Genomic DNA, 68,946 nt, shown 5'->3' with positions numbered 1-68,946 from the left:
ACTGACAGCTGCTTTTGAGGGGTTTTTGAGTGACCTGCAGGTCGAGGGAGGTGATTCTGCCCTCTGCCCTTGTGAGACCCCACCTGCACTGCTGCCTCCAGCTCTGGAGTCCACAACATAAGCGAGATGAAGAGCTGTTGGAGCAGGTCCAAAGTTGGCCACGAAGATGATCAGGGGGATGGAACACCCTTCCTATGAAGACAGGTTGAGAAAAGTGGGGCTGTTCAGCCTGGGGAAGAGAAGGGTCTGGGGAGATCTGAAAGCCCTTTCCAGTGTCTGAAGGGGGTTTATAAAAAGGAGGGAGAGGGACTTTTTATATGACCAAATAGTGACAGGACAAGGGGCAATGTTTTTAAACTGAAGAAGGGGAGGTTTAGGTTAGATATTAGAAAGAAATTCTTTACTGTGAGGGTGGTGAGGCCCTGGCCCAGGTTGCCCAGAGAAGCTGTGGCTGCCCCTGGATCCCTGGAAGTGTCCAAGGCCAGGTTGGATGGGGCTTGGAGCAACCTGGGCTAGTGGAAGGTGTCCCTGCCCATGGCAACGGGGTGGGACTGGATGACCTTTAAGGTCCCTTCCAACCCAAACCATTCTATGATTCCATGATTCTCTGATTCTATGTTATTTGATTTAATGGTTCTCAAGCTTTAGGTCCTGTACACCTATGGGAAGGCAAGCTGGCTTCTGAAGCACAGAAGAGTTTTTGTTATATTCCCAATTAGCTCAAATCCATAGTCCTGTTTCCCTCATGCAGATCAGTCTGCCCTGAAATGTCATGATCATTTTCTGCATCTGAAATAGTGATTACTTTATAGGCAAAATAATACAAAGCAAGAAAGAAATGTTCCAACAACTGACCTTTCTGTGTCAAACCCTTGTCTAAAGAAGATCCAGATCTTCTGAGTGACTAATTAAATCAAAAGTGAATCTGTCTAAAGAAATAAATGCCTAAAAAGTATGATGAGAAAGCTGTCAGCCACAATATTTCAATTACTGATAGTACACTCCAGGAGAGTCAAATCCTATTGCTAAAAATCTTCTTCTTGATCGTGTAATGTTATCCACAAATGGATTTTGATGTGGCTTTTATTGGCACAGCCCTTCCTTGTATAAATTGCAAAATTTGGATCAATCCAGACATTACAAATCTAACTGCAGCAAGTAAAAAACCAACAGAGCCAGGAGAACTGATCAGCTCAGGATGACTGTGCCAGGAGGACTGTGATGAGCTCCTTCCAGAGTGGAATCCAGCTCACTTCCAGCACCACACAGCCAGGGCTTTTTTTCCTCTGAACATCATCTCCATTCCTCCCTCCGTTGTTCTTCCTCACCACCAAAGCAGGACTGAGAAAAATTTCACAGAATCATTTAGTTTGGAAAAGACCTCCAAGATCATCAAGTCCCCCCTGTGCCCAATGCCCACCTTGTCCCCCAGCCCAGAGCACTGAGTGCCACGTCCAGCCCTTCCCTGGACACCTCCAGGGGTGGGGTCTCCACCACCTCCCTGGGCAGCCCCTTCCAATGTTTAACAACCCTTTAAATGAAGAAATTCATGTGACTTCTGTATCCATTTCTCGCTTGGATTAAACACCCACTGACTTTTAATGAAATTTTTGTTTGAAAAGGGGGTTCTGCATGTTCTGTATTCAGGAACTGTTTCATTCACTACTGCAATGAAGTTGCAACTCCCCGTTGGTTGCCTCGCCCTGAACTGGCTGCTACAGCTGCCAGCCATGACTGAGCTGTGAATATGCAGAGTTCTGTCCATGTTTTTTCAGTCCTAAGGATGAACAGGCAAACTTGAGTCTTTCAGAACGGGGATGTTCATCCTTTACTGCAATTTAGAAGGTCACACTTCAGTCACAGAAATCCTCGGTGATGAATGTGATAAAATTTGTTTCAGAACTAACTCTGGAAAGCAGCAACTGCTTAAGACATATGGCAACCCTATCCAGCAATTTGGGACTGTAAGTGGGAGACTCCAGATGCAATCCAACTCAGATGCCAGTCTGGCATTACCTCTATCTGAAATTGGCCAGGACACACGCTTCTTACAGAAGGTGCCAAGTAATTTCTAAGGACTAAAGACCTTTTTTTTTTCTTTTTGAGTGCTAGCTGAAAAATTTAAATCAAGATTTTTTTTTCCAGAAAAATTTAGATTGTTGAAAAAAACCCCACTAGATCATGAAGAGAATTATTCCTATTTGAACACTGAATTTCACTGACTCAAGTCCTCATTTTTATAATTATTTATCTGTTAGTGGGGTTTTTAAGTCAGATGGCATCCTCTGTACAGCCTACAGCCAGAGTCTTCCCTGTGCAGACAGGAGATGTAAGAGGTGCACGTTGGAATATAGCCTGGCAAGATATCCTGGTGCGTGCAGGAAAAGGAGAACTAAGGTGCACATTCTCCTTTGACAGAGCAGAAATGTTTCCAAACCAAAATATATATTTGGGGTTTTTTGGTTTGTTTGGTTTTGGGTTTTGTTTATGGTTTTTTTAATTTGTTTTGTTTTGGTTTGGTTTTTTTTTGGTTGGTTGGTTTGGTTTTTTTTTTTTTTTTTTTTTTTTTTTTGGCTTTTTGGGGATTAGTTTGTTTGCTTGGTTGTTGTGTTCTGTTTTATTTATTTTGTTTTGTTTTGTTTATTTTCTTCTGTTTTGTTTTATTTTTTGGAGGTTTTTGTTTTGTTTTGTTTGGGTTTTTTTTGATTGAAATATTCTCCAGTAGCCATTTTCCAAGTTTTTAAAGAAAATTTCTGTGAAAGGTTAATTTTCCTTTATTTTTCTTCTTCCTTTTTTTCTTTTTAACCCCTTGATGAGCTTGATATTTGTTTTTCCAGGCCAGAAGAACAGCTCACAAGTGCCTCAGTGCTACACAGAGCTCTGACTGTGCCCTCTGACGGATGATTGGAACCATCCTGAGACTCCTGTGTTGGCACCACGTGTTCTGCAGGGCCCCAGCTCTCCTACCTCTTGAGTGTCAACACAGTGATGGCCCAGCAGTGTTTTACAAAAGTGATATTACTGATATTCTGAACGTACACAAATGGGAATTTGTGATTCCAGACCCCTCACACCTGGCTCTTTCATCCTCACAAAATTGTCTGCAATACTGGGATATGTATTTAAGTGCTGCTCTTCACACATTGCCTCAGCTCCAAGGTTTGTACCTGTGATTTTTCCGTACTTCAGTGTCGGCTCCTCCAAAAATATCACCCTGTGTTTACTCCTTTTCTTTGCGTCAGCCAAGTGACACTGCACTGAAGTTACTGTCGTGTGTTGTAAAGCTGGAGGCGCATCTCTCTTGGGAATGTGCCTTCAGGATTTACACAACAAAAAGAAAAGGATTTTGGTTTCTGAAATCTGATTCATGCCCTGCTTAATAAGGCCCTTGATCGCCTGGCACTGCTCTGGTTTATGGGATGCTGAAATTGCAGTGAAATGAGGAGCACAGTGAGAGCAACTGGTGAAACAGCTTAAATTCAGGAATAAACATTGACACAGACATTTTATTTCACTCTTAGTTTGTTTTCAAGGTACAGAATCAAAGACCTTCAAAGTAGAATCACCTGATGTGTGGACAGAAGCTAAATTCCAGGTACATATATCTGACGTTTGAGGTATGTCAGTCCTGTTGGTCGTCCAAGGTGTGAGAAGGAATAAGTGCTCTGAAGGATAAACATGGACTAAACCAGCAGTTTTGAAATGCCTTTTTCTCAAAGCCAGGCTGAGGGGGAGCCAAGCTGAACAGGCAGAAGAGGCAGGTTCCTTGGGGAGAGTGTGAAGGAGAGAGAACCAGCAAAATTCCCCCTGGATGCTCTTTGTTTCTGTTGCCAGGAGTTATCACCCACCTGCAAAAGGGAAGAGAACAGAGCACCTTTTTCCCTAATCCAAAAGCCTTACGTGTAAGGACAGTCAGGCTCTACCACCTTGGAAACAAAGCCACAAGAAGGATTTATCCAGGATGGGCACTGCAATGGCTGGGATCACTCTCATTTCTGTTCTCGTCCTCTGGGCAGCCACACAGCAGGGAAGTGGGGATGAGATTACAGGTGAGTGATGCAAAAACTGCTCAGAGGACCATGGCTGTTACATAGACAGTTTAGTTTGGAGGTGAGATGGCTCTTTATTTGAAATAAACCATCCAAGGTGACCACTCTCTGGAGAGCTGGCAATGTCTCAGCGACCATTTAAGAATCCCTGATTGATAATTAAACAAAGAAAATCCAACCCAGCGAAAATACAACCTTTGTCCCCTACTCTTCATCCCCAGGCAAAATCCTTCCCTTTGTGCCAGAAATGAATGAGTAGAATTCCTGCTTTGTCTTCAGTAATGTGCAAATTTTTATGAAAGTTGTCTTTAAAATAAACTTTCAGAGGAAATGAGGTAATAATGTACCTGGCAAACTCCTAGAGGCGCATAAAATGAAGCAAATTATAAAATTAAATAGAAGACATGCTTAACTTTCATCTGTGGTATGGGATGTAATTTGGAAAAACCTAACCCAGTTGTTAGGTTGTAACTGCTAAATGAACTCCTAATTTGCTCTTCGTTTCTGGTTTGATTTATTTAGATGAGAAAAGATCGTGACTTTTGGCTGCTTTTTGTTGCATATTTTTGCTTAAGTGGTTTAGTGAGTCTCAGTTAAATATAAACCATATTTCTTAGAACCCTGCAGACTTTTCTGTTATTCTGTCCAAGTCACAGCTGAAAAAAAAGGCTTTTACAGGTTAGGGGCCAGCAGAACCCCCATTCTAATACAATTTAAATTGTGTTGACTTTAAAAAGAATTTGGAATACGCAGAAAAATCAAGCTCTTAATCCATTTTTCTTCTTGTTTTGGAGCCTTTGCCTTTTAAAGCTGAGCTTGAATCTGCCCTCTGGGAACCTTTTCTAACAGATGACTTCTGAGGTTACATCAAGATAAGAAAAGGGCTTGTTTTTGGCTCTTGCTGTTCTCCAGCAAGAAAAAATTTTGCAGATCCCAGCTCACAGTGGCTTTTCTGGCACTTGAGCAGTGAAGTTTCGAGAACTGCAGCTGTATCTGTGTCATAAATGCTATCAAGCATTCTTTATTGCTGTTTTTTGACCCTGGTTTCAGTTCTGATCTGGGTTTGACCTTGAGTTATAAGCAGCCTGCTCCAACGCAGCCTTTTCTTCCAGGCTTTATTTCTTCTATTAATAAAATATTTGCTTTAATTGTTTCTGCTCTTGCTTAATGTAAAAAAATTAATGCTCTTCCTGACAGTGCTGAAAGCTGGTGGTTTCTGAGACACAAAACTGAAGGCCAGAGATGATAAGTGTAACACAGCCCTACTGACATCAGGTGTCTGCCTTCTCCTGCTTTGGGATTGACTTCAGCTCTGAGTCTCTGGAAACAGCAGCCAGTGCATTTTAATTCCATTTGATTGTGCCATAATCCTATAGATGGGAGCAATGAGAGCAGAAAGCCAATTTGCTAAAGAGCCCAGATTGATCCAAGCCACATTGCTCAGCAGCAAACTGCTGTCAGCAAATAATTGAACTCTCTGAGTGTCAAAGCTTGTTTTAAACTGTATGGAAGTGATGGATGATGCTAAAGTTGGTCGTGCTGCAACTTTCCCTGCCACCTTCAGCCCAAACTCTTCCAATAAGGGCATCTTTTTGTACCACCAGAGCCATATCTCAAACCTTCTCTTTTGGCTTTGGCAGCCTCATTCTATATCTAGTGTATATATACACACACAGACACACATATATATATATACTTAGTGTCAATGTTTAAGTATGAAATATGATTTCATATCTGCTCTGACAGCTGTGGCTTCTAATTATAAACTGTGTCTAATTCTACACCATTTTATTCTCAGTTTCATACCTGTGTTTATGTTGCACATTGCTGTAGAGACTAAGCCAGCTCAGCTGACACTGGAATTTTTAGCTTTCCAGTGCTATGTCCTCGCTGCAGCCTTGGCTCTGCACGGACAACGGGAATCCTCTGTGCTCTCCTTCCTCAGCTGTTCCCTTCCAGTCCCTGCTTTGCTCCAACCATGCTATACCTGTGCTCTGTGGAAATGGAGGGATCACAGGGATGAGAAACAAGGCTGAAGTCTTCTTCCTACTCTCCTCTAACATAATAACAGTCTGGTTCCCTAATACATGAGGTGTTTTCTTTTTCCTCTCATTTTCATAGGATAAAATTTGTCCCGCTCCTTCTGCTTTCCCTGGTCACCAATAGATGCTTATGCCCTTTTTCTAGAGAAAGTGATTTAAGTGCTCTCTCTATTCCACTCTGGTTATTTAGCCTTTCAGGTCCCAAACTAATGAAGAAAAAAAAACAAAGGCAAAAAAGATGAAACAAGATTTATTTCCTCCCTCCCCCATACCTACAAGCCTAGAAGCATTTGCAGGGATAGGTATTCTTGGAGCACTCTTAGCACATGGCAAGGGAATGTTTTCTAAAATGCAGTGACAGCTCCCTGTTTCTTATCAGGCACTTGTGCCTCATGTGAAGTGTTAATCCATCAAATGCATTGGATAAAAAGCAGCATAAAAATCAGATCTCTGATTTCTGCCCCAGAACCCATATTTCTTTTCTCATTTCTCCCAGATGGATATCCTAATGTTATCCAGGGAGGGAGGCCACTTTGCTTTCCCTGACTCACTTCCCCCTCCATTCCCTCTTGCCCAGCCACGACTGGGAATGGGCTTTCCCAGTCCTGGTCAGACCTCCATCCTGGCCACTGGGGTCCTCTCCTGGCTCAGGCTGGGTGTGGGTTTCAGCCTCACAACTGGGGACAGTCTGAGTGTCTTCCTACCCCTCGTGACTGTTTCCTTTCAATCTCTTCTTAAGGACAAGCCCTGGTGCTTTTTAGGGATGTGAAGATCTTCCAGCCTCTGCCTCTGGATCTTGCTTCAGGGACTGGACCCAGAGATGCCCTGCTTGAGGCTGGGGAGGAGGAATAAGCAGGGAGTGGGATTTCCAGCTATGCCCTTACTGTCAATATTTTCCTGCTAACCTGCTCTAAGCAGCAGCACAGATTGTGTGGAGCCTGCCAGGAATTCTCTTGCTCCCACACGTGCTCCCTGTAGCACAACCCGGGTCGAACTCTGCCTTTTGCTGCAGAAGGAAGGCACAGAGGGGTTGGGCAGAGCAGGGCTGGGCTCCCAGGGGCCATATTTAGGTACCATATCTATTCCATGTTTTCTTCTGGACTGCCCCTGTGGTCATCCCGTCCAAAACTTTTTTATCAGTCCTGCTCAAATTGTGCATATATCTTTTGTTTAGCTGGAAAGCTAAACGTGATAAAAGCACAGATTCCCAAGAGCCTGACAATTCCTGAATTGTTTTTATGTGTTTCATCTTTTCAGGCAACAGTGTACAAATAAGAGAAGCTGTAAATATTTTAATTGTATGTCTTTTGTGTATACTGTGTTAGCTTCAGTCTGTCTGTTGGCTGACCCTGGTGCCCTCAGAGCTCTCAGAAAAGAAAATAACCCTGCTATATTTGAATCTCTGCAGCTAATTCATGTTTATCCTTGTTAACGTTTCTTTTGCTTTGTCTGAAGGATGATGCAGGCATTTTAATTCTATCCAATCGGTTTCCCAAATGGGACACAGAGTGACTCAGCCCCTCTGGCTTCTATAATATCTCATTAGGAGCCAGCCTGATGTCTGTGACATGACTGTAGGTTGCTTACTGCTAATTCTTAAACTCCATCTGGATCTGTTGCTGTCATTGATGTTTCTCTGTGTTGTTTGGTGTTGGTTTTTTTTAATCCCTGTTCCTGTTCAAGTATTTCAGTTTTAAGTAAAACATGTAACAAGTTCACTCCTCATCACGAATAGTTTCAGAACTCTGGAAAACGAGTCCTGTTCCCAGACCTGTGTGAAATGATGTAGTTAACGACCTTATCACTGGCTTGGTTTATCCTGTAGTCAATGAACCACCTCAGGTCTCAAGGCCTGATCTAACAAGATCTCCTACAAATGCAGAGAGGCAGCACAGGAGCTCCAGGAATACCTTCTGTGTCAGACACCTGAAAGTCCTTCCCAATGATGTACGAGGACCCAGTTTTAGCCTGGAGTGATGTCTGAAGGATGTCTTATTCCAGACATCTACTGTGACTCATCTGCCCATGAGTTCCCTTCATTCCCTTTATAGCCAGAGGAGAGCAATGAACACTTTGGCATCATTAGGCTGGAGTGGACATGTTAAGTGCTTGGATGACTCTGGCCTGGAAGTGTCTATTTTGTTCTACTATTTTCCATTAACATATACTAATTTCCTTTCCATTTTCTTGAGTTAAATTGTCCTTTTTATGTCCTTTTTATGTCCTTTTGTTCCTGAAGGCACCAAGAACTCTTTGACTTTTCTGGCAATCTGCATCCTTTGAGGACCAAAGTGATGCCCATGACAAGCAGTCACTACTAATTCTTTCTTCTGTCTGTTTTTTGAAGTGATGTTCTTCCTAACATCAGCTTTCCTGGAAATCATTCATCTCTATTGGTTCTGTCACTGCTTTCTCACAACACTGTTTTCAACTAGATACTCGCAGGGAACTGATGCTCCGGAGTGACAAGTTAATGCTGATCCCTTTCTTCCCTGTTTTTATTTTTCTTCCCCAGAAAAAGGCCTCTCTTTGCTAGGGTACCATCTGTGCAACTACACCCTGACCAAAAATGTGTTTAAAATGGTTGCCTACCAAAAGTCCTACGAGAGAAACACGTCCTGTGGAGGATGGATACCGTGGATGGTGTGTCCCCAGACATACTATAAAACCCAGTATCGTAGCATTGAAGTCCCTGAAACCATCACTCTCACAGATTGCTGTGAGGGATATGAACAAGTTGGACTCTACTGCTCTCTAGGTAAGTTTTGGTCAGATTAAGAGTTGAAAAAAGTGCTTCTTGTGGAAGAGCATTCATCCCATTCTGGGACATAGGTTCCTGTTCACTGGAACCAGTGAGTCTGCAAAAATGTGGAGTAAACTTTGTCCAACAAGGTAAGGAGTAGACATGAAAGACTAAAGCTCCTGATTCTTGCTCTTTGCCACAAATTCACTAAAATTCCAGGGGATCTTGAAGAAGGGACCCCCTTGCTATCCCCCCAGGGGCTCCTTACCTGTCCTGGTTAAGGCCAGTGTCCCTGGCCAAGTGCAATAACTCCCCTGTGCCTGGTGCAGTGTCTGTTCTGAGCCTGTTTCCATTTACATGGGGAACTTTCTTGTCAGAAATAATCCAGGATGCATTTAGGATGACATCTCCTTTGATTTGAAGCAGGGTCTGTTCCCAGAATGCAAACCCAATTTTGGTTTAGATTTAAAACAATCTGTGACCTCAGGGCAAGTCAGTACCAACTCCTTTCCAAACAAAACTACACCAGGGCCCATTTTCTCCTTGGTTACCTACGACTCTGGGGAAGGTCTGAAAACTGGTGAACCTTTTGGTGGATCTGATCTAACTTCTGAGAGTTAACAAGGCTCTACTCAGGAAGACTTAACCATCTTTGTCTCAAGATGGAAGCTTGTTCCCCTTCTCACGTCAGGGCTACCAGTTGTCAACAAGAAATTCCCAGTTTTATTAGAACTTGAGACGTAGATGGAAGAGATTCCTTGGGGAACAGGAACTTCTTTTTTTAATGGATAAAGTTACATGCTTTTGAGCTGAATAGGCATCTTGGATTAGCTAGGCCGGCACTGAACTGTTCTGTCATGCAGAAAAGTTCTGCAGGACGTAATTTAATCTCCTATTTTCAGTGTGACATCACATTTTCTCCATGTTCCCTTTTCAGTATGGACCTGGGCATTTACACAGTCACACACTGCAACAGCAGATTGCAAAGGAAAGGTCCTATTGCAGCTCTGGCCCTTGTTTTGGGTCATGAGACTTGGGTGACTCAGATCTGTGGGAATGTCCCCAAACCTGCTCCTGCACCAGATCATATAACGTGGCATGAGAGGGTATGAGCCATATATCCTGTCATGGGATCTGTCAAGAACAATGTGTTCATCCTACTTTTAAGCTGCTTCAGAGCTTTGGAAAAAGAGCCTCCCAGCAATTTTTTTCCAGGTGTTTTCTCAACAGTAGTAGAATATCTTGTCTAGCAGGAAAGTGCTTTTAAAAGAAAGATGGGAACACAGTTGTTGTGTTTTACTTGTTCCTAAAATTATTTGCTATAGAAGAGAAATTAAAGCATAATTAGAGAGACATGATTCTTAATTTAGTGTATCCTCCTGTTAGTTGGCTCTGTGGCTGTTGTGGAGTGTCAGCCACAGCAAAATTTGGCCTCCAGGTTACTGTGTGTCCAGGCAGTCTTGTCAGACTGGCAAAGGACCCATTGTTGATCATCTGCATTTTCCAAATATCAGTTCTGCACTGGAGAAAATCTCCAGTATGTCTAATTATTGTCAAAAAATTACTTTAGTAAGGTCTTTTTGTTATACACACATGTGCATTCGTGTGTGCATGCATGAGTCAAATGACAAGTCTGAGAGGCAATCAGAGAAAATGGCCTCAATTCTGTAGTGCAAGGAGAGAGCTGTACCAGCTAAATGTGGAAGAGTCACTTGCTAGTTGTGAGTATCACAGTTTGCACAAGAAACTCAGGTGTTTTGAAACTCTGAAAATCAAGACCATCTTCTTGTCTGGGAAAAAAAAAAGCATCCTGGAAACACTTTAAATATTTTTTTTTTCCTAGCAAAATTCTATGTATTTTAGAGGCATCTCTAAGGATATTTTGGACTTGAGAGCTGTTGATGGGTTTGTTTCATCTAAAAGGAACAAATCAGTACATCTCCTGTAAACCTTGCAGAATTTCCACTCTGCCCTTACCACATTGCTGATGGGCACTCTGGGCAGGCTTGTCCATGAAATACTGTGGTCACCTTGACTCTTTTTCCTGTCAAAGTTAATCTGTGAATATTTTAAGCAGTAGAAGGATTTGAATGGCTTCTAGGTGATTTCCGTGTTTACATTATTCTGGTATCTTTGCTTTTCAGGGCATTAGTCATAATTTCTGTGAATGGTAATGCACTGTCTAGACACAGTCTTAAATAAATGATGAGAAGAGAAACTGGAACTGCTGAAATTACTGCACAGCATGCTGTTGAACTACTGTTATTTTTTCCTTGACGTTATCCATGCTGTCATGTTCTTCATCCTGCTAGGGGTGGAAAGGTCTCCATGACCTTTCCCAGCAACCTGCTCCTGGCCACTCCTCACCTTTTCTTCCTAGAAGGAAACATTTGCCCCTGCCTGGGATATGGCAGGCCCTGTTTTCTTACTTCTTTAATGATGGGAAAAAGTACCTACATTGTTAAATGACTTTGTAGTTCTCACTAGTTGCCCATCTATCCATTGGGACAGCATTACACAAATGACTTCAACATTTTTAAATAACAACACAAAAGTGAATTATCTAAAAGTTAGGAAGTGCTAGAATTAATTCCAAAGGTGGAATTGAATGAAACAACCTTTTTTTTCTCTCTTTGGGCCTGTGAAGATTAATAAACTCTTTTAATTACCTAATCCAGCTCTACCGTGCCCCAAGGACCACATTTCCATGTGGTGCCCAGGGATGATGGAGCCCCTCTAAGGAGCTCCCCAGCAACATTCCATCTTGACCTCCACATTCAGTGCATGGTGCAGTGCTCTGCTGAGCCTCTCAATGAAGAGAGAATTATTTATCACCTCTTAAGGTGAATCCTGGGGGATTTACACGCAGCAGTTTGTCTTCACACAGACTGCAGGAAGCGAGGGAGGTTCTCTGTCTTTCACAGATGGACAACTGAGCTGCAGGGATACTGAGATCAATCCATTGTGTGCCCACTCTCAGACACCTTGGGGGCAGTTTTAAATTTTTTTTTAAATTTATTTTGCTTTTCAGAGTGCTTAGAGCTGCCTTTAACAACTTGTGTGGTTGGGCCACAGAGATTCACATCCTCAGTGGTGACTTTGAGCAGTCCCTCAACTGCTTGGCAGGTCCAGGGCTGCAGGTCAGGCTCATGGACCTGCAAAACCCACAGCTCTGAAAGGTTGTTTCACCTTACAAAGCTTTCCCAGAATCTTGCAGGTAGAGACAGGATGTAATTCTCCAGGCTAATTTCCAGCTGCTTGAATGGATGGTATAGTTACTTCTGCTGGTGACTGGCTGCCTGCCCACTTTCCAGCACAAGATGAAACCAGAGAGCTCCTCATCTGTCACCTAACCCTGCTTGATCCCCAGCTAGGGAGGGAAAGAGTGCATCAGCATGCAATGAACCCTGGTTTCTAAGCACACAAGTCTCTAAAACACTGTTTTAGTTCAAGTTCCCTAAGCACACTGTTGATCTGTTACCTCCATGAAAAACACCCTGAAATAAGAAGGCCCAGCCAACTTTAATCCTGGAGTTTCTTAACTTGAGAGTGTTTGATTTGCAATGTTAAGGTCACACTTTTAATCAGGGTGCTCTTTGTGTGCGTAACTCCCTAAGGTTTTCAGAAAAACCACTGTAAAGTAAAAAATGTTCATTTTTGGAGCTCAGGAAGCTCCTCGGCAGGACTGGGACATTTTAGGACCAGTGTGTAGATGTTCCCATGCTGACTCCAGCTGGAGCAGTGAGGAGCTGTGGCACAGCTGTCCCTAATGCTTGGGCTGTCACCAGAAAGCCATGGGATGGTGGTGTCACATATGGGCAGTGTTACAGCATCAGCCTGGGGTGGGAAGGTGCCAAAATGCCCTATGGAATTTCACCCAGGAGCAGGTGTCTCTTCCTGCCCTGCAGTTTGGGTCCCTTGTGTGCCCTCAGCAGCTGCAGAAATGTGATTATGGGCATCAGAGGGTCTGTCCCTGCCTGTTCCTTGTAGTGTCTGCTTATGGGAATCCTGTCTGGGAAGTGTCTTGTCCCTTTTTGAGCCCACTGAAGCTGTCTGCCTCCACAATCCATTTAGGTAAAGAAATGTGTGCTTTTACTCCTTTTATTACTGTGGGCTCTGGTGAAAACCAGCTCTGCTTTCACCTTGCCCTCTGCCTTCGGGATTTTGTAAACCTTGGTCACATCCCCCTCAGCCTCCTCTTTTTCAAGACAAAAGTCCTTGTCTTTTTAGTAGTCTTTTCTTACAAGTCTTTCTTTGAAGGCCGTGGTCCCCCCTTGTCCCACAGCTGCATCCTTGCCAAATTTCAGCCCATGGCTTCTGAATATGTTCTAGTGGATGACAGAGCTTTCCACAGGGAAGGGTGTTAAATATTTGTCAGATACTGGACCAACACACAACCCAATTAACCCTTGGAGAAGGAATTAGGATGGAAAACATCCACGTGAGCAGGTAAAGTCTACCAATGCTCAAAGTCCCACAAAACATATGATGAAATCTGCCAGTCTGCCTTTGGAACAGACTTTGCCAGGGACTCTTTCTATAATTTCATGGATTTGTCTCCACCTTCTGATACCTGAGATGAATGAAGGGTGCTGGTCCCCCTGGCTCTGCCATACCCTCTGGATGAACCCTGTCCCCTCCAGGTGGAAGGAGGGAGAGGGAGGGTATCATGGCTGAGATAATGGTGTCCTTCAGCATCAATCTCCAGGGAGATCCCTCCCTCCTGCAGCCACAGCAGATCCAGTGGCTCTCCAGTGGGCAGGCTGGTAACTGACCTTTGGTTGCTAAGCACTGGGTGCTGCAGCTCTGTTTCCATACATTTGTGTAAATAACAGAGGAGAAAAGCCTGTACTTGGTCCAACTGACAGAGGAGTTGGCTGGCTTGCTCCCCAGTGCTGGCAGCGTTGCTTGGTAGGTGACTGTCCCCAACGTTATTGAAGTGGAGAGCATAAACTGAATTTTCAAAGTGCATCTGGTAGAATTAGGCAGAAATGTGAAGTGAATCCACCCCTGCTTCCGCTGATCCGAAAACGATGACCTTTTGATTTCAGATAAATGGCCAGGGAGGCACTGGGCCAGGATTCAATAGTGTTTTCTGAGATTGCATGTGACTCATTAAGCCATTTACACTGCAGTTAAACAAGCAAAAAAAAAAAAAAAAAAAAAAAGAGACCCAGGTGGAAAAAATTCTGCTTTGAACCTCAAACCTGCTTGAACTGCACCTGAATCTGAGAGCTGGAGGAATTCACATGCTTGGGTCCAGCTTACCAAGATCCACCTGGTTTTGAATAGTAAGGAGCACTGATGAACAGGGAATATACTAATACAGGGAAATCCCTTGATGCTCTGGTGTGAGAGGCTGCTTAGCTCCCTGCACAGGAGGCTGGGATGGAGCAATCACATGAGACAGGGAATGTCTGGGAGACTCAGCTAAGGGCATCTGAAGCCATATCACACCTTATTGTGGTTTTAGACTGAAAATCAGGAAGAATATTTCCAGGAGTAAGACCTGTTTGGGGGGACAGCTCGTAGTGCCAGCCCCAGAGCCAGAAGCAGAGGTTCCTGGTCTATAATGGGAAGCAGAATGGGATTCCTGGGACTTGCTGGACCCAAAGTAAGTTGAGTAAGATTGCACAGGGTCGATTTTTTTTTTCTTGTCCTATGAGGCCTATGACTCAGAGTGAACTTTGGAGGCAGAGTTGGTCCTGTGAGAGACTAAAGAGTGAGTTACTTTGGTTTACAGGCATGAAAAGGCCCATAACAGGCTGCATTAGGTAGGAGGACAAATCCTGCTCCCTTTAGGGCAGCCAGGCATTCACTGGGTTTGGAAATAGGGACAGAGTTTCCTAATTTGCTGCCCAGAGCTCTTGTGGGTCTCACACCAACTCTCTGTGAAAGGTGCTCAAAGCCTTGTTAAAGCTTTTGCTCACTGGATGTGTGCACACAAAATACACGCACACAGCGGATGAAATACAACACAAAACAGTGTGGGAAATGCCATCCCATGTGCTCTACATGCAGATCTTTAAAAATATGCGTGCAAATAACCTGCATCCTACTGAGACATCTCAACTCAGTGTCTTCCCTGTTCCCCAGCATCTGGATTTCGGAAGGTTTTTCAGTGGAGGTAACTCCCATCATTAAATTATGCCTACTTTTCACAGTTACCTTTCAGAGGCCCTTGACAGGGATACTGTGGGCCTTTAGAAGGACACAAACCACTGCTCTTAATAGCCTAATTCTTTGTGCAAATATCTCTGTATGTCCACTTGCGTAAATGGTTGAAAATTGCACATGTTGAGTTTTGCAGACCATAGTTTTAAGATCAATCCCTCAACTGTAGATTGAGCTGGGGATTTGGAGTGCTAAAAATGAGAACTGTTATGGAGTGTGCCAAAAAGCTGAGGCTTTCTGCTTGCAGTAGCCTCCAGTCTCCCACAGACTGGCAGAGGGGGGAACTCGGAATGTGCACGTGGCAGCAAGTTACAGAGATTTAGTTTAAATCTTGATTAATTAATTTCCCTGTTTAAGAAGGTTACTTCAGTGAGACCAAAAGTCAGTATCAGTATCCCCTTCTGCTTCTCAGAAACCTCACATTTACTGTCATCCAGAGTCTTGGGATAACAGAAACTGTAAACCCACAGAACTGATGATTCATGATAGATTTATAATTTGTTGTGGACTTTTCACTTTCTATGGGCTTTATTATGTCAAATGTGGTTTTTCTGCACCACAGCTATTTCCATTGCAAGAATCAGGTTAATTTTCCTCCTGGCTGACTTTAATTGCCCAGTAATGGATCGAAAATCTGTAGGTGCAGGATGAATGGAAAAGAGAAATCTTTCAGGTTGATTAGAAAGACCAGAGCTGAGCATGGAGCCGTGTTTGAGACCGTGGGTGAAAGTAGTGATTGTAAGGCTTAGAAATGTTTTTTCCTTTGGAGAGAAATATGTCCTGGAATTGAGACAGGACCACTGACTGCCCTTGGCTTGGAAGCAGCAACCTTCTGCCCTAGCTGCCCTCTCTGCAGGGCTCTCTGGCATGGGCTACCAACCTCCTGGAGTGGCCAGCTGGTACAGAGCAGGTGCTGCCAGGCTGCAGCCACGGGCTCAGTTCTGCTCTCCTGTCCTCCTGTGTAACCCACTCACCTGCACCGGAGAACTACGTCGTGTCTCCGCTCTCATGGAACACCCACAATTACTGTAACTAAAGGTCAGCCTTGTGCCACGGAAGTTAGAATAATTATTAACGGAAATTTACAGATTCAAAATTTCTGTAGCAGAAATGTCACGAGAGAGAGAAAGATCTGAGAGCATTTATGCCCTTGGAATTAAATAATGGTATTTTTAGGCTGTTGTTTTCTCCCCGTGAAAACCTCAGAACAGACGCGCTTCTAAAGTGAGGAGGAGGTGTTTGCTATAAATTAAATAGCACAATTTTGTGGAAACAATTTTCTATATTTTTGTTCTCAGAAATGTTTTTGTTACTTAGCACTCAACAGATCCAGTGTATTTGCCTCAAGACCTGGTATTTGTCCAATGGAGAATATGGAAACCTCTGATTATCCTTGCACGTTCGATACTGAGTGTCCAGGGCTCAAAAAATGCTGCAACTCATCCAAAGGAGCAGGCTGTGTGGACCCAATGCCAGAGGGTATGTTATTGATAAATTCAGGACTGCTTCTAACAGAAATATGCTTAATTTTTCCTTCTGAGGGTGGGATTGGGCAGGAAAACTGTTACCATAGCTCTTCATAAAACAAATACGGGAATCTGCCTTGGATCAGTTCCATGATATTCAGCTTCAGTGCTTGCACCCGGGAGCACTGAGCAGTGTGTGGGTGCTGCAGGTCCCATGGACCTTCCTTGGCTTGTTCTCCTTTGCTGGCACCTGCAAAGGCGGTGGCATATGGCAAAGGAGGCAGTAGGTGATGGGCTGTACCTGGGCCCTTCATATTTGCCAAGTTAAATCCTGCTTTGTTCTCTCGGAGCTTTCCTATAGCTCTGTTGCTTTCTATAGCATTAGACCTCAGATGACTTGGCTGTTCTATTTCGTACACTTCAGGAAGAACATTCTGGTACAACGTGACAGTGCTTGTGAAAATGGATTTTAATGAATTAATCAGAGTGGATTCCCACCTTCTGAATCATTCCCGCCTTTTGCACTCCATGGTATGTACAAACATGAACAATCCCGTGTGCTGCTTGTTGTGTCCTCGTTTCTGTTACTCAGGGGCCACCCCTTGCTCCCCCTCATTTCTGCCAGATTAATTTTTGGTTTTGGCCCTAATGTATTTCTGATTACTGAATGTCAGCTGCATCCTTAAGCAATTCAAGTAATGTTGATTTATCAGCTCCTCTAGTAAATTTTTAACGTCTCTTCCAAGGGCAATTTAAAGACATTCTGAAATAAAGGGGTTTTCCTGCTTAAATAGTGATTGCTCTAGCACTGATTGAGGTAAGTTTTGGACCTATGACTGACTGGGACCAGATTTCAAGACCTTCAAAGTGTGATAAGGAGTTTTGAGTTAAAGCTTTCAAGAGACAAACCTGATCCCTGGCACTGGGACCTACAAAGCACGTGGACTCAGCAGTGCCAGAAGTTTTGATGTGAAAAAACAGGATTAGGGCAGGGGACCGTGTTGGGACAAGGGTGTTGCATCGTCAATCTTGCCACCAGAATCAGGGCTGGGGCAGACAGCAGTGTTATATTTTTGCTGCAGGACCAAGTCTCTGCCTTGGGAATGGGTTAGCAGCAGTAAATCTGTCCCTGTCCCCAACGTGTCAAGGAGGAAGAGTCGCAGGTAACCAAGGAAAACACAGCCCTGGAAGAGGTGTGAGGCACACTTCCCGAAAGGAGGGTCTGCAGGAGGGACCAGGCCACAAACTAAAGCCTTGCTCAGGCACAGAGGGTCTTTCTGTCCTCTCAGGGGTACTTAGGAAATGGATTGATGAACTAGGACAAGACCCTCCAGGACACAAACCCAAGCATTTCCCGTGGAGAAAAGCAGGCTTGGATATGGCCTTTGAAAGGCACCCAAGAGGGCAGGTCCCTAGTTCCCTACATTTTTATTTCTAGTCTTCCCCAGTTTCCAGCTGGGAGTGGGCAAGTAGCAAAGGAAACCCATCTGCCATGATCTGCCATCACTGATGGGCAGGAGAATAGAAATGATAGCAGCAGCATGGGTGTAGCTCTTCCTCCACCTGATTTACCCCTTCTCATATCCTTGTAAAAGCAAGAAGTCTTGGTCCTGTCACTGTGTGGTAAGGAATAGAGGGCAAGGATCTAAAAAGACTTTTATATCTTGGTCTAAAACAAGCTATGTCAAAGTCAAACACTAGAGAAATAGGGACTATTAACAAGCTGCTATTCAGAGGAATTTCTTCCAGGCCCACCACCACGTCCCTTCTCTCATTCCTGACACTCAGTTGGGGTGGCTTGGTCTCTCTGGGGTCTCTCTGTGACCCTCAATCCCACTTTTCATCCTCAGTCTATTGCTTTTCTTCTTTTTCTTTCCTATCCCTTTGCCAGCAGTCCTTTTAGCTGTTGAAAGTAAGAAGTGTTGGACAGCTTTTTTACAGATGAATTGTAACAGCATGTGTAATGTTTGTCTATTGGGACTTTGCAAAGCAGGACTTTTCCCGTATATTCCTGGATTACATCCTTCTGCCTAAGTGTTTTGAGATCAGCTCCACACCTCCCTTAGCTTGGCACTACTATAATATAAATTAGTTGTGAAATGTGATAATAAGAGTGCATAAAGACAGGCCTAAATGTTACCACTTTGCCATGTTTTCTGATTTGGTGCTTTCTCCACTCAGATTATGATAATAATCGTGGCATAATTTACGTCTCAGCTGCGCTGAGAAGTGAACGAGGTGCTCAAGTGTTTGTTCCCCTGTTTTCCAGATCACTGGCGCGTTGCAGCCCTTGAATGCCTCTGTGCACCACATCCAGAGCAATCCTGCAGGGATATACGCCGGGACAGTGGCCTCCCAGATTCTCCTTGGGCTGCACCAGCCGGCGCTGCTGGCTGAGGTCTCTTCTTCCCTGGATGACGTGGTGAAACGCGTGTATGAAGTGATTGACACACAAGTGCAAGGTCATTGATTACAATCCTGTCACGAGGGGGAGAAGCTTTTCTTAGGAGGTTTCATCCCCCTTCACTTGCATTTTCATTTATATGGCTATTAATTTGCTTTCAAAGATTGTGTAGCGGATCTTGTAAAATTTGCAAATATGGCCCTGACATTTCCGTTAAAGGACGGAGAGGGTTGTAGTTAATAATAATAATAATAATTTTAGATTTAATAGTTTAGAAGGGAATGCTCCTGAAGGCTCAGTTAAATTTATTTTCTCCCAATAGTATAGCCCATTTTCAAAAGAAAAAGCAAAGGTGTCCATATTTGTTATATTGTCCACCTTAGTTGTATTCAACAGACCCTTAAGAAAAGTGTTTTCTTGGGAAGCAGATATACTCTATTGCTATAGATGTGTTGCTATCAGTAGCTTGCATGAAACAAGTCACATTGATAGTCTGTTAATTCTTATAACGTATTACTACCTACTTTTTAACTGTTAGGTAAACATTTCAGTATTTTTGTTTTAAGTTTTGTGAATTTACTCATTGCTGCGTAGCTGTCTGAACATTTGTACTCCCGAAGTGCATCCATAAGCCCCACTTTCAATGCTTCTTATTCTGTGTTTACTCAGTCCAACTGTCAGTGGAATCACTTTCAGCAGGTCTCCTTCCTCTTCTGCTGACATCTCTTAGGTTTGGATGACATCCTGCAGCTGTAAGCAGGAGCTGCCCCTAACTGTCCTCTAATTCCAAAGAAATGGAGTAAAAAGTGAGAGGGTTGTAACTGCTTTCGGGAAGGTCAGGATTCCAATTTTTTTGCACCCATGTACGTCCAGAATTATTTTAAGAGTTACTGCAGATTTACACTGAATTTATCATATCCAGAGCCTGGTTTATACATACTGCAGATCAGTCTCGATGCTGATATCAGTGTCTGTGCAAGGTGTGTTCCTCTCCCTAGATGTCAATGAATGTTCCTATGCTGAACTCAATGCCTGCCCCCAGAAAAGCACCTGTGTAAACCTGGAGGGTTATTACAGCTGTGACCCTCATGCCCATGTTATCCCTCACCAGCTGAGCCAAAGGAAGGAAGGTAAGAAACATAGATCTCACCTTGGGGAAACACAGAGGAAGTTTCTGTGGGAATTTGCTGTCTGTCACAGGAGTCACCTGCAGAGCAAGGATTTCTGGAGGACTCAGTGCCCCTTCTCCTCCTGCTGGGAGGAGATACCACATAAGCCAGCTGTTACCTGCTTCTGATTGAAATGCAGTGTATTTATTTCATGGTCCCTTGCTGTTTCTTCTATCTCACCCTCAGCTGTCCTTACTCATCTGCCAAAACCTCTAACTTCAGACCCTGACTGCTTCTCAGAATGTCATTCACCACCAGTGCACCTCCCCAGCCTCCTGGGAAACAATTAATTATGTTATTTATAAAAATTTTTAGGTTTTTTCTCCATTTGACTGTGTGAATGCAGCCCAGACTCAGTGGTTGTGTGATCCCACCCTGAGCTGCTCCACTGCCTCCAAGTCCTTTGCTGCAGAGAACTAGAGTTTGGCACTGGGTGAAATAATACCTTGTGGTACCAGCCCAGCAAAATATAGAGGCATGTACTTAAAGCCCACAGACATCAATGGGCTTGATAATAGGCTTTAAGTTAATGAGATGAGTAACTGCTTACAGATTCGATACTTTAGCTAGAGAACAATTCTACAATCCTTTAATCTCAAAAATTAAGATAATGTATTATTTTATGCTTTTGTGATATGATAATGTACTTATTTCCTATTTATGTTACTTCTATTGCTGCTTTCCAGCTGTGGAAAACATGAATGGTATTATTTGGGATTTGCTTTGTTAGGAATACTCTAACTCTTTGATAATACTATTTCCCCTTAGGCTTTGCAGCATCTACTCCAAATTCAGCAGTAGATGCCATTAGTACCAGCAATAGCTCTCCTTCTGTAATGAATTCAAGTCTTTTGCCCATAACTAACCAATCTGCAGATGCTGGATGCTGTAAGTAATCTTGGATTTTAATGAATATTGTCTTGATTTTAATTCAGTCACTCCTAGATTCCTTTCAGATAAGAGTTATCACAGCCCTTTTAAAAACACCCTGTCCTTCTTGTGAGAGGAAATAGCTTTCAGTAGTTCTTTGCTGAGTTCAGAGAGAGACAGGCTGGATATTCTTGATCTTCATCCACATCTTCTGATCCAAGCTGAAGCTAGAGGAATTAAACTGAGGCACCTCTAGTGCAGGGGGGGGATGGCTTCGGGGGTGTTTGGCAACCACCTGGCTCAGAGTCCTGGAAACAATTTTTTCTTATTGAAGCAACTTACAAAAACAAACTTTTTTTCTTAGTCTAACCATCAGCATGAAAAAATTGAAGTTGTGGTAGCAGAATGACATGGTCTCCGGGTTAGCATGGGGTGTGATGCTCATCTCACCTGACCCCAGCTTCTGCAGGAGAGGTGTCTAGTCTGGGATCTCTCTCTAGTTAGTGGAGACAGACTGGCTCTGCTGGAGGGCAATTCATCCTACCTAGTTTAGACACCTCCTCCTTCGAGGAGAGGAATCATCTTTGAAGGGTCTTGTCTTTTCCCATTGGCATGACAACGATTTCACTGGACTAGAGAGGAATAACAGGTGCAGTGCTGCACACCACTCTGCCCCCAGCCTCTGCAAGCTGGGGTCTGTGGGGGTTTTCCGGGCATAAATCCAGACAACCTTTGCCTGAAGAGGTGCATTTTGATGATTAAAGTGACAAGAGGCAAAGCAGGTGTCAACACACGTACAGTACACAGATTCACTCTTCCAAACTATTCCTGTTGCTTGCACCTGTAGCTCACTACCTAGTTATTAGTGTTCCTAGACATTCAGTGGAGATTAATTTGCCAGGAGAAATCGTGGCTGCCCCATCCCTGGAAGTGTTCAAGGCCAGGTTGGACGGGGCTTGGAGCAACCTTGGATAGTGGAATGTGTCCCTGCCCATGGCAGGGGGTTTGGAACTGGATGACCTTTAAGGTCCCTTCCAGCCCAAACCATTCTAGAGTTCTATGAGTCAACACAAATACATATAGCAAAGGGAAATGAAAAGAGTAAGCACCAAATTAACCACTCCAGTGGGATGGTTCATGGGTGAGGGGACCTGGTAGTGTGAGGGGGGCAGATTCTGCCCTGACCTAAAGAGGACCTTTACCCTATTGATTGTCAAAGTGTTTGTCTATAGTGGAGCTAGAATAGCACAGTGCTTTAGAGGTGAAATGCTGCTTTTTCTGGGCTAACTCTTCCTGGGACGTCAGTAGATCCTTCTGCAGTGACAAACCACCAAATCTTCAGCGTTACCAGCAACAGTTTTGAAATGTCCTGGCATGTCACTTCTCCTCTGAACCACACTTTCCAAGTCCAAGTGTTCAAGGGCCAGGAGACTGTCCAAGACCTGAAGACAGAGGAAATGAAAATGGATGTGTCTCATCTGGAAGCAGGTGTGATGTATTCAGTCGAGGTCCGCTATGAAACCTGTGGAAAAACCATCATCTCCCGTCAAAGTGTTAAAACAGGTAAAAGAGACACCTTCAAATATACATGCATTTTAAGATATATTAAAATAGATATACAACTTAAAATATATTCCCTCTCTCCTTCCTTCTCTCTCCCTGAAGCTGCTCTCCATTCACCTGATCCATTTGGTCCTCGCTGAACAACATTTCCCATCATCTTCACATTTCATCACTTTTTTTCCCAGCATTTATCCAAGCCACACTATCAAGCACTAATTGATAAAGCAGTGCTGGAGCTGACTTAAACTATTACAGATATCAGGCTAATCTAGAATTCTTCTGTTTTGCATTTCTTTGGTGCCTGGCACTGCATTCTGCTGCCACTCATCTCCCATCAGGCCCCATTTTTCCTGGCTGATGCCTGTGGCTAGCAAGAAATCCAGTCAACTGGTTTGTCAAGGGCTCAGCTGAGCTAACAAAAGTGCCAGGAGGAAGGGCAGATTCAGCTGAATAAAGGATTAAAGGGAATAACAAGAGCTGAGTAAGAAAGCTTACAGACTACCTGCCCAGTTTGGTTCAAGTAACCAGTGATGGTGGCTTCCTGTGTGTTGATCAAACATAATTTTCCTTTTCCCTTGGCCTTAAATTATTTCCTAGGCCTTCATGCAAATAAAGAAATAAATCTCTCCCCATTTTTTTTTGAAGAGCAGGCAGTGAAGTATTTATTACTGACCACAGTGAGACTGCTGCTGTTCATATTTATCCATAAGAGCCTTCCCTTTGATCAGATGAAGGATGACTCTAGTTTGGGTCAGAAGGAAATTACTCCCTTTGTAGAGGGAAAGTAGGAGGTCTAGTGGTTATGAAAACAGAGGGCTGAACTTCAGAATATGAAGCTGGAGCCCTTGAGAAAAAGAAAAGTTTTCCAAAGATCAGTCCAAAGAGTAACAGCCTCAGACTGTTTATACAGGCTACAGCAGTTATAGATTCCTTGGCTCTTGGTTTTGGCTCCTGTGCTCCTTATGTTATCTGTCAGGGCTCACCAGAGAAGTGCCATGCACTGCTTTTTGTTATATTTTCACTTTAGGAATGTATTTATTATCCATACTACCAAGATGAGGAAAATAAACAAAAACATTTTGATTGGTGGGCCAAAGATGAACTTACTGGCAATTCAACCCTGGATGTAATTTCAAGTCAGGAGTTATGTAGGGTCAGGTCCAGGTATGAGTATACCCACATATAAAGGTATGTGTATACCCAGTTCTCATGTAGTAGCAATCAGGCACCTCAGTGTCTCTATGGGCCTGATGTAAGTGCATCTTCTCAATGTGTAGGACACTCGTAGCAGCCTTTTGGCTGTATTTTCTTTATTTAATACCAAACTCTCTCAATTTCATCCTCCCTTCTCCTTCCATCATCTGAGATTTTGGTCTGGGTACATCAGTTTTGACTGAATCCTTTCCTCTCCTTCTTTCTCAGTGTGTGTTTTAATGTTGTGTCCTACAGAGGCCCAGATATTTGATGTTACTCAGAGGATTCTCAACTACAACTTCACTGATGATTTCCATAATTCCAGCAGCTCAGCATATGAAGAATTTTCAAGGCTGTTTCTTACAGAGGTAACATTAAAATATCTGTGGACAATAAATTTTTTTCCATTTAAAATTCATTTAGTCTACTAGAGGACTTTATGCCTGGCTGAAATATCTCTTGAAAATTATCATGCTGCTTCCTGTGACCTTTCTTTATAATTAAAACAAAATTCAACTGACTAGACAGATCAAGCCCCTGGCCTTGTTAGCAATGGAGCCAAAGAGAATTTTCCCCTACAGAAGAGTAAAGGAATTATAAATGCAGGCATGCAACAGGATCTTGGATCTTTAGTTTGGCAATAAACTCACACTAAATTGACTTGAGACTTTTTAATGGATTATTGAAATGACATTCCTGGCATTCATTTCAGCGCTGTCATCTCAATAAATGTCTGACTGCTCTCAAAGCTCTTTCTTCTTTTAGGAAAAGTGGCTGGATCAGGCTTTCTCCTCCAGCCACGTTCACTGCCTGCACACTTGTAGCCACTGTCCATGCTCAGGTGTAACCAGCCACGAACAAAACTTGAGTCATGAAGCCTATTACCAGCTCTCGGCTTCCCAAAAAAGAAGGGGGGAGTTTCAGATGGAACTCCTACAGTTTTGCTGCAGAGAACAGGGCCCATACAGAGGAATTGGGATCTCCATCCAAAACGAGACTTTCCCAAAACAAAGGGTGACTCATAAATATAACTAAATTTAAATCTGGGGAAAAAAAAACCCCACCAATAATGGAGCTTTACTTTCAAAGGCAGCAGGGGAGAGGAGTTTGCTTATGAGAAACTGCAAGCTGAACCTCCTGACACGGTTTTATTTCCCACGGTTGCAAATTGTTCACTTTTGTTGTGTAGGAGGATTTTGGTGAGTGAATCTTCTCTGAGACTAATGCAGATCTAATTGGCATCATGGGGTTGTGAAGGAAAAGGAGCATTTCCCATCTGTGTTGTCTCTGCCTCCCTGGGTGTTTGTGAGCATAACATCCCCCTCTCACTTCCTCTCTCCTCCTTTTCTTGCCTCCCCACCCTGACGTGAGCTTAGACCAGTCAAACAGCTTGTTTGTAGGAATGTTTTGGAGCAAACTCTGACTGAATGGGAACGAAGCTGTGCTGATTTATGGCTCTGCAATGCTCAAAGGCATGCTTTGAGGTGTATGAAGGAACAAAGGCTCAAGCAAGGAGCTGCCTTCTAGAGGTGTAAGGAAGAACTTCCAATTCTTGCACAGCTCAAATACTGACAGCAGTGTGCCAGCCTTGTTGTTCAGAGCAATGCCATTTGTTCAGCTGACGTGACTGCTCACCAGGCTGGTAATTAACCATGGTGTAATTGTGATATTCCCTTGAGGCTGGGCTGTCTCAAACACATTTTATTGAAGTTATCTACCTCCATTTTTCTTGTCTCTCACCCTGAGATTTCTTTATTATTGGACTCAGCTGCAGGATGAACTTGAACTGGTGAGTTCCAAATACTCCTTAGGAACTATACCTATGCCTACAATGGTAAATGAAATATTTCCTGAGCCGTTCTCTGGCACTAACTCTAACTGGCACAAACTAGCCTGCATCCATGCAATTGGGTCTCCCAAAACACAGTGGTCACATTGGGATTGCCTGTTGGGACTGGACCCAGGGCTGTGGCAAAAGACAAACCCTCCCTGGGGGACTCCTAGCTGGTAGTAGTCAAAATCAAGCCAGATACTGGTCAAGGCACAGGGGAGATGATCCAATTCCAGATTCTGGGAGTGCAGAGGTGAGTATACAGGAGGCTTGGGACAAAACACTTGCATGACATACAGAGCTAACATGAGCTGGACCAGTTCTGCTCTGGCCCAGGCAAACAGGACCAGGAGGGAACCTTCTCCCTTGAGCCAAAATGAAGTTTGGTTTGTAAGATCAGTGGTCAGATGGATACCATTTTCAAAGGGTGCACCAAGGAGACTCACATTACTATGGGCCTCAATAATCTCTGAAAAGTAAAGATTTCTGAAATGCTTTGGCACTTGTTTTACAACATTTTCTATGTTGTGCATACATAAATCTTTAAAAATGTAGCATCCTAATTGACTTTTAAAGGAGGTTTTCCTGTTGGCTTCCTAATTGTCGATGCTTCTCTCCCTTTGCTCAGCTTGAACATTCATTTCCACCTGACATTTCTGCTTTATACAAATCTGGGAAGCTGAAATTGTGGATTGAATCCCTGCAGGCTGGAAGTGTCATTGTGAGGCTCAGAATCACTGTGCAGGATCCTGAGCTTCCAGTCAATGCCTCCATATTTGCCCCAGTGCTTTCCTACCTGCACAACAGTTCCATGATTTTGGTGGATCAGCAAAACACTGCAGTAGGAGGTAATTTTTATTATTATTATTTTTCTAAAGAAGAAAACAGGCTTTTTGCTTTGATCACACTCACCAGTATTCTTCACAAAATGTGCTTTATAGGGAGAAAAAATACGTGGTTTGTTGGAGGGAAAACCATGATGTGACAGCTCCTCCATGAGCTTTATCCATAAGCCTGGAAGGGTCAGGCAAAGGAGTATTGGCTGTCCCCAGGTACCTGCAGGCACTCCTTCCCTCCAGTGTTTTTAAGGAGTTGAGCCCTTAGTTTCCCTATTTATTTTCCTCCCTCTCCTCTGTCCCCAGTTGGAAGTTTGCCATATCTCTCTCATGCTGAATTGCAGATAGGATTACTGTGGAATATTTGCAGCCTTTGGATACACACTCCCTCCAGACAGTTTTGTGCTTCAAGACTGTGGGGCTGTGTTTGGGCCAGGATTTAAGAAAAGAAATCTGACATCTTCACTCTGGAAACCCGGCCAGAGAAATTCCCAAATGTCCTTCCTGTAAATAGGACTAAAGAAACACACATGGAATTTATGTTAAACGAGGCCTTTGTTTGATCTTCAGTAATCACCATTTTTATCTTCAAAGGACTAAGTTCTGGCTTCAGGTTTCCCAGCTGGCAGAGACAGCCAGAGTTAAGAAAGTTGCCAAAGCCAACAGAATAGGTTATTCTTCTCTCCCAGTGCGTTGAGCCCTTAAAAGCTTATTTACTGTGAGCAGGGAAAACTCCTTCTGGAGTCTTGAAGGTGCAGAGCATGTGGAGGTTAAGGAGAACAGGACAGGAAAAAACCAGAAGAGACAAATTGCACCCAAAGGCCACAGATATCCCAGTGGCAGCAGATACTGAATTGCAAGATGCTGATGTGTGCCAAAATACTTTACAACTGTTATTGATCCTGGGACTGAGTGTGGAGGAGGAAGGCAATAGCTCTGGACTGTCACTTGGATTGCAGAAAAGCAGGTGGCTTCCAGTAGCACCACTCTCATCCAGGAGCATGGCCAACTCCTCCACTCCTCCTTAGGGGCAGAGAAAAGGGGGTTATTTCTTAGCTCTGCCCAAAGGAGCATTTGTTTGACATGAGTTTCCTAAGTCAAATGTGGAAAATAAGGAGTGAAGAACATGAAGGAAAGATTTGTATAATGGGGTATTTTTTGCTTCCTGACCCTTGAGAGCCCCAGGATGTGACCTTTGGCAGTAAACCCAGTAATCCCACACGGGGATCCTCTGTGGAGCCTGGCCACCACAAGGCTTTGTGCTTGGTTTAGTGACAGTGAGTTCAACCGTGAAAAGCAGGGATGAGAAGTCAGAAGGGAGAGAACAACTGAAGGGAGTGGAGGAATTGCATCTCTCTTTGAAGATGCATAAATTATTAAGTTTATTGCCATGATGAATAGAGACAATAAAATCTGTTGTGTGAGGCGTGGTAAGAAAAGAGAAAGGGATGTGTGGTGAGTCAGGCCCAATATCACATCCTCAGTAGCAGCCAGGAGCCAATTCCTGGAGAACTGTAAGAGTACAGCAAGTGAAGGTGATGCCTCTCACCACTACTCTCTGACCCACCAACTGTTTTCAGCTCCAGGACTCCCTGAATCCAAAATGATTCCTTTGGGTTTCTTCTCCAGTGTGTTTCCTGTGAAATCAAGCAGGCTTTTAGCAGCCTAATAGGCAAGGAATGTCACGGATTTTTACCCATTGCGTGTGTCCCTTACAAGTATAATGGGTAATCACAGCGAACACAAAGGTGGGTTTTTTTATAATTTTCAGAGCAGGACTGTTGGTTGAGGGGTGTGTGTGTGTAGGGAAGTGCCAAATGTGAAAGGCCAGAGAGATGCCAAGAGAGGAGAAAGAGAGCACAGAGCACACCTTGGCTGAGATGTGATGGTTATAGAGGTAAAAAGAGCTGTGTGTTTGTGTGTGTGTGTACGTACATGCCCGAGTGATGTACTAGTGCCAGTGAGCACTGAGATGGGAACGAAAGTGTTTTGGGCTGATGCATGATTGAGTGTGGCCATCAGAGGTGAAGGAATTTGCTTAAAAAGCCGTGCTAAGTGAGGAGAAAGGAAACCCTCAGAGACAATGGAGCCAGTGAATGTAAGTTATTCGGCAATTAGCACGGGAGCATCTCTCCGATGGTGTGTGAAGCCATCAGGAGTCGCAATTACTTCACAGCACAGTAAGGAATTAATGAGAGCACTTTCATTGCTGGTGTTTAGTCAATCCTGCACTTTTCTGTATTCCCTCTAAGTGGCTTAGGCTGTAATATAATAAGCAGATGCTGGCCACAGGCACATGAAGTTGTCTGATGGAGGCTATCATGGACACAACAATTAGCTAATGACAAAGAAAGGAAAAGAACTGAAGTATTATCTGAAAGGAAGTAAAAGGGGAAGGCTGTCTGCAAGCAGAAAGAGGAGTGCACGTATGTGCATGCACACAGAATGGGGCATTCCTTTGTTTAGGATAAATAATCATAGTCATTAATCTCTGCCTGTTTGCAGAACAAACATTTATGCTAATGTGTTGTTCAAAACAATTTTCTGCCTCTGATTAGAATTATTTGTCCCAAGACACAGTTTTCAGTCTGGTTTGCTGCTCTCCCTCTCTCACAGCCCTGAGGCAGGGAAGGTGTATCCATGAGGGAGTGCACACAGGGAGGGCTCACGTGGGATTCACTGACATTATTCATGTCCAAAGCACTAACTCAGCCTTTGCAGGTTTGCTGGAACAGGGTGTGAAAAGCAATACAAGACATCAGATATGAATCCCTCCAGAGCGAAGAGACTCAGCATTAAAATAGGTCTATAATTGCATGAAAGAAGCATCTCTAACTGATTCAGAGCAGCTGAAACCAGACATAAGGGACATCCTTAGAGCATATCCATGCATTGATGAACCAGAAGCTATTTTCTGAGACTACCAGAAAGAGGGTCACAGTTTTACAGTATTACATTTGAGAAGAAATCTTGTATAAAAAGAGATTTTGCCCTTAGCCCTTCCTTTGTTAAGAATGGAAGAGTGCTTCCTGTGGGAGTTACTTGCATTTACTTCTTATTTGATGTGGAAGATTATTTGGATTAAGTCTCTATTTAATGTTCACTAGCTACTAGTAGCTAATGGTAACAGATCTGTTAATTTGCTGATGTATCTGGAGGTACTGTACACAGAACTTGGTATAGTGTGTGCTTTTGATATGGCTACAGCACAAACCTGCAGTATTTTTTTCATTTCAAGTAAGTTTTTACTTCTAAAAATAATTGTTAAAGAAGTCTTTCAACAGAGAAAATATTTTTCAGAGTACAAGAGCAAAACTTTTATATCTGAGAGGATAACCATGCAGATAGTATGTTCCATCATTCAGCTTGGCTGACAGATAAATGATGCAAAAGGAAGACCACATAATAAACTTAGAAAGGACTGCTTTATGATTATTTTCATCTTAATGCAGCCAGAAGGGAGGCTTTCTGACCCATGTTCTTGTTTTGGTCTACAGACTGGGATGAATGTGCTTCTCACAGAGAGAACGACTGCTCTGTGTTTGCAGAGTGTATCAATTTGATGGGCTCCTACCTGTGCAGATGCAAGACAACCATGGATACCAATCCATCCAGACCTGGAAGGAACTGTGAGGGTGAGCAAAAGACTGGCATGTGGTTTTTCTTTGCCATGAAATGTTGGAATAAGTTGTGGGGTTTTACCTCTGCTTTTATGCCATCTGTTCATGTAATTGCACCTTTGCAGTCTCTGGCTGAAAGATTGTATCTGATCTGTCTCTGAACCTTATATATATATCTCTTCAGATGAACTCCCTCTGAAATAACTGACTGATGAGCAACAAGGAGTAATTTTTCCTCTTTTGGTGTGTCTGTGGCTAATTTCCTCCCACTGTAAAGGTCCATGGCCTGGCAAGCAGAAGAGGAGACCCAGGAATCAAATCTGCCTCTTTGTGTAGTCACAAAAAAGATTCAGCCCTATAAAACCCACATATGCTACAGGGTGTTAATGAATAGCCAAGAGCTGTTTCTGCAGTGTTCTAACATGTGGTTGAGGGGCCTTGGTACCATTTTCAGGTCAGACCCTGGTGCTTTCTCTTCCAGTCTGAGGTACCACTTAAATGTGTTTCCTGTGTTGTAGGTGAGATTGTGGATCCTCTGGCTGAAACAATGGCTCCTGAAACAAGAAACAGCACAGAGTTTGCTCCTGAAGAAGGAAGCCCTGCAGGCCTTGCATCTCCTGCTGCCACTGAGACAGCGGCCTCTTCGCTGCCCCTGGGTGACAAACAAGTGTCCCACAGTCCCACCAGTGCTCCTTCAGCCCCTTGGAAAAAAGGTCTGGCAGCACAGGTGGGCTTTGACAGCCCCAAAGCCACGGGGACCACAACCAGCAAGGCACTGGCTGTGAGCACAGTGAGTCGGGCAGACACAAGTCCATGGCAGCAAAGCTCCCTGGAAAAGGCTTCCCCTGGAGCACCACAGCCAGAGGCTGCTCTCACAGACATTCCCACGAGCACAGCTGGGCAGGAGCAACTCAGATCCCCATTGCTGGCATTTCCAAATCAGACAGCCTCTGCTACCACCAGAATTCCTGGTGTGCCCCAGGCCAGCTCTCGAGGTGGCCCTGGCACAGCTCTGCTGGCCACAGGGAATGCTGGTGTTCCCACCCTCAACGCCACTCTCGGAGCAGATGTGGAGGTGGCAAGAGAGAACAGCTCTTGGTCTCAGGATTACAGTGGATCCCTGGGGTCTCCAGCTTTTCCAGGTGCCTCTGCAGCTCCCAGCCTGGTGCCAGGCCCAACTATGGATCACAGTGAGTATGGTGGGGATCCACACCCACGGTAATTCAGCTGCGTGAGAAGCAAAGCCTCTCTCAAAGTCGGCAAAGATGCACAGCTGGAATCAGAGCTCTGGGATGAAGGTGTCTGAAACTAGTTTTTCGGTGTCAAAATTGTTTTCCTGCAGGAGCTGGCACTTTTTTTTCTAAATCACCTTCTCAAAATGATTTCTCTTCCTGGCAATTTGGCGGTTGGTTTTATCCGTGTTACATTTCTTCATCTCAAAGAGGAGGAAACCCATAATAGAGGAGGAAGCACAAATAGGAGGAAGCACTCAGGATGCACTGAACGTGGCTCATCACAGCATTTGCTGCTTGTCCTTTTGCCACACATCTTGGTTTCTCCTGCATCCTCTGGCACCAGGGCACTGCAGCAGCAGCTGCCTATAGAGTTAACTTAGAGAGCCAGGGAGGCAAACGACCTGCCTTCCTACTCCTCTCACCAGAGGATGATGAGTCAGAGTCCCCCATAAATCCCCTGTGAGGCAGGAGCTGCCTGGAAACCTGTGAGATGTTTTTTCAAGAGCTGTAACTGAGAATAACAAGGCTGTCGGTAGGGCTTAATCTGTTTGGGTTTGGGCAGATGCGTTGCAGCTAATTAGGGGATTTTTCTGTTGGTCAGGGCTGAATCATATTTCAAAGTTACAGTCAGACTTGGTCTTTAAAACTACAGCTTTTTTTGGGATAGGAATGCTGCTGTCTCTGCCTATCACTAAATGTATTTTCTTCTGTAGTGTGTTACTATTCAGTAGTTATTTCAGATTTCTTTCTGCTTGTCTTTATTCTCTCTCTGTGCCCTCCTCATCTCTCTGATCCCAAACCACACTCACCTCTGCTCTTTCCTCTCTCCCTCCCCTATGATCTCCTGTTTATGGTGGTCTCCCCTTGTCCAGCTCTGCTTCTAGTTCTCCCTCATTCCTTTCTCCCTGGAAAATCATTTCTTCAGCCGTGTAAGGCCAGTTCTGCTGCTTTTCCAGCCTCTCCTACCCCCAGTCCTACTCACCAGTGCCAGGGTGATCATTCCTGCCACCCTGACACGCTCTGGGCAGCCCTGCCAATGCCCTGCTCAGCTTCTGTCTTCTCTCTTCCTTAGCTCTGCTTGGCATGGATGAAACCTGGAAGAGAGATGGACAAATACTTGATTTGGGACCTCAGTGGTCAAATAGAGGAAACAAATAATTTTGGGCTGAAAAACCTGTTATGCTGAACTGAAAATCTTCACTTACAGCTTTGCTTTGTCTTCCCCTGCCCCCTTTCAATGTAGGGATGAGTAAAAAAATAGGGGGTTTTGTTTGTTTTTAATGAAAACAATTTTTTATTAATATCAAAATATCTAATTTTAACCGACCCAAAAATAGAGGTAATTTTTTTCAACTGGAAAATAAATTGAAGAATTCTACACAAGTTCAGTTTATAAAAAAACTGTTTTATTTTCCCTGAATCAAATATTCAGCCAAGGGCCTTTGCTGGGAATGAAGCTTGTGAAGGGATTATTCCTGAGGAACAAGAGCAAGAACCGCCATGGTGGCATCTCACTAGCCTGGGGCAGGAATTTAGGAGGCAAAAATCCATATTTGGTGGAGTTTAATATGTAGCTCCTCCTTGTGGCATCATCTCTGACCTGGAGGCTCAGCCTCAGCCAACTCTTCATAGTCTGTCATGTCTTTTAAATATTGATTTTTTTTTTTTTCATTTGAGAATTGTTCAGAACATTTCCCCCTCTCACCTGAGATAACTGAATGTGATTCACCCCTCAGATCCCTATGTTCACCTGACAGGACACAAGCCATAGCAAAAAGCAAGCCCGAAATCTTGGATCGGACTGGTGGTGGAGGGGGTTCCTTCAGGATCAGAAGTATGCTGGGATAAAGGAAGCCTCCTTCAGTGGCTTGCTTCAAGCAGGCATTTCTCCTCTCCCCTGCAAAGCTTTACTTGATTACTTTTTCTTTTTTTCCAGATCCTGTCCCAGTTCAAATGATTATTATCCCAATGTGACTAGAACCAACTTTGCTGTAAGGTGGCCCACAGAGTTTATGCAGAGCTCTGCTTTACAATTCTTGCTGTTTCAGAAATATGGGAGACTAAAACTCAGTACAGGAGTCTGACAGTCTCAGAGCTGGAACCTGGTGCCTTACACACTGTAGAAATGCAGATGGGTGTGTGTAGGGAGCGAAGCAAGCTGCTGAACCAGGGAGCAAAGACTTGTAACTTGATTCACAAACAACTTTAAACTGAATCAGATAATAGAATCCCTGAGGTTTTTGGTGAAGACTATCCCATATTTTTATAAACCATTGTAACATTAGGTCTTGGTATGCCAGGTATGCTGACCTGTCAGAGGGAAGATGAGTTGCTGGCAATGGTCACAGTGTTGAGTGATGGCAGTCAACTTGCCTGGCAAGCCACTGAAAGGATGCCAAGGGTACAAACCATGTATTGAGGAGCCCTTTTATCTGACCTCTGATCACCTCCAGTATCTGTGGTAACAATGCCAAACCCAGAGAAATTGGGAAAACCAGCAATATCAGGAAATAAGCTAAAATGTTTGAGACTGCCTTAACGTGATGTGACTTCAGGGGGAAAGAATACACCCTGTTGGGATTCATCTTATCCCACCACAGCTGTCTAAAGTGTAGATGTCCAACCTCAGGCAGCTGCCCAGCCTTCCTCTGAGGCTCCAGGGAGGACCTTGGTGCTGCAGTGGTTTGCCTTCTGGAGGGACTGGTGGGACAGCTAACTGAGCAACCCAGACAGAGCTGGCAGATATATGACTTACAGAAGGTCAGTGCCCTTCTTGAGAGTCATCTGGGGCTCAGACAGGGCAGACTAAGGAGCTGGATGACTTACATATAGACTTTTGGATACCTTTCAAGCTTTCTGCTGTTATGAGTTGATGCATACAGATATCCAGGTGGCCAGGCATGCTGGAGACTGTCACACCCTTGTCCATGGGCTACAATCCTTAGAACATGAATTTAAACTGTCTTTTTTTTTTCTTACTTTGCAGCTGTCCAGAAGCTTAGTGGCACAGTTCGGATAACAAATGTGAAATACTCCCCAGGCTTTAGCAATACCAGCAGTGAGGAATATCAAACCTTTGCACAGCTCTTTGTTGATGAAGTAAGTGTCTTATAAGGATATGACCTGTTACCTGCCTCTAAGAAACCACGTGTATGGTCTTTCTCCCATGAAGGCTCATGTGTGTCCCTTGGCACAGCTTTGTAAAGTCTGAGTTCCCCCAGCTGTCTGAGACTGCAGGATGAGTGTACAGCTGTGTTTTAGAGGGAGATGAGGGTTTGGGGGTTCTCTGGTGCCTCCATATCCTCTGCTTTTCACACCCAGTTGTACTGGATTATTGATTTCCTCCAGGGGTGTGGTGAAAAGTTAATGGAACTTGCAAAGAGCTCTGCTACCTTTGCCCTGCACAGAACTAGATTAATTAACTGTATGATTGCTATTACCCTTTGTTATAGTACCTCAAGGCTGACAGTTCTTATAATCATCCCTGTTTTTGTAGCCCCATATCTGGAAAGGGAAAGGTTTCTTGTCATGTCACCTCTGCCCTCAGTTCTGATTAGAGTGCAGGATATCAAAGCACACCGTGATATCCGCTGCACATTTAACACTCTCAGAATTCTCAGGCATTGCCTTTGACAGTATCACTCTTCTAATTTTGTAGGGAATTTGTTTTGTTCCTTTGGTGCTCACTCAGACACACCCGCGCCTGAAAAAACCTCTGGTTGTGCTGCGCTGCTTTATTGCCTTCCTTATCTCCCCTTTACTGTCTGTTTATTCAGAGGCCTTGATAACTGTGGTCACAAATCCACTGCTGATAATTGTATGAATTTCAAACCCTGCTGAGGCCTCCCTAAACTCACTGTGTGCAGAGTCACAGCCTGGCACTGAGACACAGCTGAACCCAGCGGGTGCACCGACGGCAGCGCGTGTTGGGGCAGAGGTCAGGCCAGCGTGGGGTCAGAGACAACTGCAAGGAGGGAAAAGGGTGGTCCATTGATCTGTGCATGATGTTGTCTTCTTGGATATCAAATCAACTTCCCAGTGGCCATTGCTGGTTTGCACCTTTCTGGATGTGTTAGTGCAGCACAGCTTTCGTGGAGCTGCTCCGGCCCCGAGCTGTCACATCAGGAAAACAGGGAAAAAAGCAGAGTGACGTGATTAGCAAAGTGAAAAGGGAGCAATTCTCCACTGACCTCACTCTCATTCAGCATCACATTCTGCCCCAGGGCTATTTCAGAACAGCATAGTTCTGAAACAGACTAAAATGAATATATTTTTTTCATTAAGTCAGATACTTTAATCCAGAAAATCAAGCTACAAGTATGCCTGGAAAAATTGTAAAATGATGGCATAAAGGAACAAAAGTAAGTTTTGTGTCAGTTTTATCTGGTTCTCAAGCGCTCAGGCAGAAAATGACCACTTGTGATTGTAAATAACTAATTCCTTTTTCCAGCGCTCCAGCTTTGTGGATCAGCTGGTGAGATGTGTTAGTGCTGATTCCTTCCCACCTCTAAGCCACTCTATATAGTCTGTAGTTGCATAGCTACTGGATATGGCAAAAAATATTATGGCAAAATAATATTACAAATGTTGCATTTTTAGAAGCCAAAGGAAATGAAGTTTAGGAGACCAGAAAGATCTGCAGATTTTCTTTTCAGGTTATGAGGACCAGAAATGGATCCTTTAAAGTGAGTTAGGAAGGTTCTATGGGTTTTAAAAGCACTATCAGGTTCCAGTTAAATACACTTTGCCTGAGACATTTTTTAAAACCTCTTTGGAATCACTATCTACAATTCAGAGGATTTATAAATCCTAATGTGTATAATGTTCTTTAGCCCCAGCACTTAAGTGCCATGTGGTTAAATTGGCAGTACAGCAAATGGAAATATCATCCTTTAAATAATGTGTAGATCAGAAGGAGGTAAAAACTTGATGGGACAGCTTGCACTGTCATTGTCCAGGGTAACTTCAGCATCCTCCTTGCAATGCAACTGAAAAACAACATAGCTGAGGGTGAGGGAGTGTTTTAATCTTCTTGGGGTGTGCTTATCCTGTCTTTGAAAACAGCCAAGAAGAATATCATGACACTAGGGCTTGTCCTCAAGAAAATGGATCAGTAAAGACAAAAGGTTTGAATTGAAAATACGTTCACTGAGGTGCATTAAATTCCTCAGTGGCTGCTGACATTTTCCCTGGACCTATGGATGGGTGCTCGCAGAAAACCCACCAAACATGCCACAGCCATCCCTGGGGTAAGCCTGGCTACCTGGGTTTGCCACTTCCCTTTTCCTAAAAAAAAAAAAAAAAAATATAAAAATTGGCCTTTTCCATCCTGTTAAATTGGGTTTAGTGTGGCTTCCACCTGGCCCTGAAAACGGACTTTACCTGCCTCCTGTTCTTCTTGCCTGAGAAAGGGAACTGGTGTTAATTTTGCTCATGTTCTCTCCCTTTTCTGTGACTCTTCTGGCATTCTGATTTCTCCTGCTCTGCCATTGCTCAGGTTTCCTTTATGTGCTACAGAAACTGTAGATACAATGACAGACTCAAAGATAATTTGTCTTATAAGAAAACCCCATGCCCAAGGGTACTGAATATTTCGTTCCAAAAAGTTCTCTTTTTTCCCCTTTTCTTCTAGCCCTCCTTCATCAAGCATTGTTTTGATAACCCGGGGTGTGGTACCTGTGTGAAATCCTGAAGCCTTTTGCATAAAGGGTTTTGTAGTGTCACCTAGTGGCTAAACACAACTACAGCGAATGTCCCCTGACACTTAAAGCTGTGAAATCTGATTTGGGAGGAAAAGTAGGAATAAGGACAGGAAAAAAACAAACTCTAGAGAATCAGTCACATGAGGAGAGGCTGAGGCAGCTGGACGTGTTTAGCCTGGTGAAAAGGAGGCTCAGGGAGGATCTTCTCCCTCTCTACGACTCCCTGAAGTTGGAGCCTGGTGGAAGTGAGGCTCTACTCCCAGGAAACACTGATAGGACAAGTGGAAATGACCTCAGGCTGTGCCAGGGGAGGTTCAAGTTGGACATCAGGAAGAATTTGTTCGCTGAAAGGGTTGTTAAGCGTTGGAAGGGGCTGCCCAGGGAGAAGGAGGAGTCCCCGTTCCTGGAGATGTTCAAGAAACTGGACATGGCACTCAGTGCTCTGGTCTAGTTGACAAGGTGGGGATTGATCAAAGGTTGGACTCAATCTTGGAGCTCTTTTCCAACCTAAATGATTCTGTGATTCTGTGAAAAGGAAGAATTGAAAAAATAAATTTTTCAGGATAGATAAGGAAAGAGGATGAAATCAGGGTGGGCTAAGAGGATGTCACAGGTGTTTGTATTCAATGTCCAGAAGTTCAGACAAAAACTATGAAAGATGAAAGCTTAGGGCTGACCTCCAACTTTTCAGTACCTGCTTGTGAAACAGCAGAAAGAGAGAGGAGAAGGGGCTCAAAGCCCCCAGCTTGGTGAAATGGGAGATTTTGGGTCTGACAAGGACAACCTACGGTCTGCCCAGGCTTTTATAGGGAAGAGCTGTTTCCATCCCCATGGGGCACTGCAAGGTTTGCTATGTGGGATTTGCAGGCACATGGGAGCCCTTTCCAGGTGCATGCAGGGGGTTTGTTCTGTGCAATGTTACTTTGCCACCCAGCACATGCAACACACAACAGCCCTGATGACTCAGGGAAGGGCTGCAAATCAGTGTGCCTGCAAATCCTGGGGCTGTCTCCAGGGCTGGATAATGGGTCATGGGCAAGTCAGGGCTGGGTAATGCACAGCAGGCAGGGCACACAGGTGTGCAAAAGCTGTGATCACCTGGGATAATCCAGAAGAAAATGCACCAGCTCTGCGTGTGGGTGCAAGAGAAACAAGGCTGCTTCTCCTGCTGGCTCCCAGCACTGACTCCTGCCTTGCCTCTTCCCAGGGCTTTCCCTGGCAGGAGTCACTGCTGGCAGCCCTGATCATTACACCACTGGCACGACCTCTGCCTTAAACTCATGGCTGAAGTCCACCCTTCCTGCTCCAGATATTTCCTGCAGAAGTTATGTGGAGGAAGAAGAGGCGGCTGCAGTGTAGCCCCCACCCAGCCCCTTAATTCCCTGGAAATCTGAGCACAGGAAGGGAAGTGAGTGATGTACCCTAAAGAGAGGGCCTAAAGCAAAGTGAGGTGTGGGGAAGAGGTGACTCTCCTGCACAGCTCTGACCTGGGCCAAGTGCTGCTCGTCTGGCCCTTGTGGTGAGGTTACCCTGCTGCTCTGTGCCTTCCTCTCCTGGGAGCCTGAAAGCTACTGGAGGGGGAAGGCAAAGAGCAAATATGCTGAGAAATCACAAAAAATGTAGGTGTTTCTTTGGCTGTTTCCATCTCTCTGTGTCCTGCATTGAGGCTGGTGGCTGCTGTGTGTACCCCAGACTCGGGAGGGTTGATGGGGTCAGCACAGGATTTATCTTTTCTGTGCTGCTGGGAGCTGCTGTCTTGCTGTGGACAGTGTCCCCTTGCACTCTTGACGGCAGTTTCTAAGTGCAATTTTAATACTGATAGCTCAGAACAGCCTGTACTGCCTGTCTGATGCAGGCTCGAAAGTTATGTCCCACTTATGCTGCACTTTCTACCTGTAAAGTGTAAAAGAATCTAAAAAGACTTCCCAGACACATGTGAAGGAGATTAAGAAACACAGATCTGTGAGCATCTCCTGGAGAGAGGGAGAGAAGAAAATATACAATTCTAATGGAAAAATTCAGGACATTGATGGATGGTATCACACAGTCTGGGCTTACCCAGGCACCTGGTCTTCAGGTACGTGCTCTGCCTGTGGTTAGATGGCATGCAAACCTCTGTGTGTGTGTGTTCCCTGCTTTCCTTTGGGAAGTCCAGTGCTGTTTCATCAGGCCCCTTTTCTGGGCAACTGAAGGAAAAGGACTGAGGTGAGAATGTGTGGATGTTTACCAGTCTCTTTTCATAGTGAGTTTCTCAGAAACAGTCTGTATTTCCGTGTATGATGTTTTCTCAAAATGTCCTTTAAAGCTGAATTAATATTAATTAGCCTTTGTCTGGTCTGGTGTTGCTCCCATGAGATGATGCCATGTGACCTATGTCTGCTTCTCCTGTGGCTGGTGCTGGGGTTAGAGATGAAGGGGAATGATGCTGGAAGTGCAAATGCTGTTGTACATCCTCCTTGGGCTCCTGCATAAGGCCAGGTGCCCTATCCCATGGAGTGCTCTCCTGTGTGAAGAGGAGATGTTCCCTTGGTTGGCTGCCCTCCAGAGGTATCCAGCCTTGGAGGGTGGGAAGGGGAGAGGTTGAGCATGAGCTGCAGCCTGTTTAGCTCTTTGAGAGGGGTTGGTGGCTCCATCTGAGCTGGGCAGTGGCAAGGCTGAGCAGCCAAGCTGATGCAAACCCTCACACAGGGCTGTGCTTTCCCATCCCACAGAAAGCATTCCATCTTCCTCTCCAGCATGGTGAAGGAGGCAGCTTTTGGAGCTGCCCAGACAAGTCATGACTGAGGCTCACTGCACTTTGAAAAAGGTGGCATTTTCTTTTCTGGGCCACCAGTGAAGTCCAAGGTGACTGTGCACACTGCAAGCACCTATTTTATTGATTTCTCCAGACTGACCTAAATTCAGTGGTGATTTGGTGCTGCGATACTTTGAGGCTGACTGTTCCTATTTAAAATAGTGCAGAGCCATTTCCTAGCCCAGCTCTTGGGCTCTCCAGGAGGATCAAGAGTCGGGGCTGTGTGCCCTGACGACAGTCAGAAGTTGCAGAAAAAAATATGATGCTCCTCACAGAAGACTTTAATGAAATATTTCTGAAATCAAATTGAAGACTGGGAGGTTGAACTGTTCGGCAGAGCAGATGAAAAGAAACACCCTTCTGTTTTCTTTACCCTGCTTCTGGCCACTTAAAAAGAGGTGTTATTGGCTTGGCTCTGGTGAGAAATCAGATGTGAAGAAAGGCTTGAGGGTGGTCTGCTGTAAGTTGTAACATACCTGGGCTGGGGGACCCCTCTGAGAGATATATGCAGTGTGGAGTGTCAAGAGCATCTCCACTTCCGTTGGCAGCTCTTCCTCATTTTGGATTTCCCCCTCTCCCTGGAGGCATTTTGAGAGGCAGAACACGGGAACTCCCCTGCAGCCTCCTCCCTCCCTTTCTGTTACCAGGGGCAAGGACCAGAGTCAAATGACAGATGAGGTATTTTAATTGCTTGGCTTGTTTAATATTTGTGGTTAAATATACATCACATCCTTCAGCTGCTGTAGAATGAAAACGTTATAAAGCAAAAGGTCAATTTTCTGCTGCTTCCCTCTAGAGTATGGAGCACAGTTGAAATGCATAATACTCTTCTGGGAGCCTAAAATTTAATTGCCCCTATGTATCCATCTCCACGTGCATTTTGTTTTTGTTCCAGGTACATAAATCTCTGCCCCTCGATGTTCTTCAACAGGTGGATGCTGGTGTGATTAAAGTGCTGATAACAGGTATTACCAATGGCAGCACGGTGGTAGGTTTCAATTTAGTGGTTGCAGAAGATGTGGATATCCACTGTGTCATCACCACTTTTCGGGATGCCTTGGAACACAGCTCCTACTTCACCATTGATAAGAGCAGCCTCTCCATAAAGGGTAAGGAGCAGCTTGTATCTCAAGAGTTCTTCAGAACTAGAAAGATGATTATTAATCTGTATCTTTTGAAGTGAAAGTATATGTAAAACAGATGGATGGAAAGCCTTTCTCTCTCCTTATATTGCTCCTGCTTATTCATCCAAGAAGTTTTTTCACATAACATCAATAGATGACATAAGAAATGAGGTACCACTGATCCAAAAGGACAAAACCAACTAGTCTTTTTGTCTGTATCTAGAAACAATTTTATAGAGAAGAAGGTAAGGGGATGTTAGATACACTGGTCACAAATTTGGGGGTCTATAAACTACCAGTGGAAATGGTTCCATGTACACAGCCATAACTAGCTGTTAAAAGGATTGAAAAACACATTGCCCTCTGCTTTGCACTGATAATTTTGCATGTGATAGAAACCCCAAGAAAGAAATAAATGAACATGTGAATTCTTCTTCACTGGGAGCACATGTTTTCCTCACACACTTGTGGATTTGGAGTTCAGGTGAAAACCCAAACGTTGCCAAGACCAGCACGACGGTTGATTGTACAATTTCTTTTCCTTTATATATAATTTAAGTAAGTAACAAGAAATATTAGTCTCTTGACTAACAGCTGCTGAATTCTGCTCACAAGTTAGCTCTGAAAAAAATACCAAATACAATATCCTTGACGTAATGCATTTGTCCCAAGAATATTGTTAAAACTGTCAATTAGAATCTAAAGCAAAATTACTTCAGAAACAAGTTTATGCTCCACCCTGTGCATCCATTTTGCTTGTTGCACTCACAGCTGTAAATCTGGAAAGTTACAAATCCTGTTAATTAGTAGGATCACAACTGTCTCATGGTGGGCCTTGTAGAGTACCTGTCCCCCTTGAACCTGTGCTAAAACAAATGGTTTATTGCAGGGACAGGTCCCCATAGAGCAGGTGCTGCTTTCTGAGTCCCACCTAAGTTGGTATGTCCTTACCTGGTCTTATTTTTCTCTTGGGAAGAGAAAGGGAAGTAAAAGCATATTTTGCCTTTCAAAAGTGAAAATTTTGGCCAGGTAAAAATTAAGAAAGCAACCAGATGGTGATTTGGACCAATCACACAACTCTTCTGCTTCACTCATGCTGGGAATTTCCCAGCAACCTCCTCAAGAGTGTGAAATGGGGGAATAACCGAGGAAGCCTCTGGGTTAGGAGCATCCCCTTGGGCTGCTGATCAGTTTAGGAGGACAGGAGCAGTGTGCCTATATTTAAATATCAGCTGAGCATCACTGGCAGCCCAGCTTTTGGACGGGTTTGTCAGTGCCTTGCAATTTTCCCTCTAGGCTGTGCTTCCAGTGTCCCACCTCCCCTAGACCCAGCAGCTGCCTGACACACAGAGTGGGGTATCACACCTAAGAGGTGTGATCTCATCGTGACACCCTGGTGATTTGACTATTCTCCAGTTTCAGAACTATCAGATTTTCATTTTTACGCTCTCCAGCGTTGTCTTCTGCTTAAATGTACCACCCAACAGATTATGATGAATGCACAAGCAAGGAGGGGACAGAAAACATAACAGAGAAGGTAACAGAAAGTACTAGATAGGTGGCTTGACCTCTGTATGGCAGGAGGAAGGAAATGTTGGTATTACAAACTTCCTTTTGGTACGAATTGATTCATCTGGCCTCTCTCTTTCCCCAAGTCATTTGTTAGCTGGTGTTTGATGGGTCTTTAAGCTCCTTCTCTTAGGCTTCTTCAACAATTTATATTTGCTTTTGTAACCACGTTGATAAGGAACTCTTTCACTGAAGTCATATCGATTTGTCAACTGATACCAACCAGTTCAGTTTTCTTTAACTAAGATAATAGTGTCATATTAAGCTTTTGTGAAATCCAGCTCTGAAAGAGCTCAGGCTTTTATTTTTTCTTCCCCTGTTGCTCAAATCAGTAACTTTTTCATTTGGGGCATTTCTGAAAGGTGGGGAGTTTCAGAAGGAGATATATATATATGTGTGTTTGTGTTTGTGTGTGTTTGTGTGTGTTTGTGTGTGTTTGGTTTTGTGTACAGATTTTACATGTTGCTTGGGAAATAGATGCTGTTTTTATAATCAAGTCGCTAAAAGTATGTAAGAGAAATTTTGTGCAATGAGACACATCCTCTGTGTTTCAGTGCAAATGGAGTTTATTATCTTCATGGTCTCTAAGTCAGTGGTGGATGAATAATTAGGATGCTTCTACCAGCAAAGAACCACAGGGTAACCCCAGAGCCTGTGCTGGATGTTTGGTGTTCAACAGGCACACTGATCTCAACCTGTGCTTCTTTTTCCCTTCCTTTTCTCCACTTGCTTTCTTCCTGAAACCATTAGAGATTGCTACCAACACATCTGTTCAGCTCCCCACTCTCTCTCAGGACACAAATGGGCAATGTGGGTCTGCTACATGAGGTTTGTCCCACACTTCCCCCAAAATGGGTTTTCCAAGTGCTCAAGGTCATACTTTTTTGGGTAGCAACTGGTCACAAATGGGCCAAGTTTTTTTTTAACAAGCTCTGCTCCTGTTTATAACCTCACCCAGAACTGTGGAGTCTCCTGCAGTACTAAGCAAAAACATATGAACACTTGTTGAGCCACTTGCAGGTGGGGATCTCTCGCAGGCACTGATCTTCCAAAAGCTGTATGTACATGTTTTACACACTAACTATTGCAGCTGTCAGGAAATAAAGCACTTGAGCTTTACTGACAGGCACTGTGTGTGTCTCTGGGACTCTTAAAAAAAGCCACAGCTTTGGCAGCAAGTGGAGCAGGTTAAAAAAACAAAAGAAACTAGTTTCCTGCCAGTAACTGTGAGTTTCCTCCTTGGATCTTGCTTTTGACTTATGAAATCAACCTGTAAATTACAACCGTACCTTCATTTTTTTGGCACTCCTCAGCACTTCCTATCAGCCAGAAGGCAACAGTGACAGATAAGAAACCCGTGCACAACACAGTTTTATCTGTGACATCTTTGCAAACTTCTTCCCCTGCTTCACTGGACTTCTCTGCTGCTGAGCACAAAGCTCTGGAGGACACCACATTCTCCAGCACGGTGCTGCCTCCTCTCACCGAGGATCCCGTGTCAACTCCTGATGTTTCTCCTCAAGCATCTCCAGCCCCCCTTGCCAAACCTGCCCAGGAGGCTTCCATTAAAGACGCAGTGAGCGTGTTCTGTGAAACTGAGAAGATCGTCCTGGCCACCCAGAAGAGGTTTTTACAGCAGGAGTCCATCCCAGAAGCCTCCCTGTACCTGGGGGAGTCTCACTGCAATGTGAGCAGGAGCAATGGCACCCACGTTGTGCTGCAGGCAGGATGGAGCGACTGCGGCACCGAGGTGGAGACTGTAAGTCCTCTGAGCCAGGGAGTGCAAAGAAACTCTGGAGCACTTTTATCTCTGGGGGTGGTGAGGGGAGAGGCAACGGCAGAGCCTTAGTTAGGTGTACAGTCTACCAGTTGCTGAAACTCCTTTGGAGATAGAAACCTCCTTCCTGTGATGGAAAGTTACCTCTCTGTTTGGGATGGGGGCCAAGCACAAAAGAGAAGGGGAGCCTTTGAGGTCAGGCAGCAAAACTCACAGAATCACAGGATGTACTGAGTTGGAAGGGACCACAAGGATCATGGAGTTCAACCCCTGGCCCTGCACAGAACCGTCCCCAAGGGTCACACCATGTGCCTGAGAATATCATCCAAATGCTTCTTGAGCTCTGCCAGGCTTGGTGCTGTGACCACTGCCCTGGGGAGCCTGCTCAGTGCCCAACCACCCCCTGGGTAAAGAACCTTTTCCTGATATCCAACTTAAACCTCCCCTGACACACCTCCAGGCCATTCCCTTGGGTCCTGTCCCTGGTCCCCGCAGAGCAGAGCTCAGTGCCTGCCCCTCCTCTGCCCCTCCTGAGGAAGTTGTAACTGCAGTGAGGTCTCCCCTCAGTCTCCTCTTCTCCAGCTGAACACACCAAGTGCCCTCAGCCGCTCCTCACACGGCTCCCCCTCAAGGCCCTTCACCATCGTCCTTGTCCTCCTTCGAATGCTCTCCAAGAGTCTCTCCAAACTGAGTCACTTCCCTCTGGGTTCCCTTTGCAGCTGTCAGAAGTTCCTCTTTTCTTAGAAGCAATTTCATCGTCTCATTTTGACAAATACTTCAGTTGGTACCAGTAGTGGGGACAGAGAGTGATGGCTACCTCCTTGGATCCCAAACCAAAGGCTATGCTCATACCAGACCAAAGTACAGAAATTCCCTTCTGGAGCAATGATCATTGCTAAGGAAGGATCATTGTACCATCCCTGGAAGTGCTTAAGGTGAAGTTGGATTGGGTTCTGAGCAACCTGGTCTAGTGGAGGTGTCCCTCACCATGGCAGGGGGTTGGACTGGGATTATCTTTAAGGTCCCTTCCAACCCAAGTAATTCTGTGATTTTATGATTCTATGACATGATACGAAGGAAAGTGAGGGAGAATCGAGGATTTTCATTGTCTCACTGTACAGCAACAAAGATATTAGAGGTTTAATGTGATTTTTGTAGCCAAAAGAATGGAGAATACCTGAGCATTTGACACTGGTAAGCCTATAGCTCTGCTGTATCCCTATAAATACTGATGTTCACAAGCTGTGCTTTTTTCCTTCTGCGTTGCAGAACATGACTAATACTGTAGTGAAAACCATCCTTCGGAACGACGTTCCTGCTCAGGGAATAATCCACCACTTAAAAGTTGCCAGTCCCATTCACTGTGTGTTTCAAAATGATGCCGTGGCTTCCTCTGGGTACACTGCAGAAGGGTAAGTAACAACTCTCTCTGCTTTGAAACGCTGCTGTGTGGCTGAGTGCTGCTGCATGGGGAAGATCCCCAGGGGCTGTAGCTGTATCCAGTGAAAGTACTTGCAATGCTGAATAGTCTGCCATCCTGGGAGTCCCGTGCTCAGGAGATTCCTGCTATGTGCTTCTCTCCCACTCCACCAATTGTGCCATTAGATCCAGCAGCCAACAAGCTTGAGAGGGAAATAAGCCTTTGGGAGGCACTGGTGCAGGCTCAGGAATTCAGAATTCCTCACTTCTCTTTGCCTTCCTGGGCAATCCCATGTAGCAATAACAGCATTTCCCTGCTTTTGGAACATATCAATAATGTATCTTTTTACCTGATGTGGGCCTGCAGACTCCTCTGTGGGTTCTGAGAATGGCAATTGTTAACCCCCATAAATCCTAATTTGGTCAACTTGGAAAAAGAGAAGACACATAATGCAAATCACAGGGGTTTTTATGGAAGGCCCCATCTTCAAGTTAGATGCAATCAAATCCACACTTCACAGAAAATCAAGCTCATGCTCACAGAAAATGTGGCAGCACAATCTTTGGTCTGATGGGGAACGTCCTCCCTTCATACAAATGCACCTCCTCTAGGACTATGCTTAACCTACTGACACCAAATCCACATTCTGCTTCCTAACCCTGTCCAGACATCACATTTTCCTTTCTGTTCCCCTGCAAAGTCTTTGTCAGGCCCCTTCTCTCTGAGCTCTGTAATTTTCTCATGCCCCTCACTTTCTGGGATTCAGATTTTCATTACTGAGTTCAGATTTGTCCTTTATAATTTCTTTTGGCTCTTCTCTTCTGCACTAAGCTTTTATTGTCCTTATTTTGAACTTTCAGAGACCTCGTGGTCTTGTTCCCCTTCTACTCCACTCAAATCTCTCTCTCTGCCCTGCTTGTATTGCAGAGACATTCCACCCTTTGGATTTTCCCACTCGTGTTTCCATGCTCTCTGCCTTCCCAACTGGATGCATTTTCCTCCTTTCCTTTTGAACAGTGTCCTGACACCCTGGACTGCAGATAACTCTTCACTATTTATATGCTGAAGAGGTGGAGAAACAGCCACTGACTTATGACTTACAGAAGCATACAGTAAAATTTGTGGTCTTTAAAGGAGACTAATTGATTTTTCAGACTTTACACCATCTTTGAGGACTTGCATGGATCTGGGCACTTCAGAACACAAATGCAGCTGTTTATTGGGAACTCTCCAATACCAAAGAACTTCAGTGTCTCTGCCAGTGATGATGTGCTGATCGAAGTGGGGATCCAGAGAGGGGACAGCAAGCTCAAGGTGGTTCTCACTGACTGCTGGGCAACTCCAACTAATAATTCAGTGGATCCCCTCTCATTTGTTTTTATCAGCAACAGGTACAGCAATACCACTTACAAATAGCATCTGCCATGCCTTAGATCTTCCAGTGGCACTGACTGCTAATGTGTTACATTTTAAATGCCTTTTATGTGTGTTCTTGTCATTCATGTACATGTTCCCTTTCCATTTGGACTGGTCACACCTTTGAACAACAATAGTAGGTGTGAAAAGGGTTTTCAAAGGGCCAAGTCATAATTGTCTGAGCTTCCTTGTCTTCCCTACAGTTTTGTCAAGGCATTGTACTTTTGACCTGAAGGTGATTTTGGCAGTCAGCAGTGAAAGAGCATTGGAAAAAATGTGTGCTTTATCTATTTCTCTGTGGTTCAGAGGTTTCTCTTGTGGTTTCAGCTTTACCAAGAGCTTATATGCCTCTCATCAATGAATAAATAGGTTAGCTAATCCCTCACACATGATATTAATGCAGCTTCTGATAAAAGAGGAGCTTTGTTCCTGTCTGGATCACTAATGTCACCCCAATGTTATACTCCTTGGGCTCACCTGCCACCTTAAAATACAGAATAATCCTTTTGCTCAGTAACAAAACCTATTCCTTTTAATGTGATGGTTTTTCAACCTCTGTTTGGTGAAGCCAAGTTTAAATCCTTCTTTCTGCTACTCTCTCCCTTATTTTCCAACCCTCTGACCACTTCTCAAATCTCTTCTTCTGTTTGGTTACTGTGACAATAAGCAGCAAACATCCCCTTATCATCACTGTGCTGCCAGAGTTGCTTCATGAAGGGTCTGACTGTGACTTCCTAAAGGAAGGAAAGGCCTTAGAACCCAATTTATGTGCTATAGCCACAGCTTGCCTTCTCTAGCCCTATCTGTCTGGTTTTCCTCCTCCTTTTCAGCTGTCCCATCCCAGACACATACACCACACTGCTAGAGAATGGGAACTCAAGTAAAGCCCAGTTTAAGGTGAAAATTTTTTCCTTTGTCAACAATTCTGTGGTTTACTTACACTGCAGAATTCGTATCTGTATGGAGACACCGGGTAGAACCTGCAGGACAGTAAGTGTTTTGCTATTTTTCTTCCCAAAAATGTGTATTTTTCTCAGTGCCTTATGCTGTCCTTCAGTGGAATGGAAGGAGTAATGTTTCCAAACTGGCTTTAAATAGCTCTTGAAATCTCCTTCATTCTCTGCCGGGAGCAGAGAGGAGTGGGTAAGGACTACAACCATGTGGAAGTGCCTGCCTTTCTTCCTGTTCCTCATGCTCATAGTTAAAATCATGGAGCTTGCACAGAACTGGGGAACCTGAGAATTGGACCTTCCTCCTCTGCTTAGGGGTGGCTGGAAATTAGACTGTTCAGAAAAGTATCAGCTCAGATGGACATGACACAAAAAAGTGAGCACCCATACTTGCAGTGTCAGCAGGAAAAATCAGAGTAAATTGGTTCAGGATGTTTTTCTGTCTTTTTTTTTTTTTTTCTTTTCCTCTAGAGATTTGGTGCTTCAGCTGATACTTTAGGTGCCAGGACAGGAAGCTCAGTGGCATTAAGTTTCTAGGTCTGTGACTCTAATGGAGTTTATTAGGGCTTTTTAAAGCCTGATTGCTTTTTAAAGCAATAAACAAAGCACTTCTTATTAAAACTGCAGTCTCTAATTGTCTGTGCTACAAAAAATTGCTTTGTTTCTTTTTACTTCCAAGTAAGTGATACATAACTTTATCTAAAAACGTGTTGCTACTATAGAAATAAGAAAAAATATGTTCTGCTGATTTTTTTTTTAATAGCAGACAGTTGGGAATTCTCTTCTTCTGCCAACCTTCCTGGCTCTTTTTCTATCAAGGATGTTTTCATTAGCAGTTTGGTGTTCCTCCATTGTTTACCACTTTCCTCTAGCTCTAAATAACACAGTTTCAGCCCATTATAAAGCAAACAATCTCTTCCTGAAAGATTAAAAGTGGCTACCAGAAGATACCTGTTTCCTTTCTCTAAGTGTAAAGCTTCCTCCAGATTTAGTAAATAAATGAATAAATAATAAAGAAATAAAGTAGGGACAGAAAACAAGACTGACAGTGGTAAGATGGCTCCCATTTTTGCAGTTCAATATGAATATACATGTTAAAAATCAGTGGTTCAGCAACTGCCAGTCTATGCCTTTCTTTGCAGGAGGTGCTGCCCTCCCTGAATTCACTGTGCCCTGCACAGCTGAGGAGGAATATATCTATATCTCTATCTATACACATATATCTATATGTATATGTACATTTTTCTTTTTCCTGTGCAAAATTTACCCCCATGAAAAGTCAATGAATTCATTATCTTAGATTGAGACCAAACTGTAATGTGGAGAAGACAAGCATTAGGCACCTCTACATAAGGATGACCTTTTTCTTTTACACAGAAGGTGGTGGGAGCTGCAGAAGGTGCAAAGATGAAGGAAAACTGGAGCAAGAGGGTATATTTGGAAATAGTGTAAGATGACTGGGAAAGGGCCCAGGGTCTGGGATCTGATCCTCTGGTCTGTTACTTCAGGCAGTATTGACCTGCTTGAGGTCAGGTTTGCTTCAGCTCTTTACCCACAAAATTGAGAGTTGCATGTTGTATTATCTCTTCTTACTGTGTCTTTTTTTCCCCCTTGTTTTCTCAGTGGAAGAGAGTAAGGTGCTCTAGAGTTTGGAGTAAAAAGAAATAGGCTGGGGAGCAATGTAGCAAGAAATGAGTAAGAAACATGACTTTGAATGAGGAGTGGTGTCTGGTGGAACGTGGCTGCTCCATGGCCATGTGGAACCAGAAAATCATTGCCATCAGGGAGCAGCTACATGAGCATATTCTCTAATGGATCCACACAGCTGGGAAAGCTATTTGAGGGTAGGCCAAAGTCATAGACACATGGGTATTTTTCTGGGGACTGACCCAGCTAAAGACACTGTTTCTGGCATTGGATTGTAGAGAATTTTTGGTGTAACCAGTGGTAACATATTCTTGTGTATATAAACTGGTAGGACACCCTTGCAATTCCCTGCTTTCTTTTGCTGATTGTAAGTATGATGCTGCAGTATCTCTGTTTTATGTGCACTTCCAGGAGAGCCACAATATTTTTTTAATAATTCCAGTGGGCTACAGTTCCCATCAGAGACCCTTAGGGCATACAAAGTGAATAGTGCTGTTGAGGCAGTGTGCAGAGGATGAGTGTGCTGCGTGTTCTGAAAGTGCTGCTCACACAGAGCTGAAGCAGCTGATCCCCAGCATTTCACAGGGCAGGGCTTTCAAACTAGTAGTTCCCAGATTATTAATTCACATGTCACTGAAGTTGTGTTTAGCTCCAAAATGACACGTGGCTTGGCAGGGACTGAAAGCTGCTGCTGCTTTTGGTGGTGCTGGTTTTAGCATCTGCCGTGCCCGCCATGGGCAGTAGAAACACCCCAACAAAAATGTTTGCAAAACCCTGGCATGTAGAAATAGTGATAAGTTTATTCTCCCATAAGGCTTCTTTAAAACAAACAGAAAGTTAACAAAAAGAAAGGGATTGTCTGTGTGAAATGTCTGTTCACAGCAGTGTTTTCCAGCGTGACCAATTACAGATTTCATACTGATGCCATTTCCTTTGAACTTCCTTTTGGTGCTAATTTCAGTTGAACAAAGCACAACATTAGGAAACAAAAACCCCAATGAGTGAGAATAGCACTGGGCTTTCACATGCTCATCAGAAGGCTTTGTATTTTTGATTAAGTAAACCACATTACTTGCTGGAGTTTGAATTGATTGTTGCAGAGATGCCACCCCATGGTTTGGTTCCTGAAGGCTGGAGAAGTCATTGCTACACACAGAACATCCTGGGGACCCCTGTGTAAAGCAGCTGGTGAGTTCTGAACAGATGCTTGCAAAAAAGGGACACCACATAACAGTCATTTCAAGATCATCTTTTACTGGCAAAGGAAGCTGAAGACCTGTGATGCAAGGTTTTCATGCCCCTCTGCAAATATTCCTGAGGATCAAGGGTTCTTGCTGAAGCCACGTGGCAGTGTGGAGAACCCTGTGCCCTCCTGGGTGAAGTGACTGTCAGGTTGTCAAGGGAATGTAGAAAGGAAGATAAAGTGCTTTGTGTGGCTGTTTGCACAGGGCAGCAAGTGCAGCAACCACAAAATCAAACAGCAATTTCAATTGTGAAGTGTGAAAGCAGCTTCAATCTTTCAGATTGCAATCGGTTTTCCAAGTGTTTACCCTGCTGTTGGTCTGCAATTGTATTGAGCTCTGAAGTCCAATATCTGAGGATGCAAGAGATTTTGTTGTTGTGTTTCCTTTGACTCCCTGGCATTGGCTCCTTTACTGCCACGAGGGGAAGTGGCAGAGAGCACAGCTGATGCACAGCACGTTGGAGGAGAGGTGCAGTACGGGTTAATAGAGAGCAAACACCAGCATTATGTTCAAGCAAGGTCTGACTTGTTATGCACCTGCCCCTTCTGCATTCTGAGTGGTGTTTTCAAGGGCACCTGTGATCTGTGATGTTTTCTGTCATCAGGCCTCCTCCAGCCACTTGCATTCATAACTTATTAATCTAAAACACCCTCTGAGAGTATTTGGGCTCGCCAGTATCAGAGTTTTAACATGTGGCTACTGTTCACAAAGTTCTTTTGGACCTAGAAATGGACTCTGACTTAGCATATTGTATTTTTCTTCCATTACATGCAAATATTGGTCTGTTCAAATAGGCCTTCAGTGTTCATTTCTGAACTAGTTCTTTTTCAAAAAAACTTAGCTATTAATGCAGCTTGTTTTGTTCTTCAGCTCTTACGACAAGCAGCTCTCACAATCCTTTTCACAGGAGACTCCAGTGCTTTTCCAATACTGAAAAATGGCCATTTCCCCAAATGACCTCTGGTGAGGGGAGTTTTATTTGGGTTGTACTGCACTGATTCCTAGGCAAAGGTGGCACTGCTAAAGGTTGTCTCCTATTTCCAGTTTGGACCCTCACAACTCATTTTAAGTGTGAGGATAGACCCAGACAGTGATCTGCATCTCTGTGTTGAAGGAGAAAACATGAATTATGATGTCAGGTAATAACAAAAGAGACACAAAAAAAGCTCTCACTGCTCTGCCTACACTTGGCCACATTCCATAGCAGAGGCCACTGCTACATGTCCTTAGGAAGGCCTGTTCTGTCTGTATCTGGATACAGGCTGCTACTTCCACTGTGCATGTTCTTCTTTATTCCTGTATTTCATACTGAAATTCAGAAATAAGACTGAATATGTTATACAGCACTGCTTTGACCTGTAGGAATGATGCCCTGGATGTTATGTAGCTTGGACACAGCTATTACACACCTCTGTGGCTGCCAACAGTGCCCTTTGGCCAAAAATCTTACCTGTAATTGCAGGAATGAATGCAGTAGTATTTGCCTTCTGTGTACCTCAGGTGCCACATAAGTGCTTGGCTAAATAAGTGCTGTCCTGAAAATGTAAGCACACAAATAGATATTTTTGTAGGTGCATCAAGCCTTTACAAGAATGAAGTATAAGTACATGTACAAACACGAAGAGAGGCACAATGTTAAAGGGAGAGGGGTATCTTTTGGCAGATTTGGACAAATATGTGGAAGTGTCTAAATGTAAACCAGGAGAACACATTCTGTTGATGGTTGGTGGTGCCTCGGGAGACAGTTGGCAACACAAGCCTTGACACAGTACACATGGAGAATCCTTTCCTAGATACTTTGTGATTAAAGAAGAGTTACATATGTGATAAAAGCAAGTCAAGTGGGTTTTAAGAATCGCAGATGAACAGAGGCAGGATGGAGATGGGAGAATGCTTCACCTTTAAGGTTCTTCTTTCGAAAAGTCTCCAGTGTTGATTCTTTAATTCTTATTTTACTGAAAATCACACTTATGTCTGCAGGGACTCTACACTTGTATGCAAAAGGGAGAACATGGACTGTCCTCATGACCTTTCCATGAGAATCACCCTCCCCAAGAGGCTGATACACTACTGCATCACAGTTCTGTGCTGGCAGATTCTGCTGACTAATTTGTAGGAAAGGCTTGTTTTTTACCCCAGTAAAATACTCAAGGATTTCAAAACTTTTTTTCTTGCACCTCTTGGTTTTTCTTTTTTTTTTCTTTTAGCATCTGATTTGAAGAGGGAAAAGGAGGCTGGAATGGGAGTTGGATATATCATCCTCATTGCCCTTACTGTGGTTGGGTCTGTGCTGGGAGTTGTGAGCTTTCTCATTTTCCAGTACCAGCGAAAGATGGGAAGATACAACTTCAGAATCAAGTCTGACAACTTCAGCTACCAAGTGTTCTACGATTAGAGATCCTCAGGTTACCTTGTGTAAGTACTGAATTATGACCAGTTACTTTTTTTTAGCTATTTATCTCCTTCCTGGAATGGTGAAATACTCGTAGGTGACCATCCTCTATTTGAGAGTATTTGAACCTGCTCTCCTTTTGGCTGTAGGTGAAGGCCACAGAAGGAAGAAAGAAACTGTTCTTGCCTGTTTTCAAATGCTACAGGACTACAGAGGAGGAAGACAGCATTGTGTTCTTCATCTTCCTTCATGGCTTCCATCTCAGGCAGAGTAAATGACACACCACTTGAAAAGAACACCAATGACCATTTCCCTAAAAGAAGCACATCACTTTTGGTTTTGGACCATGGATTGGCAAATAAAGGAGACAAACTTTAGCATTCCCTTTATAAACTTGCTTCAGAAGTTTTCCCTTTCTGCAATAGCTTGGGGATTTTTGGTGGTTTTTTTTTGTTTGTTTGTTTGTTTTTAAGAAATATTTTTCAGGAAAATAGTGGGATGTTAAACATAAAGAGCTGGAAATGTTGATGATGCATGAATACTGCACACAAGTGCCTGCACAGAGTCTGAAAAGATAGCTCTGAGGAGACTTAACCACTGTCACACATTCTGTCTCTGCACCTTGGGAATTTAACACTTTCCCAGAATACCATAGGGTTCAGCACTTTCTCTGTAAAAATTAGTGTGTTCTAGCAGCTCACCACCATTTGGCTTGCTTGCCTCTTTAAGAGGAGGAGAGAGAGGTGAGAAAGCTGGCAGACTGAAAAAGAACACCTCACTCAGTGGAAAAAGAGAAGAGAAAAAAGAAACAATTTTTGCTGCTGGCAGCCCATGATTATTACTACTTCACAACTCAAGGATGTTTACCGTGGATCAGATTCTGTTCCTGGAAACAGGCTTGTTTGACATTGTTACCAGAGTTAGTCAGCAACCCTTTCCTGGGGGGAGGGCTCCTGCATGACAGTGCAGCTGCCGTGACTACACTGATTTTACTGGACTCATCATGATGGTATTTGCAGATAATTTAGTTCGATTCACCCGAGCCCAATAATGCTTGATATAAATCACAGAGAAAGGGCAGGGAACACTGTACCCCAGCTATCAGCTTGGGAATCTTGAATAGTAGTCACCAGTAGCTCATTGTCTCCCAGTGTTACAGTCACATTGATCACACTCTCTGTGACACCCACCTGTGGGCAGCTCCCAGGAGATGGCTGCAGGTGAGGGTGATGCTCTGATGGCTTCCCAAAGGCTGGGCAGGGCTACCTGTTGGGATTCCAAAGGGATGATACCCAGGACTCCTTGGACTAACTCCAGCAGCTGTACAGTTCCATCAGTGACACAAGTCCCACCATGGAGCCATAAAGGGCATATTGAGGTTCATTAAAATAAAACCAGAATATGAAGCCTCTGAGTCTCTCCACAGAGAGAAGAGTGGCTTGCCTTGTGTTCATCACCCTGCTCTCCTGAGTGGTCGTAGGTGTTTACAACACCTGATAGTAATGGGAATTCTGGAGTTGTGCAAACAGAGTGCAGCATAAAGGATATTGTCAGGCTCATAATGCTTACACACCACGTTGGAGTCTCAGCTAACGGCTCCTTTTAGAAGGTGGAACTACTCAGCTCTTCTTTCCTATATATTAACTTTCTTTGAAAGTTACTTTCTTTGATTTCTCAATCATGATTAATTTGTTTTAATTTTTTTTCCTAGTGGGATCATATCTCATCATGTGGAGAACTGAAGCTTGTCTTCACTCAACATTTGGCTTTCATTGCTCTTCTCAGTAGTGGACTGGATGGGTTGCAACACTGACCCTTCCAAATTATTATCCTACGTAAAGGGCTTCTAAACCCTCTGTTTTTCCCCCTCCCTTTTTTTCTTAGCAATCTGGCTCTTCCCTGGTGTCCTAAGAACTATTAATGACTACAGGTCCAGCTTTGAGTGAATTCTGGCAGTTTTTTCCGTGGATAAAACAGAAGGGAAAAACCAAAGACCTCATTATTAAAATTCCAAGATTTGGCTCTCCCACTGTGCCACATCACGATGTGCCCATCTCAGCATCACTTGTGCCCTTACTCTTGACAAGCTGCATGTTTTTTATAAATATTCCAGGAAGTGAATCATCAAACCTGCAGAGAAATCTCTTTTTCGCTTTGTAATTCACTGTTTACTTAAGGTGAGGTGGAAACTTGGAGCTGCAACAACGTTGGAGACCTAATTGTGCAACCCCTTAAGTATACTGAGAACCTGGAGAACAAGCATTGGATTTACCACCAAGTAAGGGAAAGACACGATGAATCCGGGGCTTAACCTGCTCAGAGTGTTCTTCAGCACTCTGATTTTGGGATTTGATGGAAAATTCTGTAATCGACAAGGACTCAGTGGAAAAAGAGAAGAGAAAAAAGAAATGATTTTTCCTGCTGGCAGCCCAGATAAGTCAATTGGTACCTGTATATTCTGTTAATTAGACCATAATGATTGTGCAGTCAAGCCATGAGTGAGAGCATTCCAATTGCAACTGAATAGTTTATATATTTGAACTGAGTTTTGCCTGGCTGCAAGACCATTATTGCTGCAGCAAAGGCTCAGTTTACACACTCCATTGGGCACAACAAGAGTTTGTTCACCTGGATAAACTGGAACAAAAGCCATTTCCACACAGTAAGCATCTCCTGCAGGATTCTTTCCTGGAGTGCTCTTCTCTGCTGCCCCAAAACTCCACTTCAGGGAGTGTGTTGGAAGATGGAGAGTGAAATGGTGGTGTAACTTGTCCCACCTCCCCTTTATTCTGTTGTGTGCTCATCCCACACAGTGACAGTCTGCTGTGTCTGGGTCACATCAATTTATAGTGAACGAACTATTTCCTCCTCAATACCAATGGACAACATTATAAATAATTCTTGGTGGAAATTGGTCCTTAACCCGAAGGCATGAACACTTTTAGTAGCCATAGCACTTAGGTGCTGGTTTTTTGGTACAGAACAGAATAGGAAAGTTGCTTTTCTATCCCCCTAGTCCAATTTCTGTTAGTTAATAAGATTAACGGGGTAAAAGACTTCCACATTTTGCAAAAGGTGATACTAATGGATCTTAGAGGTTCTATATACACCTTTTAAATATATAAATACATTTCACATTTCAGAGTTAGTAATTTACATTGGGCTTCAGATTCAGGTGACTGTGTAAGGATTAAAACACTTTGACTTGACTTGTCCTTGCTACCATACCAGATCTTTATATATATATAATTTAGTTGTCATTGGTGAAACTAAATTATCTTTGCAGTCTTAGAGTCTGATGAACGTAGAATCATAGAATGGTTTGGGTTGGAAGGGACCTTAAAGCCTTAGAGACCATCTAGCTCCAAGTCCCTGCCTTGGGCAGGGACACCTTCCACTAGACCAGGTTGCTCAGAGCCCTGTCCAGCCTGGCCTTGAAAACCTCCAGAGATGGGGAGTCCACAACTTCTCAAAATAACCCTTAGCTTTTGTTATGTAGGAGTCTCTCAACTTTTGCTCAGTTTTCTCTCAAATATGTAATGTGTTTGCCTTCTGCACACAGTGAAAGAATAAGCTATTTTGTTACAAATATTTTTCTAGTTTTTAGTATTTGCAATCCTGGACTCCTTGGAGGTGACAGGACTAGAGATCTGCCTATTGATTTTGGTGGAGCTATGCCATTTACAAGGGCTGAGCACTAACCTTTAGAGAAAATGCAAACCAATAGTTTGTCCCCCATGCTTTGGATGCTCAGCAGAAACTGCTGTTGTGACTGAACCTGTTCAGAAGAATTTTCATACCTTAATAAAAGCAATCTTGTAACTTATTGTTGACTTCTGTACTGTTATATTTTCCTTTATGATTTAGTCACAGGTATTAAGATGTACATTGGTGCATGTGGCAGCTTCAAGTATCAGTATAATGTTCAAACATCACTTAAAACACAATACATGGCCTTATCCAAACACCAATGGACTGCAATCACCAACAACTTTATATATATACATATACTTACTAAGGGTCTTTTTCTTCAACTTTACAAAAGAAAAAACATATTTTTAGTTTCATGCTTTGCAGCAAAGACAGCCAAAGGAGTATTCAACATTCCCAGTTCAATAATAGTATTGAAACAATGTAGTGATTTAATCTGAAACTACTGTCACACCAGACTCCCTGGGCTTTTAATCTGTACAGTTCTGACAGCTGCTCCAAAAGAATTGAGAGCTCTTGTGCTTTAAAAAATATGTCATTAAAGAGCAGCCAGCTCTGGATAGCTCCTTTATCCCTGAGGACAGTTGTCCAGGGGGTCCCATCCACTAGTTCCTTAAACGACAGAAAGTTTGCTCTTCCAAAATTGTGTCCTGATCCTACTCTTCACCTGACCCATATACCTCAGGCTTGTGAAACCCATCAGGACATGATCACTGCAGCCCGGGGTGCTGCTAATATTGACATTTCTAACATTTAAAAAGATAAATAAAAATACATAAATAAATAAAACAATAAAAAAACACATCTAGTTCATCTATGCTGGTAAACAACAGGACCAGTAATGCTTCCTCTCTGGTTGGACTGTCTATCACCTGGATTAAGAAATTATCCTTGTTGCTCTCCAAAACACTCATGGATTTCTTACAGGTTGCTGTGCTCCTTTTCCAGCATATGTCAGGGTGATTGAAGTCTCCCAGCAGGATCAGAGCCTGCAAGTATGAACGTTTTGTCAACAGACTCCCCTTGATCAGCAGCCTGTAGTAAACACCCACTACAAGGTTTCCTTTTTTGGCTTGCCTTCCAGTTCTCACCCATGAGCTCTCAACTCGTTCATCACTGTTTTTCAAAGGCAGCTCTGTGCAGTCAATCAAATTTTTTACACAGAGAGCAAACCCCTCACCCCTCCTTCCTTGCCAGCCCCTTCTGAACATTTTATAGCCATGGATTGCAGTGCTCCAGCCTCGGGATTCATTTCACCACGTTTCAGACAAAGTTCTGATGCTTTAGGGGGCTCATTTTAGACTGCTGTGATCAGTTCCCCAGGTCAGGGATGAAGCAATTTCACCAAACAAGTAGTTCTGACACTAATTTTTTGGAGAGAATTCTAGAGGAGCAGCACTGACCATCTCCTCTTTCCAGTTTGCATTGCCTACATTTTGTTCTTGTAATAAAGCACTGGCTCTAGGTAATTATTTAAAACAATGGATGAAAAATATGGAGAAATGAAGATTTAGTTTTGACCTCTTACATAGTTTTCTAGGAAGCACTTTAGGCCAGTGGTGTGTGTGCCTCATGTCCCTATTGTTCACCGGGGACACAACACTGCTGACACCTGAAGTGAAACACTCATCATTATTCCTTTCTCTTGTATTATAATGTTGCCAAATTCTAGTCCCAGCAGGGTTGGGGACAAGAAGCTGAGATAATTGGAAAATTTCCTTCTCCATTAAAATATAAACAAGCCATGTTTGTTTATATAATGTCTGTTTATAATGTCTGTTTGGAAAGTTTTCTTGTAGGCTGCGGAAGGAAACGAGTTAAAGGAACTGAAAAAGTTTAGCTGCAATTGATCTAAAAACATGATGTTGTCTCAGCCTGGTGGAAAGCCTAGAGCAGAGAGCCACCTAAGGGCTTCCCTGATCTGCTCCATAACATCTCCTCTGCCTGGGGATCTGTCCTGCAGAGCGTGTAGAAAACCTACAACTGAGTGGTATCCTCTCCATAGAGATTCTACTTTTCTTCAAGACCCCTCTCTTTTTTTTTCCCCTTAAGATTTCTCTTCTCTCCTTGCTGTCTGATGATCCAGGCAGGCCCACTTCAGCCTAGGGTTTTCAGGGAATCTCTGCCTGTTTCCACAACTCACTTCCCTCTGGCTGTGTGTACATCTGCCACCTTGTGCTGAAGGGTGCACTGTGTACACTCTTGGATACATAATCTGGATGTGATACTACCAGAAGGTAACACGGGAGACTTGTTAATGTAGCACCTTTCCACATGCAGAAAATTCCCCTGAAGGTGTTCCCTACCTCTCCTGCCCTTCTTTCCCCAAACAGTGATTTTTTTCCCTCCTGCAATCTACAGAAAGAAGAGTTTCAGAGACTTAACACAAAGACTTGTACACAAAAAACAACCTTAGCACAAGTGTAAAAGCAGAATTGAGAAAAAAGCCAGCACATTTGGAGATGGCAAGGAAAAGAGCAGTACAGGACCGAAGCAGTGAAGCTCAAATGCTGTATGGCAGTGTCACTGATAAATCACTGGTGTAGTGCTTGCAATGGATCCTGAAATGTCCACCCATAGTGTTCTCTTTAAATCATCTGCTGTTCAATCCTGTCTATAATAAAGGCTATAAAAGAATTGGAATGGTCAGGGTGAATGTGTGTTGCTGCCTAGAACTGAATTTGCTGAAAAGATAACTGTAGGGAATGAAAAATATTAACAGTTTTATCAAACTATTTTGTGTGTGTGTGTTTGGGTTTGTGTTAGACAAATTTCAACACAGTTTAGGAATACTGCAATTATTGAGTGCAGAGAGCTCAATTTGATCCCACTTTTCTCCCTTTTCCTCTTCCTGTCCTTTCAGAGAAAGTATTAGTGGAAGTGTTTTTCCTAGACACATATAAAAATACTTTATACCTTCTGGAAAATTGAAAGTATCTGTAGGCATAGACGAAGTAATAAACCTTCATTTAAACAGTGACTTTCTCCTTTTCCTGCTTTACTACGGAAGGAACCAATTTAAAAAGGAAAGTGGCATTCCTCTTCCATGATATTTCCATTTAAACCTGTAAGGAACACAATCTCTTGGCAGTTGCTTTTCTTTGGTGTCTGTTTTTGCTACAGATAACTCTGAGGAGGAGTAGAACCTAAGGACAATGAGAAAAGAAAATATGCCTCAATTAGTTTATCCATGATGCAGTGAATATTTGGCACCTTGCTACATGGGTTTACTCTTCACCTGAATAAAGCCTTTGGGAAAATCCAAGGGTAAAATTGGAAAGCTTAATATAAGCATTGAGGAATGTTTGGGAACTCCAGGTATGATGACATTAGGGAACTATTTTCAGGGATATTTGGAAGCAGATCAGACAGGGCAGGTTATGAGTAGCAGTATTCTCAACAGGCTGACACAAACCCATCCCAAAGCACCAAGAAACCTCTGGGATTGTGAAGGTGACTCTGAATTCCGAGAAGAGACTTCCTTTGTGACAGAGACACTTGGGAAGAATTTTCATTCAGGTAAAATTATTCTAGCAAACAATATCACTGTATCCCTGGGAATGTGCTGGCAGCTAATAGCACTATTGACAGTGTGGATTCTTCATGGCTTATGTTCAGTAATACTGAAACTCTTCAAATCCACTGAGGAAATGTCTGGCTTTGCCTCTCATAGTGCTTTAGCTTTGATATGAAATGCCTACCACAAACAATGCTCTCATTTATTAGCTGCCTTTGGCATCTGGCAATTTGAAAGGATGAAGGAAGGGCTTCACATTGATATTTTGAACAAATACAGCTATTATTAGTACATGGAGACAGAAGGGTCTTGTGTTTGTTCTAGTGCCAACCTTGAGAGACTAATTACTGAATATTATAAATGAATAGCATCTTAAACCTAGTCTAGCACATTTCATTGTGCACTGTATCATACCTGCTCAGAGAGAATGTAAATTGTCCACTGAGTTACTCAGCCAAGAATGTGAAAACATGGCTGAATTTGGAATAGCACGTTTACTGAATCCAACTTCAGTTTTTACAGAGCAGCTTTTGCAGAGCACAGGGCCAAACCAAATGCCACAGCTCTCTTGTCCATATCCATAATACAGAAGTCAGGAGTTACAGATAAACAATATGCTCTTGGCTTCTGGAGGAGTTTTCTTTATGTCCTCAAAAGATTTTCAGCTGATAGGTTGTCTGAGACTACATTTTGCAGTCCATTTAAAAATCACCTGGTTTAGTCTCAGGAGATACTAGATAGCACTGCAAATTTCCTGAGTTTCTTGGCACTTATTTGAGTACCTGTTAGCATCTATTTGACTGCCTGCTCTCCTTCTTTTCACTTGTTTGGCTGCAGCTGTGACATCTAATTTTTGAACAGGAGAAAGGCACCTGTTGTGCCTTTCTGAAGGATGTATGAGAGGCACGACCTCATAAGATTTAGTCTCTCCCCTGAAATGGCATCTGACTCTCACCTGACTTCTTATAAAAGCCAAAGTCAGCATGGCAGGATGTCCAGGCTGTGTCCTTGTCCTATATCCTGGTTGTCCTACATCCTGGACTTCTCTTATGGGGCAGTACACCTGAAGATAACATACAATCCCTCTTCTGGTACTCCCTAAAACAGACTACAGGAGGCTGCATGGGAAGACACATGTTTAGCAACTTCCCCCAGATTTGTTTCTTAAACTGATATTGGTATTTTCATGGAATAAAGCCATACACATCAGAGAAAGGAACACCTGGGATGGCCTATGCTACTGACTTATTGCCTTCTTTGTTGTGACCACAAATGGTAGTGTTTTCCCATTGATAGGAGCAAACTTGAGGTAAGTCTGCATGTCATCTTCTTACTGGAATTCCTGATGCATTTGGCAGATGGTGGGTGAGGCAGGAGATCTGACAAAGGGTGAAACAAGGCCTCAAATTGTTCCTGTGATCGTACAGCTTTTTGTCTTTTGTTAAGGAACATGTGTTAGTGACCTTCAGCTGAATAAACTGCATCGATGCTGTAAGAACACTTGCTAGGAGTCTGTTTTCTTCCTGATTCTCTACAAAGATACAAACAGAACTGCCTTTTCTTCTAGCACTTCCTGAGGGAGTCAAATGGGCCCTGATAACCTACTTCTGACAGAATCCCTTAGCCACGCTCTGCACTTTTAGTGACACAGGTTTACTCACCTGCATGTGTCCAGTTACAAAATCTGCAGTTACAGCTGTTGTAGTTCATAAGTGCTTGCAAACCTTACGTTATTAATATGCCCAAGCAAAATCTCACGGAAAGTTTTACTGTATTTTTCCCGCAAATGCAGCCTTGAGTAATACACTCAGCATGAGTGGGTGAGTTAACCTTCTGTATCTGTTTCCCTGTTTTCTGTGCTCTCTCCCAAGAACACATAGTAGTTCCTTTCAGCCTCTGCTTTGTTAGGAGATGATTTGCAGCTCCTCACAGCTGTAAATTGTAAGCACCTCTTTTGACTATAAGATACACAGAGGGATTTGAACAGGCACAGACCAGGAATCTGGAAGCCAATAAAACACCTTCCTCTGAAAACAGAGGGAGAAAACCCTGATTTGCTTTACAGAGCAGCTCCTTGCCAGGCAAGCTGAGTGGTTTGGTGCTGATCAGCAGGCACACAGCAGAAGGACAAGGAGACTGATGTGAGCCATCCCATGGCTGGGCTGCCCAAGCAGCTGCTCCCCTCTCCATGGTGTCTGGATGAAAGCCAGGGGCTGGCTCTGGAGGCCGATTTACACCACACTCAGATGGTGAAGGAGACACCTCGGCAGGAATCACTGTCCCTGCTGAGTTCTGCCCCGGGGCTGTTCCTGCACTGACCAGCCACTATATCTGCTGAAGGGAATGTTGCCTCCTCCCCAGCCCAGGGCTCAGGGGCTGCTCCAGCCTCCTGGAGATACCCTGGTTGAGGGTCAGCCATCCATCCCTCAGCCCTACCCATGTTTAGCTAGCAGTGAGTGTCTCCTCCTGCTGCAGGGAGAGGGCAACCCCTCCTCTGCCTTTTCAGATGGAAGTTGTTTTCCCTCCTGTCGGCAGTGTTTGTTCGGTTTTTTTCCAGTCCTTGCCATGTGATGGTGTCAGTGATAGGGGAGAATACAAGGCAGGCAGAAGGTACTGCGAGGGTGGTGAGGCTCTGAAACAGGTTGTCCAGAGAGTTTGTGGATGCCCCATCCCTGAAAATGTTCAAGGCCAGGTTGGATGGAGCTCTGAGCAACCTGGGCTATTAAGATCACCCAGTTTCAACCCCCATAGCATGGGGTTGAAACTGGGTGATCTTTAAGGTCCCTTCCAACACAAACCATTCAGTGATTCTCTCTGACTTTAAACCCTAAAGCTAACCTCTTCTGTTAATTCCTGCCCTGTTGTGTAACACTGCAAAGTCAATTATCTCCTATTCTTGCCCAGATTTCATAACCACGAAACCAGGGGAAGGCACATACCAAGGTGAGCCAGCCATGGGTAACACATGGACAGAGAGCTTTTGTCACATTGCTTCCTTGTCACATGATTTGGCACTGATGGATTTTTCCTTCCCAGCAGAAGGTGGAAGCTGTATCTGAAACAAAAGTAGTGCTTCATTCTCCGTCTAGTGTTTCATTCTGCAGTGAGAACTTTCTACTGATCTGGCACATTTATTCCTGTTTATCTGCTGAGTAGAAGACATATAAACTAACTGTTCAAAGTAGTTTGAAACCATGTCCCAAATATATCAATCAATGTATGTTTTAATTTTGTTTACTGGCAAGAGCATGTGGATTGTGGATAAATTAATTAATGTAAGTATTGTAGCATTTAATACTTACAAAGCAGGTCTTTGTTGGAGAAGTTGATCTCCCCATTTTTACCTGAGTCAGTTTAGGCATCTCACTTAATACTCACCAAGGCAGAGCATGGAAGAATTCTTGCACTTGTGAGAAAGCTGCACACCTACTAAAAGTTCTGTCTACTAGATACACGTGTACTTATTAGAAATATACTATCAGCTCTGTCTCTGAATGGCCTGGCAAAAATGGGGCACACTCTTAATGAGATGTAGCTAATTAATCCTAAAAGACATGGAAGAATACTGTCAAAACCAGTGCTAATTGCCTCTAAGGCTCACTTGGCAATTGCTGACAGGGAAACTGTGAGTGCTCCCCCAAGCTTTACATTAACTCAGAACCTGGGAGGTGCTTAGCCCCAACATACATGTTCCTTTATTGCTGAGTAGGTATTAGTTTATAGATGCTGAGAATAGCACAGGTTCCCACATTCTTTACAGGTAAATAAAAGATGGGTTTGGTTTTTGTTGTTATTTCTTTTCCTGTTGTGAATATATTTAATATTTCCAATACTAACTTTGTAAAGTATTATAATTTATGGCATATTTTAAAGCTTGGTGACTTGCTGTCTTGGCAGGGTGCATTTATTACTGCAAATTATATGCCATATTATTTTGTACTACAGATATATGTAAATTCTCAAAGTGTGGTTTTAGCTTTCAAAGGGATTTGCAGAACCATACACAAGAAACTCCTGATTCATAATCCATGTGTGACACAGAGGTCATATACAAAACATGTATAGACTCCTTTTCCCTATATCCTGCCCTGTAACTACCTCTTAAGTCTGTGCAGGTGGTTCTGACATCAGGAAAGAATTTTTTCACTCATTCCTCCACACCTTTCTCAAACTGTCCCTTTAAAATAGCAACAGATATCATAATTCAATTGTTCACAGTTTGCTGCTACTTGCTATGTACTTCTATCTGATAAATACACATTGCCTATGGATTTCTTTTCTTTTTTTTGTCCCGTGGCAAATGACACGTTGCCATAGAGATCAAAAGCCATATCACTTCTTTTCAGAACTGGATACTCAGTCATTTCTAAGCTTCTTCAAATGGAAATGGCTTCTGTAATAAAGATCCTGTTCTATGGCTTTGAGTCACTCGACTGAGTAAATAGAGAGACTATTTACAAGACAGTTTAGTGACAGGACAAGGGGGAATGACTTCAAATGGAAGGAGAATAGATTTAGATAACCTAGTGGAAAAAATTTTTACTGTGAGAGTGGTGAGGCCCTGGCACAGGTTACCCAGAGAAGCTGTGGCTGCCCCATCCCTGGAAGTGCTCAAGGCCAGGCTGGATGGGGCTCTGAGAAACCTGGTCTAGTGGAAGCTGTCCCTGCCCATGGCAGGGGGTTGGAACAGGATGATCTTTAAGGTCCCCCACGACCCAAACTATTCTGCGATTTCAGAATTTATGGTCAAATGACTTGAAACCAAAGAGGAATTGCAGCCCTCTGTAGCACAGAGTATGACATCTGGGAGAAGTGAAGGTCCAAAGTTCGCAGAGAAGGGCAGTGCTTCCTTCATGCAGCTTTCCCTCTGCTGCACCCTTGGATACACTCTCAGAAATATACCTGAATATACTCTCAGGAGACTCTCCTGACCGTCTGTCCATGACCTCTCCAGAAGGCATCCCATGGCCTAAAGAGGGTTTGAGGCCTGAGGCAATATTTTAGCTCTTCTGTTTTGACTCTACTGCATTCATACACATGGATGGACACGTATTGTATGTTCCCATATTTATATGCAAAAAAAGAGAAGTGTTTGTAACTGATCTTCAGACATGACGTATTTACTCTTTTTATAGTTCCAGCTCTCTGCTGATAGCCATCTGGCAAAGTTGTTGACTGTCTGCTCACATTGTTACAGGGAGTTTCCACAGGTTAGGAGAACAACTCAAGGACAGTTTTGAGTCAGGTGTGTCATTATTTCTGTCCTACACCTGTTCATTTTTTTTTTCTGTTTTGACCAGCAGAAGGTGAGGAGGAACTTGCTTAAAACTGTAATTGCATTGTAGTTGTACCTTGCTGTATGAGGTATCTTGCTGTCTGATTGCATCACTACTGAAAAATGCTTTTTCATTTGTGCTGATTCAAAACTCTCCCTTTTCTCCTCTTTTCCCCTTTCATTCAGGGTAGACAGACTCATCTCCCTCTTCAGTCAACAACAGTTCATCTGAAAATACTTGGGAAAACTAATAATACTGAGCTTCTGGCAAGGTTGGAGTGCAGCAGGTAAATTCACTACACCAGCCAAATGAACCCACTCATGATGTCAAGAAACCAGAATTTAGGTGGTAAATCTCACCAGAACTCTCCCTGGTGTTGTTCTCTTATCCACAGAGGGAAGTGAAGATATTACTCACTTGGAGAAAGGAGGAAAAGCTCTGGGATGGTAAAGGAGTTTGGAAAGTCACTCAAAATGAGTCAAATCTCAGCCTTCACGGCACAAGAGTGGGCTCTTTATCAAATCCTACAGGAGTATGTCTTTGACAAATAACTTAGCAGAGAGGAGACCAGCCTCAGAGAGAAAATATACTTTTCCAGTCAGAAAATGAACCTCCACCTATTTCTCCCTCCACCCCCTCTGCTTCTGGATTGGCAGCAGTATTAATAACTATTAATTTCAAGTGACATGAGTTTGGGTAAGTGTTTCTTTCCAGTGCTGTTATGCAGGAAAAAAAGCAAAACCACAAGCCTGTCTATAGATATAGACAGCCAATTGTGCTGTAAAGAATAAATTTACATGTAAATAGGAACACAAATCGTCACAGACCAAGCAGTGTCAGTGGGGATTAAGCTATCTGTTTAAACACACCAAATCAAATAGGTGGTTTATGACAAATAAAGAAGAAATATGAGTACATAATTGCGAGTTCGATTCACGCATGCACTGAGTGATCCAGAAAAGCAGCATAATTTTTGCTGGGTCATCCCTAGTCTTTGTGTTGTTGACACCTCTTCTCGTAGGTCATTTGTTGTGAGGAAACACAACTTCTATGGTGATGTCGGTGATGGGCAAATATGGGGAACAGGAAGGAGGGAAGGAAGGAAGAGGGAGTGGATCTCACAAAAGCTTGTCCAATTTGAGAATTATGGTGCCGTGGAAATAGCAGAGGTCCCATAGGTGTTTCTGAACAGGGATCACCCATTTCCCAGAACTTTGGACAGTCTTAGTGAAGATGCCCACTAAGGCTTCCCTGAGCACAAAAATGCCCTTTGTCTGTATGGTGGTTACTGTCATCTTTATCTGTATTAGAGTGGAGACAGCAGAACTCACCTGTCCAGGATGCTCTCAAACTAGAATTAGTGATCTGTATGGAAAGGGCAGAAGGTTTTCCAGCTTAGGGCACCTTCATGTTCATCTAACCACACTTGCACTGTACAATATCCGTGTGCATCTCTCTTGGTTAAAAAATGGACACCCTGAGTTGGCATCATTTGCCAGTACAAAGAACAGAGAGCACAGACCAGGCCAATGTCTTCCAGCAGCACGAGATGACAGTTTCCATCTCCCTTTCTCTTCCTGGGGCACCCAAACCAAAGCACTGTTTACAGAGTTGTGGGGAAAGTAGCTTGGGACAGTGTGTGAGCATACTGAGCTTAGAACTAACTCATTGGCAGACAGTGGTGAGGACTCTCTTTTGTGCCTGTTGACTAGGGACACTCTCAAGTCCCCAGATATCGTGTACACAGCCTTTTAACTGGCTTGGTGACCTTTTCCTTGGACTTGCTTCAGTCTCACAATATGTCTTTTGCACCTGTGAGTTCCAAAACTGAACACAAAATTTCTACTGTGGCCTCAAAGCTTCCAGTTAGAGGAAACAGTTGCTTGGCTTGACCCCTCCAGTTCATACGTTCCCAGGCTGGATGCAAGGATGCTGCAGGAGAAATTGTCAGGAGCCTTGCTGAGGCCCAGTTTAAGGATCTTTACTCTTCACTCCCTGTCCACAGAACCAGACATTTCGTTGTAGAAGGCACAGTTTGCAATCTACTGATCTACTACTGGCTGTTCACAATGACTTTCTTCTCCTTCATATGTCTGTAATAAAAAATTTCCAGGGGTATTTGCTCCACAAACTTTCCAGAAACTCTAATGCAGCTGACCTGAAGGTCTTTGGATCATCTTCCTAGTTATTTTTGGAAGAGGAGCCTCACATTTGTGTTTTTAAGTCTTGTCAATTCAAACCTGCTTATCTGGGATTGCCCAAACTCCCCTCTTACCTTCCCTCTTTATGTAATTGGATGAGCTGGGACAGTAACAATAGTATTCCTCCATCCACTACTCCCAGAGGAGTATTATACTATGGAAGGCAGAGGCAGAGGTAACTCCTCTCCTGCAGAACCCACATTTAAAGGAGTGGTGATTCAGGAGATAAAATCTTGATGAAGTTTGCCTGAGACACTGTATCTGGTCGTGGGATGAGCTTTCAGCAAAGGTGTGTATTAAACCTGTAGCATACTCCAATGATATTGTGACTCCTTCACTGTCTCCAGTGAGGTCTCTACTGATTAAGAGACGTGTCTATACAGGTTTGAGACTTCAAGTGCTGAAGTCTGTGTCAGTGTGTCACCCCAGACCACTGTATGCCTCGTGTGCAGACTTCTGTTCCAGAGAGTCTCAGAGCTCATTCCTAAAAGCTTGGTCCCCTGAGCCTCTTTGCCAGCCTGACCTCATGGAGACCTGCTGTGCTGCCTGAAGATTGTTCTTCACTGCTTACCAAGAGCTCTGCCAGTCCTGGGAACTGATCTGGTTACCTGTCCCCAGGTGACTCACAGCACAACATCCTGCCTGTGTACACGTGCAGCAATCAGGAGAGGGGTTTTACAGCCCCACGTTTTGGACAGGGGAAGGATGCTTTTAAGTGTCTGCACATCACAGTAAAAACCAAAGTGCTTGTAATGTGACTTGAGTAAAGAAAAATTTTAGCACATCACCTGAACACACCAGTGGGAAACACTTTGTCTCTGGTCAAGACCTACCCTCTTGCTTTTGGAGGAGTTGGGCTGTGACCAACTTTTGGTTTCTTCCCAAAACTCCTCTCAAGTGGTGTAGCCCTGGTCCTCTCTTTCCTCCCTCACATACCTTGTGCCAGCACAGTGCAGTCAGCCACAATATCCCACAAGGATGGTTGACAGGGAAAGCCCTTAACAATCCTG

The 68,946-nt window shown here is 43.6% G+C and overlaps 1 protein-coding gene across 1 annotated transcript; it reads left to right on the top strand.

Moving 5' to 3' along the window:
• The first annotated feature begins 8,614 nt into the window (after nt 1–8,614).
• On the top strand, nt 8,615–53,551 carry LOC113998881 (uromodulin-like 1). The gene is made up of 21 exons (XM_039385795.1): nt 8,615–8,849; nt 16,326–16,487; nt 16,899–17,005; nt 18,744–18,936; nt 19,877–20,008; nt 20,816–20,935; nt 22,226–22,480; nt 23,930–24,042; nt 26,134–26,353; nt 29,839–29,976; nt 30,480–30,751; nt 30,944–31,151; nt 34,183–34,295; nt 40,588–40,801; nt 43,699–44,144; nt 45,432–45,574; nt 46,737–46,973; nt 47,829–47,988; nt 50,696–50,783; nt 53,047–53,254; nt 53,381–53,551. The coding sequence occupies exons 1-20, from the start codon at nt 8,672–8,674 to the stop codon at nt 53,232–53,234; spliced, it is 3,687 nt and encodes a 1,228-aa protein (XP_039241729.1). The 5' UTR covers nt 8,615–8,671; the 3' UTR covers nt 53,235–53,254; nt 53,381–53,551.
• The last annotated feature ends 15,395 nt before the right edge of the window (nt 53,552–68,946 follow it).

The sequence above is a fragment of the Pipra filicauda genome, unplaced genomic scaffold (assembly GCF_003945595.2).
Source record: "Pipra filicauda isolate LSUMZ 115617 unplaced genomic scaffold, ASM394559v2 scaffold436_size1054928_pilon, whole genome shotgun sequence".
NCBI classification, from domain to species: Eukaryota; Metazoa; Chordata; class Aves; order Passeriformes; family Pipridae; genus Pipra; species Pipra filicauda.
This window is presented reverse-complemented; position numbering and strand designations above follow the sequence as displayed.

What these genes read in the sequence shown, in the direction of transcription:
- LOC113998881 (XM_039385795.1), top strand. Translation starts at nt 8,672, where the DNA reads ATGGTTGCCTACCAAAAGTCCTACGAGAGAAACACGTCCTGTGGAGGA. An exon ending in AGGCACTGGCTGTGAGCACA is followed by an intron (nt 30,752 to 30,943) that starts GTGAGTCGGGCA and finishes GGTGTGCCCCAG; the next exon opens with GCCAGCTCTCGAGGTGGCCC. An exon ending in GAGCAGCCTCTCCATAAAGG is followed by an intron (nt 40,802 to 43,698) that starts GTAAGGAGCAGC and finishes GGCACTCCTCAG; the next exon opens with CACTTCCTATCAGCCAGAAG.